This window comes from Pyxicephalus adspersus, chromosome 8 (genome assembly GCF_032062135.1).
Source record: "Pyxicephalus adspersus chromosome 8, UCB_Pads_2.0, whole genome shotgun sequence".
NCBI classification, from domain to species: Eukaryota; Metazoa; Chordata; class Amphibia; order Anura; family Pyxicephalidae; genus Pyxicephalus; species Pyxicephalus adspersus.
This window is the reverse complement of record NC_092865.1, coordinates 20381192-20438370: the sequence shown is the minus strand read 5'-3', so window position 1 is coordinate 20438370 and position 57179 is coordinate 20381192. Positions and strand designations below refer to the sequence as shown.

At 37.9% G+C, this 57179-nt stretch overlaps 1 protein-coding gene across 1 annotated transcript; it reads left to right on the top strand.

The window, feature by feature from the left end:
- Positions 1–6140: 6140 nt before the first annotated feature.
- KIAA0040 (KIAA0040 ortholog) lies at positions 6141–31569 on the top strand. Its single transcript, XM_072419728.1, has 3 exons — positions 6141–6290; positions 19350–19486; positions 30879–31569. Exon 3 carries the CDS (start codon positions 30949–30951, stop codon positions 31315–31317), a length of 369 nt encoding a protein of 122 aa, XP_072275829.1. The 5' UTR covers positions 6141–6290; positions 19350–19486; positions 30879–30948; the 3' UTR covers positions 31318–31569.
- Positions 31570–57179: the final 25610 nt, after the last annotated feature.

The following is a 57179-nucleotide window of genomic DNA, read 5'->3' as shown; positions in this document are numbered from 1 at the left end:
TAAGTCCTCTAGATATTGAATTTCACAACTAACAGTAATGGCCCCATGGTTTTAGGTTATAGTTATGTGACCACCACTGTTGGCTTCATTACTTAGTAAATCATTGTTGTGGAACAAGTACGCAAATGGTGAAATATAAAGGCAACTATTATGCACTTAGTTGTTCCAGGTCAGCAAGACACCAACTAATTACTCTAAAATACTTTCATTCATTCTTTGCTTAATATTTAAAATATTACTTACATCCACAATTTAAATGCTCCTCTCACCTGAAGAATTTGGTAACACAATTCAGATTCTTGCCCTTTTCCTGTGCAATGTACACTTTTTATGTGTATACAAAATTACTTTAAATAACTGCATTCCACCATGTGCTTTGGAAAAAATGTATATATTAAAAAGCAGGTAAGGAATGGCAGCCTCCATACCATTTACCTGAAAGGCATCTGTGCAAGTTAGTTTTATTCCAACCATTATCACCATCAAAAAAGGAGAATGTTTTGTTCACTTTCTTTGTACTCATTACTTCTGAGGTTCTTTTCTGTGCATTGTAGAATTGTTTTACCAATGTGAACATTTAATAAGTACCAGGGAGGTGACTTTAAAAAGGTTTCACTTCCTCCTGTTTAGTAATTTCCCACTGCGATGAGACTCTTTCACATAGAATTAGAAGGTGTCCCAGGTGAATATCAGAGTTTTTAGTTCCTCCTGTGTACAAGGTGAGAACCCAGCAGTGGGTGCATAATTTTCACATTGCTAAAGCCACCTGTGACTGTAGAGTATTGAAACAAGTATTTATTCAAGTTAAAACTTTAGGCAGGTAACACAAGATTTAAAATGGAACTAAACATTAATTAAAAACTGAGATTGTTTATTGTAGAAGGGACAGGCAAAGTCCCTTCTGTGATAAAAAAAAAACTTACCTGCCTGTTCTTGTTTAAGAGTTTTGTTTAAAAGTAACTTACCTCTCCTGGCTCTGGAACCAATGCCACTATCTTTACCTAGTCTTCTTCCGAGTTTGGATCTTCGGCCATCTTGATTGGCCAGGTTGAGATGATGTCATTTCTGCGCATGTGCGTAGGAGTTAATGCATTCCCAGCAGCCAAGGGTATGCAAAGTTACCTGCACATGTGTAGCTCAGTGTACGTTTCAGAAAAGATTGTGAACAGACAGTTAACAATCTTTTATTGCAGGACATCACCTGTCTCATTTGCAATATACAAGCTGCTTGCTTGGTAGTAGTTTTCAGAGATGTTACAGCATCCTAGAAGCAGGCCAAGAGCTCCACATTATCAACAAAAGACAGTTGGATGGGTTGGTGCACTATAATGATGTCCAGGTGAAAATTGAAGTACCCAACAGGTGGAATGAGCCCCCTCTGTGCTTCCAAAGGCTTCATTTTAAATTTTGACTGGATATAGCTTTAAAATCAAACCATATTGCAGCAAAAATATGAACAGTAAGGTTTTTCGACTACACTAATGAGAGACTAGGCAATAGACGGTCAGTGGTGTATAAAAAGATAATAGTGTATTATAGAAAGTGCTCACTGCCTATGCTACACTGTGTAAATAACTCTGACCTGCCAGCTGTACCTGTGGTGACCTGTAACAGCCTCTAATATTGCTCTCCTGACCCTCATTACACCTCTTCAGCCATGAAACGATGCGTAATATCTCTATAATACGTCTATAATGATCCCTATTTTTACACTTGTTCCGCTGCATCCTAATTCAGGCCCTTAGACCTGCTTTTCATTCATTACGTTCTGTCTCCCTCATCCACTTCAATGTTATCCTTCAAGAGAAATATAAAGGAAAGAGACAGCTTCTATTTTTAGGTTACACTTAGTCTTCGAAATAGAAAAAAAAAGAATCTCCTGGCACTCATAAGCAGGGAATGTAAAAGGCAGTCTGAGCCGGGCAGACTTTCCATGAGTCAATGTGTTAGTAAAGCCAGCAGCTGTATGAACCCTGCCCACAGCTGGAGAAACAGAAGGTTGTGTGTCTTACTGCAAACCTGGACCTAGCCCTAAATATTCTGTATCCTATTCATTGAGAAGACTGTTGCTGGGTGCACAACACAAAACACAACATGACGATTGTGTGTCTTACTGCAAACCTGGACCTAGTCCTAAATATTCTGTCTCCTATTCATTGAGAAGACTGTGGCTAGGTGCACAACACAAAACACAACATGACGATTGTGTGTCTTACTACAGCCACTGGACCAAGCCATATGTATTCTATAATCTATTCACTGGGAACCCTGTGGCTGGGTGCACAACACAAAACACTAATGTGAAGGTTGTGTGTCTTACTGCAACCTTGGACCAAGCCCTAATTATTCTATATCCTATGCATTGAGAACACTATGGCTGGGTGCACAACATAAAACACAACATGACGATTGTGTGTCTTACTACAGCCACTGGACTTAGCCCTAAGTATTCTATAACCCATTCATTGAGAACACTGTGGCTTGGTGCATAACACAAAACACTAATGTGAAGGTTGTGTGTCTTACTACAGCTCCTTGACCAAGCCTTGAGTATTATATAACCTATTCATTGAGAACATTTTAGCTGGGTGCCTAACACAAAATGCACTGTGAAGATGTGTGTCTAACTGTGGCCCCTGGACCAAGCCCTGAGTATTCTATATCCTATTTATTGAGAACACTGTGGCTGGGTGCCCAACACAAAACACTAATGTGAAGATTGTGTGTCTTACTGCAACCCTGGACCAAGCTCTGAGTATTCTTTACCTTATTCATTGAGAACATTGTAGCTGGGTGCAAAAAACAAAATGCATTTGTGTGTTTTCTGCTGTTTTCTCAATGCATTGTGATGTGTTTTTCTTTCATTGCAATGAATTTTTTATGTGCGTGGAAAAACATCAGAAGAAATCCCAACGTATTACCGGCAAATTGGACCATAAATCACGTCTTGTATGCGCTTTTTATTTTTAAATTATAAAGAAGCATTGTCTGTGGTGCTGTACAAAGTAAGAAACAAGCATTGGTGCACAGAAGTACGCAATACAAATGTACCACTGAGTAATACAGACAAAACATACCGCAATTAGAACAAACAATAGGGAGATAACCCTACCCCTGCAAGCTCACACTTGTATGTGTTTTTTTTAGTTTCCTCCTACACTATAATGTATGCATATATACATGTATTACTGTACATGCAGCAGTGAGTTTAGAAAATGCAGCATTGCAAGGCATTATTGGAAATGTTAGATTGGTTTGCAGATCACACAATCTGCTCCTAAACAGGCAGACTATGAGTCCTATTCATACTATATGCACAAGGTCTATGTCTACTCCAGAGGTTGGTAAAACTTGCAAACATACGCTGATACTTTCTCCGTGAGATCTTTTTATTAACATGCATGCTCTTTTCACCCAAGCAAGTATTTTTATGCATAGAATACAGTGGTGAGAAAATGAAGACATTTCCTGACCTTATGTTTGGCTGGGAAAAGAATGACAAGTTAATATGATATTGTAAGGGTCATGTTTAGACACCACCCCAGACACTGCTACACGCTCTAGTCTTTGCGGTGTGATTATATTTAATAAAACTTGATGCCATAATGAACTTTTGGAGGCATTATATGACCTGTTTTATGCAAAGGATTAATTTTAAACAATGCAGACAACCAAATAAAAAAAGACGCAGATGATTTCATGTTTCCTGGACTATAAAGAGCCTTCAGACTCCTCTTCACATTCTTCACCTTCCCTTCTATTTGTAGTTGTCTTGCAGAGCCACAAATGTCAAGAGGTGGACAGAAGAAGCAAAATACAGAAAAAGTTATCTCCATTTGCACCTTTTTGGGCTCACTGATATCCCCTCAAACCCTGCTGCCCTTAATGTACACAGACATTGGCTAATAAAGTAAATACAGTCATGAATATATATCCTGAGCTGTTATCCACAAGCTGACAGGTGTCATAAATGTCCCATGAAGTCAGCAGAGCTTCATATCATATATTAAACTAAGTGAAAGCCTTCACAATGGGATAATATCCTTAGCTATGTGAACAGTCTTTTAGTAAACCAAACCCTAGTACTAACAGGTAGGTAGTGAAGAAAGGTATCCCCAGTTACCATCATGGTCTATTTGTTTTTCTGTAACACACACTAGCGAGCAGAAAATGGATTTTTGACAATTTTTGTGGTCCCTAGCTCATGAAACAACCCCCACTGCCACTATTGGGTATGTTGCCAATGGAGGTACATATGAGAACATTTTGGCTGTTGGTTACTAGTATCCCTGGGCAACTGTTGGTTGTGTTATAATAAAACATTTTTGGATAGCCCACAGGTTTGGTCTATGACTTATACATGACACATTAAAGCCTCTCAGGACAACGTTTTGGTCCGTTACATATTGTTCTTCTCCAATGAGACCATCTCCAGGGGAGATTTGTCTCTTGCAGATTATGAGTGGTTATTTTTTTAGGTTATTTGGCAAGTGAATTATTTCCTGAAGATGACATTTAGGGACTATGAGAAACTTAGTACACAGAGTGTTCTACAATTAGATAAAATGTTTCATCCAAATTAGGTGTGGCAAAGCATTCACGCTCATCTGGGGAGATGGGCTGTGCTTGCCTAACGCAAAGCTATCTGTCAAACATGGAAAAAGTTCAAGCTTATCTAAAGCCAAAGACTAAAATGCAATCCATTACAGTTTACCAGTCCCTAGATGTGGTGGTTGCATTAGTTTTCTTTGTTTTGATTTTTTTTAAAATATTTTTATCTGGCGATCCCAATAGTAGCATACTTTCTTTCCTGGTTTGAGAACGCTTGATGGTTATACTAACCTTGACAACAAAAATTGGACTACTGGAACCTTTCCCCCTCCTCTTGTCTATTATTAGTGGCATAATGATCACTCCTGCAATCCTTACAGTCATGTGAGTGCTCCAGAATGAGGGTTTTCCTGCATCATCCTGCATGGCTCCAATACTTGCACACCTCTACAAAGCTGCATGCTGCTCTGAAAAGGTTGTCCTACCTGGATCAGCCTCTGCTAAACGCTGCAAGGAGCAGCCAGCAGTTTGTAAACATGCAGGAGTGATACAGTAATGGCTGTGGGTGAGATTACAGGGCAGCATTTTTGTGGGCAAGTGGGCAAGTGAATTTGCTAGGATGGATCACTGATATGTAGTAATGCCCTATCCAGAGCAAAAATAGCCAGTCTTGTGGTCCTCAAAACAATATAGCCAATAACAGTGTAGCACAGTAAGTTAATGATTTATTTACCAGACCAAAAGAAAGCAAAAAGAAATCTTATTGAGGTCCATTTGCCACAGATAGAGCAGAGGCTTCAACCATCAAACACACCACAACTACTATTGCAGGCTATGATCAAAGTAGACCCAACACATTAGCTGCACACTATTAGCTGATTTACTAAAAGTGATAAAGTTCTGTAAATATTAACTTCCATAAACCAGTCCTGTGCAGAAGTTATAAGGAAACAGGATTTTGCCATTTTACATGACTGGATAATTAAAGTCAGCATTCACACTGTTCATTGAGTGGGGTTTCAACTATTTAAACTAGCTTTATTGCAAGGGATTATTCACTTGGCTTAGTAAATATGGTGATAGTTCACTTTGCAAAGAATACCCAATCATGTGCAAGAAAAACAGCTTTTTGCTTGCACCTGATTGGATAGTTGAAGTCAGAAAAGCTACATCTCATCAAGTAACATCCCTTGCAAGAGAATAATTCACCTTGCTATGTGAACGGCGTGAATTCCTTGAGTAAAACCCCATTGCCTTACATATATTGCAACACTAGCTATACTATTAATTATTCAACATCGCTGTAAACTAAACCAAGGTTGTTATGCCACCAGAACACTTTCAGCGTACATCCCATGTGTTTTTTTATGCAGCCAAGTTCCGTAAATCTAGTCTTGTTACATCAGTTTAACCATCTTGGCCGCCAGCCATCCCCAGATATGTAATGGCATGCACAAGCCTGAGGATTTCACAGCATGAAAAGCAAAGTGAAGGGCTGAGTGACTCACTAGAACCTCCAGGTACCAGTAATGGAGGGGAGGGGATCCTGGCAAGAAGATATATGCAGGGAGAGGCAAGGGAGGGGAGGGGAGCAGACCTATCACAGCAGTGACAGCAACACATAGAACAAAAACAGCCTCATACTACTTCCTTGAAGTTTCTAAGGATGGAGCTACGGGGCTAGAAAACTTAACTTTGTCAATGAAGTTTAAGAAGTTTATCCAACCTTCAGTGCTAAGGTAAGGTTGAGCATTTGTTGTAGAAAACTAAACTCAGAGTAAAGGTGTATAAACTAGAAACTTAGTTCAGAGAGGAAACCTGCAACATTGTAGCTGTCACTGAATTCTAATAATCTCTAACTAGAATATGTCTCCATGTGAGCACACCTATAAAAGTTTGACAGCTGCCACTTTAAAAAGTTTTAGAAATGCAGTTAAAGAAAAAAGGTTTTACATTTTTGAAAGCAGCTGGTGAGTTAAATAAATCACCCATAGGTGTCTTATATTTTCTTGGAACACAAAATCCCAATTTCGACCACTTGCTGAGACTTTTACGGGGGAGGTCTTGCTGTGTATCACTTTAAACTATACTGCCAGAAAAGAGAGAATCATTGATGGGCAAACCTCAGAATTTCTAGACCAGTGTCTTTTTATTTCTTAATTTTATAACTCTGGGATTTGTCTTTTTGGCCACTGGATGAAGCCTTTTTAGAAAGGGGACTTAGCTTCCGCCACCATAATATTGTTGCATTTTTTGGTATAACATGGGGCCATTTCATTGGTCGTCGACGGCCCTAATTTTTTTTATTTCGCGACTTTGGCGTCGCAAAAAGTTTAAGGTGTACCCGTTCTCTTGTTATGAATCTATACTGTGATTACACAACAGGTGGGAAGCTGCAGGTTGCTCATCTACATTATTTGTGTTTAGGCGGTGTAATGTAGTAGCTTGTTCTTTAATACAGAACTGTAATTAAAAATGCATTTTACATGGTGTGGAGAGAAATGTTTGTATAGTAATGCCTGCAGGCATTAGTACTTGTGTTGCATATGTACACCTGGAATGAAAGCATTCTGAGAGTCTGACGCACGCCAAACACCTTCTTAAGCATAAAAAACTACATCTAACCTTGCTTTAGGTGCATTGGTGTAATTCTGCATCTTTCTGTAATAGGACTTCAAAAGAAAATGGAACCCTTTTTTGTTTCTGGATACAAATGACATTTGTAAAATGTCAAAATGTTTGCATCTACTATTTGGATTACAACCTGCTTGTTATTTTTCTTCATAGTAGAAAAGGAATAAACCTTCTGCTTATACTACTTTGCATGGTTATGTTAGAAAAATTTCCCCTCAACTTGGTTCCTGTCCTGGTGATAATGTTTGACCAGACTGGGAGCTCTTAAGGCTGCCATTACAATGGCCAGTGAACACAGAAATCTAAATTTACACTTAAGCTAAATTGACAATCTTTTTTTTTCTTATTTTATTCTTTATTTAGGAGCTATTTCTTCTGAGTCTATGTTTACCTTATGTGGTCAAGGGTTGCAGTTCCACTGCCGCCAGAACCTAAGCACATTAACCTTGGTATATTACTTGTGGGTAGCCACCAAGAATAGCTACAAAGTGGATCCAAACTGCTAAAAATCATATTAGGCACTTTATTTGTCATAATCAATTATTTGTAATAGGACAGGTTCTCTTTAGCCCCAAGGGAACTTTTGAGGCAATTTCCATGTAAAGCTCAGTTTTACTGAAAAAAACCCCTAAACTTAAAAATGTAATGTTTCACCAGCGTGCACTTCATATCAGTTTTCCTTGCAAAGCCAACATGATATTTCTGGACAAAAACCTCCCATCATCAATTCTAGCTCTGTTTATCACACCATACTTTTCACCTACTGCTGCTGAATGGTTACTTTCAGTTTCCCTTCTGCATTCTCTATAATATAAACTAAATTAAGCTTCATACAAGGACTGTATTATTAAAGGGACTTTGGCTTTAGAAAAAACATTTCTGCAAGTGTTCCTGAAAAAAAAAGTGAAGGTGATGTAGTTTAACAGTATCCCAAAAAAACGTAAATCCAGTTGAGGGTGCAATATTGATCATTTTTGTCTGAAGCAGCTTTTTTCACCTAAAATTCCTCCCAGGGCTCCCTTGAGCTGTGTGAAATAGTGATTTGATCTACCCTGACCACCAATACAAGGGGATCATCTGGATTTTCCTAATAAAAATGTTCTACAAATTACTGGTCAAGTAAATATCCCCTAAACTGGGATTAGTCATTTTTATCAGAGATTTAAAAAAAATCCCAAAATATTTCAAGGGTTCCTCCATGGCAAATATTTATTCATGGAAAGCTTAGTCTTGTGTTCCCATTAGATAAGAAGGGTTGCAAATGTTTAGCGTACACAACCATGAATAAGCTGCAGACACAAGTGTTGTCAAGAGTAATGCACAAAATCGAAATCTTTCCCACACAAAATAAGGAACAGGAAATACAACTGGTATATGGAGGTTTACAAACCGAAATGCCAGTCGTACATGGTACATGTTGTTTCTGTTAATTAGTTCTTAACCAAAATAATTTTCTAACTTCAGCTGGGAAATATTCTTGATTAAATGTTATGCTATGTGTTTGGGCAGACATGGATAAAACAAATCATCACCATTCCAGGGGCCTTGCTGCAGCCTTGGCATTGCCCACTGATGCACCACCATCATCTTGCAGCAGCTGCCAACGTAAGGATGGGGTTAACAATGACATATTACAAGCTTGCACTGCCCTGTTTATACATGACAGCAGAAATTCCCATGGATCAGACTGTGGAGGAGGCGGAGGATCCCTCTTGTTGGGATGTTATTTTCCTGCCATTTGTGAGAGGTTTGCTCTCAGTATGGTTTAATCCTCCTTGTATACAATGGCTGTGTATATGGAGAAAAAGCAGGCGTCTGTGCTTGTTTGACTAACATCTTGCATGATAAACAACTCCTGCTTCCCCTCTTCTCTAGAAAAGACACTGGAGGCATTGAACTTGCTCTCCCTTGGGCTTCTATGCAATCCTGTGATAACAATTTAGAGGAAAAACTTTCACGCCCCCGCTCATTAAAGTTGAAAATTCCACCGATCCCTAATATGGGCAATCTGAGAGCGTGAGCCGAAAATAAAACTAGTTCCTTGTGCCTAGAGCTTAACTCTTTAATTGTGAGGGAAGAAAAGTTAAACAGAGGTACAAGTGTTTCCCATTGAGGCAGAGCATAGTGGACTTCATTTATTAAAAATCTTTAGCATGCGTCGGTCACAGCCGCCAATCAGACTTATATCCTCACACCACATTTCTTCCATAACTCCAAGAGACAGTCCCTTTCTCAAACCCCCATCTCTCGTTCCATCTTTTCTACACTGATTTTCTTTCAGTTCTGTTTTAAAAATCTGCAGTTTTTAAAGTGTTTCTTCAGCCAAAAACTAAAAATGGTACGTGCACAGCATATGAAGAGCAATTGCCCGTCAATTCCGTCAGTCTCCAATGTGGTATTTCCAGTGGAAGGCCAACAAACCTTTCTAGTCATTATTGAAATTGCTGACCACGACTGAAATCGCCTTTGTGTCATTGACCCTGTGCTTATCCTCTACAGCCCCTCTTCAATTTATTTTGGGAACAGGCTGTAAGTCCAATGCACTAATAATCCTAGTGGCGCCCAAACAGCTAGAGATACTATCAGCTGTCACCATTCTCTAATAAACAATAAAACAATGATGTATCTAATGGATTTTAATATCTTTATATAAAAGACTGGTAAAGATGCTAAAGGTCCTAATCAGCCATTTGTTAGAAGACCTTGCACTCCATGTAAGTTCTCCTTAAATAGTAAGGGTCCCCTCTCCTTGGTTGATCCACTGTAAAAATAAATATGTATACAAAACATTAGTAAAATACCGGTACTCAAGCTTCTTTGTTGCAGGAGGCTGAATTCTGCTTATCCTAATGCTATAGCACTGTCCTGTAGCATCTTCGGATGAGATTTGAGCTATTAGCCCTTTCCTGGGATATCACCTTAAGGATGCTGATGCCTCCCTTGCCTGAACACTATACATGAAAGAAGGGATAAGGCTAGTAGTTAACTTTATCCCATCACAGCTGTTTTCTTTATTTCTGTTTCAGCAAATTGAGATGGCGGGGGGGAGAGGGGTGAAAATAGAATAGGCAATCAAATATTGGTGCCAGGTCCAATTTAAGTTTATTATAAAGCCCGCTCAGTTATGCTGTGTATTTTCAAGCATCCGTATCAAAGAGAATCATGGATGTTTTCAAATAGTAGCTGGCTTCAAAAATTTGAGGCAATTGGGTTGCTGTTAGCAATATATCAACTAAAGAATAAGACCCACTAGCCCTACATAATATAACCTGATTAGCCAAGATTTCCAGATCCTTCAGATTTACCAACACTTATGTAATACCACGACCATACAATGCTCTAATCCAATAAATAGGGGAATATAATGTAGCTTTTTGGTATATTAAAAGTGATTAGACAGTCAACCCTGTTCTAATACATATTATCTCTTTAAAATATTCTTCTTTTTGTTCCACCATTTCGTTGACATAAGTAGGACTTTGGCTGAGACAAATTTCATAATAATCTATAGGTCTCTGCTTTTATAGGTACCAAATCACAGTCAGATTGTGTTTGCATGGCCGACCACCTCATAGCCAACCACCCTCTTGCATGTATAGTATCTGTAACTCGTTGCCTATTTATACCATACTGAAATGCATAATATCCAATCAAGTGGTGCAGCCAATGAGCATCACTCATGATCCATGGATTACAGAAGGGTTGAAATATAATTTTGTTACTTCTGAGTATAGGAGGTACTCTTGTTCACAGGGAATTTTCACACAGAGATGTTCCTTCAAAACGTGTTCCTTTTTTCTCTACAAAAAGGGAACAGTCCATATACTTCTTGCTTAGCATTTAACTGCATTCTAAACCTCCTGCAACTTTTCTCTGTGATTTTAAAAACCTTTGCAAAGAATTTTCTTGGGAAAGTTTCTACTGCAAATGGGTACTAATTTATTGGTCAATGATTTTCTTCACTATGCTGGGTAATTTATTTTGAGCTAAGCATTGATTCTAGCAATTTGGCGGTAATCTGCTTGGTTATTGCCCTGAAAGATATTAAAAGGGCCTTGGATCAACTTCTAAAAAAGCCTTCAGCGTTTCATAACAAAAATTACAGATCTATGTGTTGGAAACCTAGTGAAAGAATGTCTGTGTTTTCCACATCAACATTATCAGAAACTTTCAACTGGATGATATTGAAAGTCTAATTGGCAGTTATGGGCGAGGATTGTTATTCCTTCTAATAACCAGGACTACAAACAGAAAATAAAGTATGCTTGTATTTATAAAGACCGTGGAGTAGGTCCATGGCAAAAATATATATTTTTTTAAATCTGTATTTTGTGAAGGAGAACTATAGTTAGTTCATGTGTTAGAAATGGCAATTGCATTGGTTTGACATCAATTTGAGATGTTCAAATCATTCTGTATTCCCCGGTTATTTAACTTGAAGTTGACTTCTTCTGACCCACATTGACCTGCTTAAGAATGTTCTTTTTTTCCTATAGGAATACAAAACCCATCTAACATAAAGAATGGGCCCATAGACACAGGCTATTAGCTTCAAACAAAGTCATATGTCCATTAAACTTAATCAATTGTTATAAAGATACCTTTAAGGTAATTTGAGATTGTTTATATGGCTTCTTCAAGTCAAGTTTCAGAGTATTATTTGCTCACAGGACTGTATTACTATAATATTACTTGGTATAGGCACTTATTGAGCATTTGCAGGCCACTGAGGCTTCTTATAGACAAAAAAGTAACTGCCAAATACAAACGCCCTTCTGGTATCTTCCAGAATCGCAAGATTTCTATTCCAGGTTTGGGCTAGTCGTTGGCACCGGTGCCTCTGGAGGATGTTGGCAGACTTCGGCAACCACAAAACAAACATATACAGCATATGTGTGTGGGTAACCATGTAGCTCAAATATTCAGTGCTGTGTGATGAGGATTAAATATGGCAAGTGGGAAATTCGTCACAAAGTATCAATCACAATGAGCAACAGACTTCCTGATTTTTATCTATGTTCTCTATCTCTGCTTTGCAGCTGCCATTCAGTTACACTGGATCATGTGTAAAAACAGCTGTAATACAGAAAAAAGGCAAAATGGCAAACACCTGCTGAGATGGTCACACCTCACAAAAACCATCATACATTCATGTGCTACAAAGTCACATAAGGTATTCTGTGTGTAAAGAAAGCAGCCCAGGTCCAAAATACTTCCCAAATTCACCTCTGCAAGGCCACTACTCTGTTAGTAAACTGAGGTGTGTAGTACCCTTCCATATATATATATATATATATATATATATATATATATATATATATATAGTGTGGCATAGCACAGGGGGTTGCTCATGGTAACAGGATGCTTACAGGGCAGATTAGAAGCAGCAGACTCCAAAAGTCCAAAATAACACCAGTTTTTATTTGTTTAGGCAAGTGTTACAGCACACTCTTCAGCACTTCACAACAAAACAATAAACAGTAGCCCAGCCGGGCCTCTGGCTACCTCACTTGGGTGCCCTCTCTTACTAACACATACACTAAATCAGTACTGTTCCACTCACAGTTTTGTAGTACTGTTTGGCCGCTGGCTTTCCTGAATCCACTCTGGCTCTCCCTCAGCCTGGATTCCACTTTGGCTCTCTCTCAGCCTGGAATCCACTCTGGCTCTCTCTCAGCCTCTCGCTGATCAAATTCCCCCTCTTTCCTTGCACCTGAGTGCAGGTGGATATATCCCAGTCAGGATTGGGTTGGGCCAAGGAACCCACCCTCTCACTCCCTTGGCTGGCTCAAGGGCCCTAAAGAACCTGGTTTCTTTTCTAAAAACCTGTTAATCAATTAACACTTTCTATTCCCTGGAGCCATTAAGGCACTTTCCCTGCCATTTTTGGGACACTCTGTCACAATATATATACAATGAAAACTGAAAAGTTATTGTTTGCAACAGATGGTCTTATAACCAAAGAACTTGAGGGAATAAAATGCAGGTGTCCCTGCAAATGCAGAAAAAATGGAAACACTTCTTGTAGGACCTTTCCTTGGAAGCATACAAATCCTTCTTGCGCTAATTTTACCTGGTCAGAAGGCAGTCTACTAAATAAGTGTCCAAATCACAGGGTACCTGATATTTTTATATATAGCGTAAAAAAACAATACATCCTATTCCAGTCTCACACACCCAACAAGAATCACTCCAAAATGACGCATTTAAACAGTTGTTACTGGAATAGGTTTTCCCCTGCTGATAACTATCAAATTTGGATTTCTATTTACTTTTTGCTCTATTGACAAAGGGCAAATAAAGAATCTAAATCTATCCAAAGTGGTCACAGAGAGCAATACAAACCAGAATAGTATTTTAACATTCCCCAAGCTATCCAAAACTAAAGCATTTTGCCTACAGACACACTTTAAAATGCATGCACCTGATATCTCAACAAGTGTTTCAATTAATGTGACTGTTTAGATCTAGGTCATGCTCTGACCAGGAGCCGTTGTATTTGCCAGAAGGACTTTGATATCCGAGAACATTTTTAGAATTATTCAATCCTCATGTGAGTGGGTAAAATTACATCAATCCCTAATATATTATAACAGCAAACTTAATTCTTACCAATACAGGATTGGTAATAATAATTTAGTGCACGCTTCTCAAGGCTTTTCTAATTTGTGTCATGCACAAAAATGTGGGCTGATGTGGTTTCATTATGCCAGGGATGGTTTTATTGTCCCCTATTTCCCCATCCTGTGGCCGAAAACCAGCAGCTTTCCTATCTTGGCTGTAAAATCTTCCATCAGCTTAAAAACATGAGTTTTATAAAGGCTGCTGGATACTTTTCCCTACAAGTTTGGCAGGCAAATGCTATCAACAGAAACAAAAGCCTATATTTTAGGCTATCTATGCACCATAAAGACTTATAATCACAGGTCTGGTGTTGGTAACTGGCTAAACTGGGTTTTCTCTGACAATATTAGAATAATTAGTCATTGGCCAATTCTGAGAGCTCTTCTAATTCCACTGCTCAATGTTATATCTAATTGGCTCATAAACTTCCCAAGCACACACATTTCACTCCTGCTGTGCACAGAACTGCAACTTCGCTGCCAACTCCTAATTCCTGTAATAACAAAGACTATTTCTGTATCAGCCACACACAGAAGTGCCAAGGTACCTTTCCTCTGCCATGCGGCATGACTTCTTCCACTGTAAACGCCCACACATTTGTCCATGCCAATAAAAACGTCACCTTCCCTGTAGCACATCGTGTTATTCCTATATAAACCTAGATAAAGATTTCTGTGTTCCTAGTATTTTGTTTCTAAAGACGTTATTTAACTTTCAACAGATCAACAGATAGTGTAGCTATGTCAATTTCTGCATTATAATAATAATTTATTGGTGGCAGAAATTCTGTACTGGAAAAAACACCTCGCTCCCATGTGCATGGACCATTCATTGAACTTTGCAAAGTTGGAAAAGCTAAGCTTTGACCTATTCTGGACTTCATTGAATTCTACTAAAAAGTTGGTGATCAAAAACATGGACCACTACTAGCACAAAGTTCTACTAAAAAATTTCAAACAATTTTTTTGATTGATGGTATTTTTATTCAGGACATAAATTCATACATAACAGCCCTGTGGGTTTTGGTGTGGGGTAGAGGGGGCAGGGATGGGGAAGACAAGGAAGCCCAGGGATCAGTCAGCCTGACATTGCTTACTAGGTCCGTATTATCCTCCATGGCCCTACTGTAATCACCTCCACCACCACTCTAAGCTCCAGTATCTTTAGAAATCCACAAGTTGTTCTTCCTTACAGTGATGTTTCTGGGGCTTTAATGGACAGCAGTTTGTTAAGATGGAGCAAAGAAGGTCTTACTTGCAAGAGCAGCCAACTTTTAAGATATGTGGCAACACCAGACCTTTTTTGACCTATTCAGACCTATTCTATGGTAGCAGCGGGTCTATGCAAGATAATGTTAATTGTGGTCCTTAATTACAACTCCCAGTCGAAAATTGATCCAGTTGCTAGCTCTGGGGCTGATTTGACTTTTGCATCACAGCCAACTTAGCTTCTGCGTTGAGATAAACTCCCTTTTTGCTCACAAGTAGAAGTTGAGTACTTGGATAACCATTTCAGCACCTGCCAGATATAAATTGACCCATTGTGAATATAACAGAAGCTAAGCAGGTATGCATCTGGTTAAAGTGAGCCCTTGTTTCCACAACTACAGACTCTAAAAATCATACGTTGTACAGCTCCTTTAATAGGGGCAAAGAAAAAAAATCTGGAATTAAGATAGATGGTGGATGTAGTTATCATGTCACCAATTGTTCTATGTCACCTGGTCAATATCCACGTGCACAGTATGGTATACAGGTTTATTATTAGGTAAAATGTCATCAAAAACCACCAATGTGGTACACCCAAGAAAAGAGAAACTTTCCATTGCAGTATGATGTTCAATTGCAGTATGATGTGCAATGCTGTGTTCTTCATTTTAAATGGTAAAGTATAGACTGTGTGTTTTAAGATACTTCAGCAATGTTTAGCATACAGTAAGTTATAATGCAACAGGCACATTTTCTACAAACTTTCTATTAAATACTGTATTATTGCCTTAAAGCCCAACTTCAAGCTCCAGATTTTATCTTTATTGCCCTTTTTGCATCTTAAGGTGCGTACACACTTCCAATTTTTATCGTTCCAATCGAACGACGAACGATCGATTGGGCAAAAAATAGTTCGTAAAAAAGTAACCAACGACGCCGACGAACGAGGAAAGTTGTTGGAAACGAACGACCGGACCGGCGGATCGGATTGGAAGACGATCGTTGAACATCGTTCGTGTGTACGATCGTTCGTTGATCGTCTATGGTCTGAGCATGCGTGACGAACGAACGTTCGTTCACTTCCTGTCGTGCACATAGTTCCTCTATCGCTCAAACGATCGTATCTATTGTGTGTACAATATCTACGAACGATCGTGTCGTTATCTCTATGTGCAGGATCGGTGCTATACGATCGTTCGTAGATATCGTGCAGGATCGTTCGTCGTTCGTTTTCCAACGATAATAATTGGAAGTGTGTACGTAGCTTTAGTGCTACTGATCTCCTGCTGGCTCTTTCAGACACTTTGGAGCTAATTTACTGAAGGAATTTAGGCTGTTAACCTTGCAAGGGATGATTCACTTAGCTTAGTAAATGTGATAATAGTTCACATTGCAAAGAATACCCAATCACGTGCATCCAATCTTGAAAACAGGATCTTTCTTTGTGCATGATTGGATGCTAGTATAGGTTTTATCACAAAGTTAAGTTAACTAAGATGACTTTACTATGTGATCAGATAAAATTTCTCTAATAAATCAACCCTTTTCTGCCTATGTGTTCTATATTTACTACCAACAGCAAATTAATGTTCTGGCACACTTTTCTAATCGTAATGACAGTAGATGATGCTGGGCAATGTGTGTCAGCATTGGCAATTTGTAGCTTCCTCTATGGAGCTTATGGGATAGGTAGACAACACACAAATACATCTAAACAAGGACCATCATAGGGTTCATAGCAAGATCCTAGATTTAAAAAAGTGGCATGACTTTAAACAGAGCAAAATCAATGAATCCATCTTGGATCCATGCATAGCAACCATGGCACTAGCTATTTATCAGTTTTACTCAGCATAGAATATAGAAACCCACAGTGCCAGTGAGTAAGTTAGATTTATTTTATACAGTCAATCCTTATTCTATTACAATGAGTAACATATTGAGTAATGTAACACACTCATCCTGTGGTTTAAAAGTTCACCTACAGCACTAATTCTGGTGCCTTCTGAGTGACCTGTCAATGTTCATACAGAATTCTCCAGTATTAGGAGTCAGTCACACATTTGTTCACTAGTTCACTCAGGCATCTAATACATTATTCAGTTTAAACAAGTCACAACCTAAACAGTTGAGTCTCTAAACTATTCCCAGGGTGGAGCATTTTATTTCTACCCTTGTGACTTTGAATTGGTGGAGTAAAGCTATTTGGCAGTGGCAGGCAAACTCCGGCCTTTAGGCCAAATACAGCCTTGCCAGTAGTCCGTTCCAGCCTAATGCCCCCCTGGTCGATCCAGCCTAATCCCGGCCGGCAGGGGTCAGCAACCCGCGGCTCCGGAGCTGCATGAGGCTCTTGAGCCTCCTTGTTATGCCTCCCTTCCCTATTTACCACGGAAGGCGTTAACACTTCCGCTGTTGGGGTAGGGGGACAATCCCTCTCCTCTGTATGCATTGAGGAGGAGAGAGATTTCCTTTCAGGGGCTTTCCCTCTCCTCCGTATGCATTGCCAAGGAAGAGGATTTCCCTTCAGAGGCGTTCCTGGTGGAGGGCGGAGCCATGAGCTTGGGACTCTACAGAGTCCTGCCTAGTCTGCATTCTTGACCTCCTAAAATGGCCTAGTAGCCAAAAAAGTTTGCTGACCCTGCTATATGGTATAAGGTATAAAATGGATAAAACTAAAGGCACCCTTAATCCAGCCATTGTCAAACAGGGTTCGGTTTTATCCAAGGGTTTCTCAAGCTGGTGCTGGGGGTTCTGGAGCTGTGATGATTGACTCCCCCCATCCAATTTTGCATGAATATTTGCAGGTGCAATGCTAACTTTGTTTTGCTGTCTGTAAAAGTGATAATCTGACTACTACTGTAAAGGAGGAATTTCCCAGACAAATCTCTGAATAATTAATAATACCAGGAGTTTCCCAAGACATACAAAAATATTTCAAAGGTCCCTCTGAGGTAAAGGGGTTGAGAAAGGCTGCCTTAACCACTACACATAACGTTAACCTAAACCTACAGCATTACTCTTAGACTGAATGCTTACCTTAAATTTAACATACACCCCACCCTAGCTCTTTAGATTTACTATTAACTAACGCTACACCAAAAAGGAAGTTTGAGAAGAATGCCCTTCAGTTCCTAACCCTTGTACTAATAATTTCACAAACGGGGCTGACAACACTGCTTACCATTTCAATACAACCACTGTCCATGCTGTCAGTCCATGGAAGAAAATTCAGTTCAGCCAGTATGTGTGTAAGGATCATCAGATATTTTTTGCAACTAATAGCAATTTGTAATCATAATGTTTTTCAGTTTTTAACTTTGCAAATTGACAGATGTCCCTGACATCCCACTGTGTTAAAAACCAACCATTCAGCACTGAATGGTGGTTTTCTTTGTTTGCTTTAAATCTTGCTAAATATACTTGTATTCAGCCTTCTCTCCTCTTCATTGAAGTGACTACAAACCTATTAATAAATATAATATAGTGACCGCAGACATGCCAAAAACAAAGGAAAAATCAACTATAAATAGGCAAACTCGAAACTCTTGGCATAACAGTATTCTGTAGTTTCAGTCGGAATTTACAAAAAATGAAAGAACCTTTAAAGAAATGTAAAGTTTTTATTTACCTGAATATTGTTGTTTTTAGCTGCATGAAAAAAGCATTTAGATGAATTAGTGAAATTTTAAATGTGAATATTTTTTATTTACCATTTGCAGCCAGTAGGTTGAAAGTTCCAAACAAGTGAGAAACTCCTCCATTGTAGCTGTGTCTTAGAAGCATAGAGGACAGATTACATACAGGAATAGTCACCTATGTCTCCTATGAGAGACATGGAAGTCTGGCTGCTTCTATTTAGAAAGAATTGTCAGGCTATCTTATTGGAATGTTTAATATACCCTAAAAATTGAGTTTTTTGCATACATTCTGTATTAAGTGTTTATCTATATAATAAACATTTTTAAAGCCAATTTTAAAAATTACATAAAAATCTAAACTTAAAACTAAATTAACATTGGCCAAAAACTTTTGCGTTTTGCCTTTAACAGAACCATGTAACAAAGTAACTCCTACTCAGTTAAAGCAAACATCTGTGCAATGAGTTAAATGTGTCCTTCCTGATACCATTATCACAGTGCTACCTTGAAATCTACAATAACTAAGATTAGACTGAACAAAGAAACTCTAAACTAATACACACCCAAACAAATGAAATGTTAGGAGTGCAGCAACAAAAAGGCAGCTGTCTTCGCCAGTTTCATTTTTAGCAATCGCTGATGTTGATGATAATATAAATGTTTTGTAACGCTGTATAATGTAATTTCTTTCCAGAGCACAACATATCATATGATTAGGTCTGGACACTGCTGGATCAATTCTGTAGCTGCAGCAGATTCGCAGTGACCTTGCAGCTGGACTACAATCTCCTCCACTTCAGACTGCCATTTCAAGGATGAAAACAAGTACTGGTATGTAAAAATTATCTTTGTGATTTGTCTTCTTCTTTGCTGAGTACAAATGATTCCAGATAAAAAGTTTGCAGAAAAAAATGCTTGTTCCTGTTTTATGGAAACCCTAAAATGTAATATATAGCCACTTAGCAGTTTTTAGATCAGCTGGCTGTATTGTATTTTTTTTACTTGCCAGTTAATCACTTCCTGTCTTCAGGTGACAACACTCACTCGCATTTATTGAGTAGTAGTGTTGTTGCCCTCATTGTTAACACACACTGCAAAAAAGAAAACATTAAGGACAGTATTGATCTCTGTGTCCCCCAAGAGGAAGATTTGCCTTCACTTTCTGTTTTGAGGACACGGCATTTTAAACATGATAAAAAAAAAAGTTTTACCATAATTTGGCCTATAACTAAAGCTATATACACACGTCAGATGATTCTCACTTGTGGGGAACGGTCTCGCTCATCTGACGTGTGTACAGCGGTACCCTAACATCAGGAACAACTGCTATTCATTTCTATGGAGGGTAGTACAGTGGATACAGCTCTCCCGTTCTCCCGCCTCTCCATACAACAACTCTGTGTGTACAGTGCTCATATGTCCACCTGTCACTGGAAATGATCATGAAAGATTGTTTCTGGTAACAATCTTCTGATGTCCATCAAGCAACTGTATGCAGCTTCAGCAGTAAAAGTAGAAAAATATATTTTTGTTTTGAATTTTATTATGATGACAAAATGCATCTTTACAACTTTACAGCTGTTGTGTAGGCGAGTGCTAAAGAGATGTTTAAGTGAGAACATAGACAGTACAGGATTGATTTATTAAAAGAATTTAGGTGTTCGCTTACTAAGGTTAATTATCACCTTGCAAAAGATAATTCACTTAGCTTCGTAAATGCAGTGAAAATATACTTTGCAAAAAATATTATGTGCAAGGAAATCTAAAAAACAGGAATTTTGCTTGCACGTGATTAGGTGGTTGAGGTCAGCAGAGTTTTATCTCTTTTTTAGTAAACAAGAGAATAATTCAATTTGTCATGTGAGCAATTTATATTCCTGTAGTAAATCACCCCCCTGTATTGCTGAATATTGCAATAAATTCACCTTTGGAGAAAAGATTATACCACGAATCATAACCTGCTATTGAAACAATTATTGAAAGTTACACTTTTACTTTTTATGGAGTGTTTTTGTTGTTTTTAGCCTTTTACTTCCTTTGCAGCTTCAAAACAAACCCTTATCACTGCATTGGAATCTATGTAACAACTCTCAGTGGTGACTAAAGCTACAAACACATGTCCACTAATTCTCGCCCAATAATCTGGCGTGTGTACAGTGCCCGTCGTCTGATTTATTATAGAGTGAATGACAGTGAACGTTATCATAAACAGAGGACAGAAGTAATAAAGAAAAACATGTAGCAAAGTGAACCTGTTTTATCAAATATCCAGGGCTGGCAAATCCTCAAGTAAGTATCAGGGCCAACAATGATAACACCAGCATTTAGAAACATGTGTCAGGGCAAGGAATTAATATAACCACAAAGCTTTAGGGCCAGCAATAAACTACAGGAATAAACTCCTGCAAGTGATAGGGCCGGCAATAATAAATGCTAGTAATGACTACCAGTGCCAAGGACAACAGTGATAACCCCTAGCAAGTGTCAGTGCCAGCAATAATCCCAATTGAAAAACCCTCACAAGTTCCACTGCTAAAAATACCTCCAAGCAAGAGTCAGGGCCAAAAATAATAACCCCCATGTAATAATTCTCTAGCAAGTGTAGGAACCAAAAATAGGTTCAAGCAAATATCAGGGCAAGCGGTGATAACCCCAAGTAAGTGCAATGTTTTGAGCAGTATAGCTTTATACACTCAAGGTGCAATGTGGGTAAACCAGTTTGCTACAATAGCATGTGGCAGAGAACACAGACATCACACTGAAAATGTCAAATGTGAAGATTCTTTAGGCTGCTGTAATTCTCAATTGGTGTAAAGAAACGGTGGTCTAACAGGTGAGTATAAAACCTTACTTGCTAGTCTTAGGTCAGCAACTTACTCAGGTAATTATGCTATATCAGAATGACAAGCCTAGAACCTTCAACATTGATATGGGTTCACCATCTTTATTTTCCAGCTATGTGGGTTCGATTTTCTAACCTTCATGGCCAAAAACAACTTTTTTGAAAATGAGAATTCTGGGGTGTTCTCCTTGTGATTTCAGCCTAATGTTCAGTTTTTGACAGGTCCGAAATATTCTTAGTAAAACATTTTTTTTTGAGTTGTCTAAGGCAGTGGTCCCTAAACTTCTGGAGCACGCGGACCACTAAATGCATGGACTATGGACCACACATGCGCGAGGAGCTGTGTGTCATTCAAAGAGGAAGGAACTTCCCCCCATAGTGACATCATGATGCCAGAACCGGCCTACTCTCCCATCGTAGCTCTGAGCCTGTGATTGGAGAGTGGGTGGGTTGTGTCCAGGGACAAAACCCGCCCACCGCCCTGGGCCTGCGACTGACCCCGCTGGGGGGTACACCAGGCCAGAGCCACGGCCCACCTGTCAGATGGCCATGGCTAAGGCCTAGAACAGATGCGCCAGTTTTCACTTCTGATCCATTTGTTTGGACAGATTGATTGCTAATGACATCATGCCAAAAGCAATAAGACCTTTGTGGGCTATTGCTCAGAGTACCAGAATTAAAGGAGGCAGCAACCAATGTATTGGGATCCTTTTTTTCCCTAGTTTTGTCTTCCTCTATTTTCCACCCCCACACAGTTCTGACCAAATTTAGCCAAGGAACTACCAGTAGGGAAAAGAGGTACAAAAATGGTGAGAAGGGTCAGAAGGCTCTTTATAGTTCACAAAATATGTAACCATCACCCCATCACCCTTTTCTTGTTCGGTGGTCAGTTCAATGGAACAACATTTTTCTATATAAAACAGATGCAGTGCTGCCTCCACTAGTGAATTCTAACATTTGTTTTTACCTAAATTATCACAAAGGTTGTAGAACATGGGTCTCATTATTCTGGGGTTTCTGGGGCAGGCTTATCTCTAAGCAATGCCCTGTATATGTGTTTATGTCTGTATCGTACATATTACAAGAGAAATGTATGGCTTTTCCTTTCATTTAAAAAATGTAAAATGCTGAAGGCAGAATGTGAAATATGTTTTTTTTTATGACAGTTGCTCTTTACCAATAGTCAGAGATAATTATAACTTTGAAATAACAGTTCTTTGACAATAGGAAAGGTGTTCATGCATGTTCCATTTTTCAGCTGAATGGTATCTACAGCTTATTACTGGTTACTATGTAGCTATTAAAACAAACCTCGCTGGTGGTTCCCTGAATGTATTAAGGAAAAAAAAAGATGATTACTATACTTCTTCATAATATAGTCACATCTTTTTTTTGTTCTCATAAAATGCCTTTAATACAAAATGCCATTACACGTTTAAAAGGTGTGGGGGGTGGAGAGGACGTTTTCTTCAGTTAGTATTTCTGTTTTGCATTTAGAAGAACATAAACTAGAGCAAAAAATATAATCTTTATTTAAATAGAATGGTAAGTAAAATGAAAGCCATCCAGTAGGTGATTACAATAAAACATTATCTGGAAGAGCAAGGAAAGTTTGGAACCTCTGGATGGACAGGGTCTAATAACACATAGGCATTGCAGTAATACACAATAAAATGCCTACTTTGCCTCATATTACTGCAATGCATATGAACTCATACTTATATGTAAATTGCATTCTGGGATCATTCATTTAAAATTCCAATGCACCTACAACACAATGTAATGCATATAGTTTGTGTTGTGGAGATCTGAGCTGATAAAAAAGCTATAGGTGCCATTTCTTGTGCATTAAGGTAATCTAAAATAAATGGTCCGCTTTAAATCAGCGTATTATATTATGTTAACATCTAGTGTGAATGATTGGACTGCTAATTTGATGTATAGGTCCCCATGTATAGGAGATTTCTTCACTTTAGGACCAGGTGTCAGACAAAATAGGCATTCATAGTAAATCTATTAATTTGGGACAAACCTGACCACCATACCTATTTGAGTTTAATAGACATCCAAGTAAAAGTGTAATTTTCAACACCATGGGCATTGATATGAAGTTGACCACCATCCCCCCTTTCCCACACACCCCTCCCCTTGCAAATATGGCTGCCCCCACCTTAGAAAGGCTTTTTAGACTTTCTGTGTGCATTTGTGCTATAAGAGTATTTGTGAGGTCAGTATTTGATGCTGGATGAGAAGACTGGAGATGTTCAGTAGGGTTGAGGTCAAAACTCTGCGGGTCATTAAAAAGATTGTTCTCTACACTAAACCAATTAATTCATGTTTTTGTGGACATGACTTTGTGCACAGGGCATAGTAATGCTAAAACATAAAAAAAGCCATACCCAAACTGTTGCTGCACAGTTGTTTAAAATGTCCTTCTATGTTGATCCATTAGCAGTTGAGGGACACAATATTTGGAGATGTCGTCACAAACTCTTGGTCACATACTGAAGGTATGATTTTCAGGGGTCCATATGGTTTATAATCATGATATACATCCACTCCTGTTGAAGGATATAGGGGGGTTAAGCGAGGTCCCTAAACTTTAGGCACTTTGCTCACCACTGACTCAGACAAGGCACGGCAGAGATGTGTGAGATTCACATTCACACTGTTGGTTTTCCCTTGTAGCTTCGATGATAGTAAATACTAATGTGGCTTAGTAATGAATGCAGATGTAAGAACCACATTCCAGGGCAGGGCTGGGGCTGTGTGAATCAGCCTCCTGCTATTTACCAGTTGACTGCACTGCAAGTTACAAAATGTTCTCTGTGAGCTGGTAATTTTGTCATAGTTTCATTTCTTTTATTAATCCTGAGTTGGTCTCCTTGGACTTCACTCCCCCCATCATGCTGACTGAGAACAGTCGTCACTAGTGGGGAAACTCTAAATTCCTTCCCAGCTGTCAGAGGAGCTTGTATAACTGCTTCCCATTCATGTATTTAATGATACCATGAAGGAAAACAGAAACGTCCAAATATTTGGATATATAAAGCTTCACCAACATAATGAGCATTTCCCAGAAAAGGAGAATGACAGTCATGTTATTGTGTATGAATATGACCTCATAAGGATCTTATGACTCTATTTTGTTTTGTTTATATTGTCAGCATTTATTGAAGGCAAATCAAATTTTCTTTTTTTGATATGGTGAAAAACCGTTGTGGAAAAGCCTACCCTTGACAGTTGCCATTGGGTGATCGGAAGATTCCCCTGCTATTCATTTGATGTGACAACCATAATACTTTCGCCCTCATTTTCTTGTAGTCACAAACACAATTAAGTGAAAGAAATATTGATGGCAATAAAGAGGTTTTAACCCTCACCTGCCAGGTACAGATTGAGGCAAGGTAGCAGCTTTAGCTTTCCATTCCGTCAGTTGACGTTGATGAAATCTGATAAAGGCACAGAGAAATAGTCTACTTTGCACATTTCCTCCATTAGATACTAATTGTCAGCAAATACTTTCTTTTTTGTGACATAAAGGTGATAGCATTGGCCAATTCTTCAATCCTTCTGCTTTACTGCAGAAGCATGAATGAACTTGACCACCTGCCTATCCTCCGGTTCTTGGACCATTGTTTGGGTGTCCTCAGAAGGTGCCATCTTTGCCACTGGCTTCACAGCAGATCTTCAAGAAGATGGCAATCCTCTTTGGCCAATGGATGGCCACTGATGATGCATTCGCATGCACAGGAGTTGCATTGTTTCTGGTGGTTGGCTTTGTGGGTGTCACGGCCTCGCACAAAGCTGAGCTCTTCACTACACAGCACATGTGCAGTATAATGTAGAACTAAAACAACCAGGAGTCAAGGATTTTTTTTGTTGAGAAAGGAGACATTGTATCTCTTTTTCCGTAAATTAGTTCGACATCCTGGTGAAGTTTTGTTGTTTAGTTTAGGTCCCCTTTAAAACCCATTAAAACCAGTTGGGAGATTCACTATTGCCCTTTGCCCTGGTGAATATTGGCTGTGGGACAGAAACAGATTGGTAATTCAAAATGTTATTGGTAAAGGGAAAACCTGTTCTGGTCTGGTGACAATTGTCTGAAAAGGGATTTATTCTCTCTTTAGACAGACATCTTCAAACTTGCAGATCTAGGACCAGAAGCCAAGGAAAATTTCACCAATTGGCAACATATAGAATAAAAAAATCTAAGGTAAAAGGAAGTAACCTATATTATAGGCATGAGATGTCAGTGGTCTAAATAAGCCCTTACCATCTGAATCAAATAATGACTTTATGTCTATGAGATACCATGTGAAAACAGGCCAAGCAGACATACAGTAAGACAGTAAAACTCATTTCACCCAATAGAGAATCAGTTCATTTCAAAGTCATTTTACTATAAACTATAAAAAACAATTCAGATCTGTAGATAAAAAAAAAGCAAGAAAGCAGCACAACTTTCTACAGCTGATAACATGAAAATTATCTTGCTAATTTACGTCTCCTTTAACTGAAATAGAAATGTATTCATGTAGACAATTGCAGTGAACACTTTGTGCTGTGTACACATTTCTGGACGCTAATTGCAGTCTATCTTTATCTGCAGATCTCTAGATTAATAACAAAGCCTCTAGTTTAACATTGATCCCATAAAATAACTATTTCAATCGAACAGCAATTAAAATACACAGACGTAGCAATTGTTTCTGACCAGCTAGTGTTGAGTATTGGCATTCTGCAAAATTCATTGAATATTGTGGCGTTTCATTAATAAAGCCTGTTATCCACTGCCCAAAGTCAAATGGCTCCAAAACTTTTAGCTTATTAGCGCTGTGTTCCATTCAGAACAGGTTTAATGCAATCATTTTAATACTGTAGGCAAATATGATTCACTACTCAAATGTCCGTAGCAATTAGACTGCCATTTTGTGCACTGAACTAAACTTACTTTAAATTATTCATAATTTAGGTTCACTGAAAAAGAGGAAGAGCAATGATTATTAGCAATACCTATCTATGTTTAAAAATGCATAGATGGACAGTTACTAAAACCCTCTAGAAATGTTAAATCTTCCACACCTTATCCAAAACTAGAAAAATACTTTTGATTTGCCTTACTTGCCATATTTTTTGTATTTATGGCCAGCCAGTGTTTTACAGCAGGTACAGGTTGGATATTATGCTATTATTACAGATTCAGGTGCATAAAAATTTAAAGTTCATCTCGGGTGATCCAGCAAACATGGAATGGATTTCTTCATTTGCTATTAGTTGGAAAATGATTTCAATCCTAGACCAGATCCATTCCAGATTAGCTTCCAGGTTTTCCTATGATGGGCTATCTTCCCTGGTTTGGGGAGCCTTAAAAAATCAGGACTTGTGAATGCAGAGTGTCATGGCCCATTACTACAATACCCCTCATTCACAGTATAATGATGCACAGGGAAGCTCTCCAAATCATTCAAGATCACCCACTATCAGAAAAGAATCAAAATGAAATGATCCAATGTGTCACCTAACTAAACATTTCAGAAAATAGTATATTCAAAGAATAGTAAGCAAAATGTAAGGGGGCTGCAGTAAAAAAACAGCAACAGGAAACTCCAGGTTTTTCATTTTTTTTTTAAATAAATCCATAACTTCATTATTATAGCTTTTCACAGAAAAGGATTGTAAAAGCCTTCTTGTAAGAGCTCAAATGATTACCATTTAGCCAGGACCAAGCATATTTGTTAATCACATAGAATTTTATGATTAAAGAACAGAAGCATTTGTCTAAATAAACAAATGCAGAGTAGTTTTTTTGTTTGCCAGGCAAGAAAAGCCTGGCAAACAAAAAAACTACTCTGTGGATTCCAACAATGGGCCAGGCATGTGATATTACTAAACTATGCTGACTTCTGTCTTAGTCCTGAATTACACCAGAAGCCTTTAGCTGTCATTGTCTGTCAAAGTTGTAATACTGTTACCTTTACCAAAGCTGCAGGGAAATGTCAGGTTAACAATAAAAGATCTCATATATCATGGCTGTTTTCCAACAAAATGTTTCTCTAGATTTACCCCTGCAAATGTTTGTCTCTCATGATAACATTGTTTTATCAATTCTGAACAGCTCAAAATAAAAAAAACTTCAATGACCTTATTCTAAACATTCCTATGTGACTGTAGTGCACTTTATTACACCAGTCATAATACAGGTACAAAAGCCACCACTTCTGGTCTTCACCTTAAAAATGTATTAACCAAAATAAAACCATATTAAATAACCAATTATATAACATTACAACAACCCCCAACACTGTAACATCAGATTGCAGGTCTTCCAAGGCCCTAACCCCACAGGAGTCCCCCCCAGAAGGAGCTGCCAATCCCATGATATTATTGCTTCCAGCCGCCCAGCACCTCCTTGGGAATGAATATCAATTTGGTAGCCCACAAACAACCACATACCCCCTTTTTGGGGACACTCCGTCCTGAAAAACATTTACATGGCTCCCTTACCAAAGATGGGCTCACCCAGCCAGAACTCCAAAACACTGCCCTCAAGGACCCCAAACCGCGAATCTAAAACCACAAATTCAATTCTTCTGGAATCTATTGCGCAGGTGGACAGGGAACATTCCACTTCGCTGTCCTGGTAAGGAAGACCCTCTTTTTTCAGTTTCCTTACTTACCTCTCTCTCCATTCCACCCTTCAGTTCTCAACCACCAATAGTCTTTTACTACCTGCTCCCAGAACATATTCCCCCTTTCACATTAAATCTATCCTTTCCATTCCTCATGTGCATATAGTCATGCACTATGTTCAATTTGTCTCCAGACCTTAATGCAGAGCCTAAATGCTTGTGCTGAGTTTTGCATACAGGCAATTTCAACAATCTGATAATAGGTGCAGAGCCACAGTGACCTGCAACGTTTTGCCATGGGCTTAACCTACCATCATATCCAACGACAATCAAGTTATTATAATGGTTGGGAACCATTTCTTCGATGTGGCTGCACCACTGTAGTTTCCAAAAGTGATGAGTTGCTTATTTGCGTGTTCTCCATTTGAAGATTCGTGCTGAAGCTGCAAAAAAAAATATCAGGTTGCCTGTGCGCAGTTTGCAAATCCTGGATGGACAAAGCTACTTAATGGACAAACATGCAGTTTCATACCGGGGGTATAAAGTGGCCCTAAGGGAGATTCAAGAACTGATACTACTTGTGTGTAAAATTGCATTTTAGGATTTTACAAAATACCAAACATTGCAGTAATTTGTGTTTTTTGTGTATTTTTTTTTTGGAAGCTCAGCCATTAAATGCAATAAAATCACTATATTTAGTAATGTATTTCAATGACACAGAAACCAGTTCTTGTTTTAGTTAAGAAGGAAATTCTGAGAGAAGTGGGTAGTTGCAAATCTTAACACAAACAGGATGTGTCGTGTTCTCCTGGACGGGGAAGAGAGGAGCTCTAAACAGGAAGTTTGCTGCTCACTAATACATATGCCAGTTTGTTTTCATTGTATTTCATAAAGCCATGCACAATTAATAGCGCCAGGCTGGAGTGTTCCGGATGACTTGTATAGTCAGCACAATAATGAATATTGTTTTATCGTGGTATGCTGTAAACAGCAGATGACAAACTTTTTGATGTCAGAACCCCCTTTGCATCTTCCTTGAAGTAACAATAACAAACTTTATGTAGACATTTTACAGTCTTACATGTGTTTTGTGTCAGACTCATTTTCTGTTAGTGGATACTTTTGATACTTTGATACTTCACTAATTGGCAAATTTTGGAAGCATTGCTGAAAGTATTTAATAAAAAGAATTTAGAAAATATGTACTTTGCATTATTAAATGTCTTTGATTTGTGACTAACCTGGTAAACATAGTAATTTAACAAGACTAATGGCTGAGAGTGGAGCCACAGTTATAAAAACTTTCTAAGCTGTGGCTGCTTGACCTCCTATGTACCTACATGTGGCTGGTATAACATGGCAGAACCAGGGAATTCATACCAAGGACCCATTCAGCTGTCTGTAAAGGTGGCATTCTGATAACTAATGTATTCCTGATACTGCCAACCAATGCAAAAAAGCATTTTCCTAATGATTTGTTATAGCAGGGGTTCACCAATAACTGAAAATGATTGTAAGGATTCCTCAGGGGTAAAAAGAAGAAATGCTTCTCTATACAATGAAGGAACACACCTTTTACAGCAGTCTTTCTCAACCAGGGTTAGGGTTCCAAAGCTGCAAGGGGTTCCTCGAGCAATGAGCAGTTTGTGCCTCTGAGGTCAGTTAACCTACCACCAACAACTATATCTGTAAGGCTGACTGGCCAGCGATGTGACCACTACATTAATATACTGTGAGCTGTGGATATAGTTGTTTTAGCAGGGGTTCCCTGAAGACCTGAAAACAGGTAGTCCCTGAGATAAGGACATTAGACATATGGACGACTCCTACATACAAAGAGGGCTTCCCTGCTCGCTTGTGTGCAGGGCAGAGGCTTGATTGGGGGAGGGGCAGTTTGCATGAATTACAGAAGGAGTCTTTTGCTGTTCTGCAACTCTTGTAACTTTTTAATTGCCAAGATAAACTCTGCAGTTGTTTCTTTTTGCATGTCAAACACAGCTTGCTCAAGTAGTTAATGAATGTCTAGGCTCCATTTAGGTTTTTTTTTTGTTTTTGCTTTGTTTCTCACAGTGGGGATTTTATACCATAACTGACAGCTCACTGCCTAATAATCTGTTGGGACAAACATCTGTCCTAATTCCATTTATTAAAATAATGTACCTGTCCCGACTTACATACAAATTTAACTTAAGAACAATCCTACATTCCCTATCTCATATGTAACCCATTGACTACCTGTATCCTTTTAAGGCTTTCCCCATGTTAAAAAGATAGAGAAACAATGTCCTACAGGCACAGAGATGTTTCTTTGAGCTGTTGTAGAGAAAGAAAGTGAATGAAGAATATTCTCTCCTTGTTCCTGTGTATAGGGTAACTTTAGAAGTACAGTATAAGCCTAGTCATAATATTTCAGTATGACTGTACCCCTATGACATTTCTCTAGGGCAGGGGTGTAAAACTTGCAGTTTCAGGTTCCTAGATGGAATCCTAGAACAATTTACATTTGATTGAATTCCTTTTCTCTTCAGTCTCCCAACTATTTAAATATCTTATTGAAGTTTAAGAGAAAAAGGACATTATAGGGTCCCAGTCCCATATTAATGACAAGTTGGTGCCCCAAACTTAAGGATTCTGTGATTACTTTAAAACATCCTTCTGATCTATGGCATAGCAGTCAAAACGTTTAAGTGTTTAGTTCATGTGATTTTGATGAACACCTTTTATTAATGATCATATTTTTGTCCCACAGGATGAAGACAAATACTCTGACAAAGAAATTGGATTATTAGATATCACTGCGTTTATATGACCACATTACAATGAATTTACAGAGCTGGAACTCTTCGATCGTTACAAGTACACCAGACAACCAAGAGCCTGCAACTTCCACTATGGAAGAAATAAATTCTTTCTTCCAGAGGATTTATGAAATGTTACAAACTAAACATGAACAGGGGATCTACAACAGCATCTGCCTAGGAGTATTGCTTGCACTGCCATTGCTTGTTCTCTTCATTTCTAGCATTATCTGCTGTCATTATTGCTGTTGTCGGACCAGAAAAAGTAACACACTTAAACCCATGCCAAACAAGAAGAAAAAGAAAAAGAATGAGGAAGAGGATTTATGGATCACTAGCCCTCAAGCCAAGTCAATTATGCTGGAGAAGGTTCCTTCATTTCATGTATAGCTCTGGAACTATGGACAGTAAACATTTGGAGACTCTTCCTGATGAGCACAATTTGGCTGTTACAGCTTTGCAATAAAATTTGAACAAGTGTTATGGCATATAATGCAGAAAAACTTAACTCTGACGTTCATCCATAGGTCATTCTGTGAATACTGCTACTGATAGCATTCCACATATATCAATGTGAACATTGTCCTTGTCTTTCTCAAATAATAAACAGTATAAAGGCATTTTTTATAAACATTAAGCAAAGGGTAGTACCTAATTGATCTGGATTACACATATACAGTACATACATTCTGTTTTAGAAGAGATTTTGCCATCGTGATTTAGGCCTTGCTGATTACAGATATGGAGGAGCTCCCAAAAGGGTCCCATCCTGTTATCACCTACATAACTTGCATATCTACTGTTTTCACCAGAAAGTAAAGCAACAAGTGGAGTTCTTTGCCTAGTGGTGGATTGGGAGATCAATGGATTGTACTACATGGAGAGGACCCCTAAATCAGCCTCTTTTATCAAGGGTATTCAATTTCTTTAAGATTACATTAAAAGAGTTCCCAGTAGCATCAAGAGCTAGAAATGTATCTTTCCATCTATTAATTTACATGAAGAGTTCCTGCCCAAAAAGCCCTTTTTATTGAGTATATATTTTTTTTACCCTATTACATGAAATAGTTTCTAGTATGGGATCCCAAAAGCTAGAACCAAAAAATACATGCCCAGCTACTAAACAGGCAGGGGAGACACAATGATTGACAAACTACTGTTAAACTTAAGATAATAGAATGGTACTTGCTCAGAAAAAATGTTTAAGGGGAGGCTTCCAAGTTTTGCTATCTTCAGCAACACTGTAATTGTTGGCAGGTGACAATTTTTGATTGGCTAGCGATTTTGCAAAAAAACAAATAAAACGAAAGAACATTAGGAAACCAAAGGAGTCTCGGTTAACCAGTGAGTCCATATCCTTCTAATCTGTCTTTTTATAAATTATCTTTGCCTTTAAATGTAACCAAAGACCAAAATACCTCTTACCACTCTAGCATTAAAACTGCTCAAAGCTTATTCCAACTAAAACATATTTCATTGGTGTCTGTTCCTTAGGTGCATCTACCTACATACCACTTCAGGTGTCAAATATAAGATAAGAAAAGGAAAGGAATCTTCTTATTGGTAATTACCATAAAACCTATAGAAAAGCTGAACTGGGCACAGACAGTATTCACAAACCCCTTCTTTACCTTTAGGCTTAAACCGTACTTGACTCACTAAGTTTTTTGTTTACAATATTTAAAACTAATTTCCTTTCTATATATTTTAGTGCACATCTCTTTCCATTAAATCAGTGGGAATTCATGAAAATGCATGTTTTTACACTCATCAAAGTAGATTACTTTTCCAGAACATACAGGTGGATGTACCCTAAGATGCTTTTATTAATACAGGGATATCGTAATAAGAAATGACAGGATGTCTTCCTAACAGATATTGCAAACTATATGCTAACATTAGCATAAAAGAGAAGTGAAATATTTCTTATAGTAACCAGTCATAAGTTTTTCATCACTTAAACCTAATAGACTTTAGACTGAAAAATAAAAATATAATATATTGCATTTACTCAGTCCTTAGATGGCATTTACTCATTTACTTTTCATATTTTATCTTCACCTGATAAAACCTCACAACACACTTAGGGTCATTTCAGACTTGTGGTTGACAACAGCGTTGTACAGGTTCAGCAATGCTCCTAACTATTCGATGGGAGTAGTCGGGTATTATTTTGTGCATGCATTTGCACATGGATGCAGCTGACCATAGTGCAGTTCTTGAAAGCAACAAGTTGCTATGCAATTGCTTTTCTTCCTCTGGATGAAAAAGGTCACCTTAACCACCTTTAACCTCACTCAACAACAAAGTGGCTTTAGTGGAGAAAACTCATAGTAGTTAAATTGGGGTAGATAGGTGTGGCTAACTGATTAGTTTATGACAGCAATTCTGTCATAACAGAGGAGTAGTGTCACCTTTAGACAAGAAGTATGTTAGTTCTCTAGAACAGTGGTCCCCAACCTTTTGGAGCTCACGGAACACTAAATATACTGACTCTGCAACATGCATGCGCAGGTTGCCGTGTGTCAATCAAAGAGGAAGAAAATTCTCCCAGAGTGACGTCATCATGCCAGGACCCGGCCACTGTCCCATCGCAGGTCTGAGACACAACCTGCCCACCGCCATGAGCCTGCAATGGAGACATGGTCCACTACTCTGCCCGGTGTGCCCCCCAAAGAGGGTCCTTTTCCTGACCCCACTTGGGGGTGCACTGGCTAGAGCCACGGACCACCGCTGGTCTCAGTGATCTCACGGCCCAGTTGTCAGACTAGCCGAGGCCCACTAGACCGGTGGTTGGGGCCCCCCGCTATAGAACATCCTCTTTTCTATAACATAGGATGAAGTGCTTTGTAATTCACATCAAGAATTGAAAGCAATACTAGTATGAATGTAGCCTTGTCAAAAAGCAAAGGAAGCCACCATTGGATTTCTGGAAGAATCAACATGTATATTTAGCACATCTTTTTAAAAAGATATGACATCATAATGAAATGCTTTTGAAGCAAATCAAATAAAGCTGTTAGGGTTTACATAAACATTAACCCTATAACATTATGACATGTAATTGGTATAGGCAGTTCAAAAAAAGGAGAAAGTTTTCATTTTGTTGCACATTTGTCTGAACTTCATTATTGCGAGTGCCTGTAAGTGCCTTAAAATAATTTCTTTACATACAGCATTGGCCTTTTTGTGGAAGTTTATTCAGGGTTATAGGAAGGGTGTGCCTAAAAGATCTGAAGATAAATGGGTGACTTACTTTCACCCTTCAGAAAGTCAGATGGTTTAAATGAGCTATAGACAGAGCTTTTAGAGCAGATACATGGAAGGATGTCAGCTGTACATTAGATCACGGACATTTAATATGAACACAGATGCCACCACCCTGACCCTTGTTCCAACACCACCTTTTGTACACAGTTTAGCAAAGTCACAGACACTTGCCGGCCGACCACTTTGTATAGTTGCATAATACTGGTATGTAGATTTAGACTCCATTGTACAAGTGATAACTACAAAATTGTTGTATTATTAGCAGTAAAAAGTAACAAGTAAACACCATATCCACTTCCAGATTAAACTCCTCTTTTACAATAACTATGTTCTTTGCACAAAGAATCTCTATCTTTGCACACACTGAAATAATGTAAAAAAAAAAGCTATGACATTCTTTCTTATTGTTACTGCACAGATAATAAATTATGTTTACTGCAAACTCTTAACACCTTTAAAATAGCACAAAGCTATTATTGGGCAATTCAGCATCCCATTTATCTGTATTCCCAATGCTTCCCCCAGTCTCATAATACATTATTAATGCACATTTTACCAGGACATGCAAAGACTTGCAGTTTGACAGCAACTGTTAAGGCACAAATTTAATATTCCTACACTGGGAGAAAGAATTCATCTGATAACAGTGAAAATAGCAGCTAAGTGCTATGACCCTTCAAGCAAGCCGTTGATTTGCCCATGCAGAGGAATAGGAATATGACAAATTTATTTTATTGCCACCCCCGACAGCTTTACATACTTACATTGCTTTTGTTTTCCTACAATTCAGTTGGACGGCATTGGGAGCTCAGCAAAAACAAAAAAATATAAATTCATCATATGGGGGAACATGTGATTTAACCTACTTACTACCATGTCAAAGTGTTGGTGTATAGAGATTTGCTGTTCAGGATGTAGATGCTTGTTTGCAGGGATTACCTGCCCATGGGTGTACCAAAACATACGCCCATATTCCCCCAAAATAATTTTTCTTGTTCTCTCTGGTGGGCCCTGGCCCCTGTCACCAGGGCCATAAAAGCTATGTGCACTGGTGGGCTCTCCTTCTCATTACCTCTAATGCGTCCCAGGTGCCCATTCCAACCTTGTTCATGTGAGTGCAGACTATAAGTCGTTGGCCCTGTGTAAACTCCAAGTCACAGCTTAAAACTTAATCCAAACTAAACTCACTGTGTATAAAAATAAAGTTACAGACAGAATGTCTGTTTCACTGGCACACTTCACTACATTTTATTTCTACCCATCTCTGGATTTTACAGGGGGGAAATTAAATAGATAAAGAATTACCAACTTTATTTGGAATACTACTGGCCTTATGGCCTTTTCCCAATAGATACCATTAGCAACAAGGCCATTTTTTTACTAATCATGCTGGTAAAATACTAGAGTGGTGACAACCCTAAATATATATGTGACCCTGTGACATCTAATTAGGAAGAACAACAACTGCTAGGTGACGTTTTCATTCATCAGTGTATTATAGTGAATACCATGGGCTTACATGAGGAGGCATGACTTGTATTCACAGGGAGTATGTGGTGAGTGATTGTATCAATCTATTAACAGGAAACTAAAAGGCAAGCAAGGTCCTGGCTGTATGAAGAGATGCACAGCCACAGTGAAGCAAGTTCAATTACAAAGGTTATAATTGTATAATATATATATATATATATTTATATATATTATAGAATTTTGTTATATACATATATATTTATATGTTATATAATATATTATATATATTATAGAATTATGATATACACTAATTACCATGATTTCCTTATGAATTTGCCTTATTCAAATGTGGGTTTAGCTGGGCAGTGTCTACTTTAAAAAAAGTTTTGGTGTAACTTTCAGTTATTTACAAACTTGAACTTCTGTATCTACTAATAAACGCAGTATATAAATTTTTAGATTAGGCACTGGAGGTGTTTCGCAGTGCTAGCAGAAATAATTCAGCTTTGTCAGACTGCTTAAAGCTGATTTCTGGTTGGTTCTGGCATATTTTATATATCAACTTTTATTGGTTGCTGTGGGTCACTGTGCATTGAGCATTACTTATTCTACAAGTTCTGATTGGTTGTTCTGAGTTATTATGCCTCGTTGTTCCTTGTACCTGTTCAGAACTTGATTCATCACGGTGCTCTTTATATACGAATATTTTCAGCAATGTACAGCAGATATATTAAATTTGATTGAACAGTAAATCCACAAGTACTTTGGGTTCAGAGCTAGTAATTCAGTTCTGCAGATCGGTGCTTCTGCTTCTTGTCCATGGGGAAGACAACAATACAAGTGCTATTAATATTCTTGTGAAATACAGGTGATTCAATCAAAACCACTGCAACCAAGATATCCTGAAGCCACTGCTATACTCCAAGGATTAGCTTGGGAAGCCACACTTAGAACAGTTTTCTTTTATTGCTTTTTATTTTGTAAATAGGCAATGTTATTTCACTGAATTTGCACTGAAGTCAGACTCATTGTTTAAAGAAGAACTACCAAAAAAAAAACATAATTTAGACAAAACAGTAAAAAATTGTTAAATGTATTTTTAAACTTTGCTAATGTGTTGCTATTCCACCTAATATTAATGTCTGAGTAGTACATACCAGCTGAAACCTTCATATAAGTATCAGAAAGTAACATATACATATTAGGAACATTTTGCAAAGATTTTTCTTTTTTAGGGACATCCTCAGGGAATCCTAAATTCTCAGATTTAGATTATGGTTTAGGTATTTGAATTTGGCAAATTTTAGGAGTCTATTTAAGGATTTTGATTAAGTTTACAGTTTGATGAAAAGGTTACATTTTAGGGCGAGTACAGTGTTAGGTTAAAGTCAATCCAAAATTGAACAGAGCATATATTAATACCAACCAAGTTATAAAGTGAATACAAACAATATATAGAAATAAAGTGGTGACCATAATACCTGCCATACGGGGCAAATGGGCTTGTATACTATATTTTCTTTCATTTTTTAATTTGGCCAAAGGAAAGGTCTGTAAAGTGTGGCCATTTGACACTCAGACCCTAGACTACGTTTGACTACATTTAGCATTCCTGCATTGAAGTCGAAACTAGCAGGTTTCTGGATCAACCAGGTTCACAGATTAAAGTGTATTCTTTCCAGCCTTGGAGAGTTTTAATAAATCAGGCCCAATGTATTATCGCTTTACATATGGGCGACTAAACTGCATGGGGTTCCCCTCAGGCACCCTGAATTTTTCCAAGCAAGCATCCAGGGTGTACCAGACCAAACCCCATGCCTTCCCCCAACATTAATAAAGAGCTTTAATAAATCAGGGCCTATGTTTCCTTGCAAGGTGGCAGAACATTTGGCCACAAGTTGTAGTTGGTTTGGTGTGTAAAATGTGAATGGAAAATAAAATAAAAGTTATAACTGGTAAAGCTGCACAGATAGTCAATGAATTTCTAAAACTGAAAGTTCAGTTTCAATGGTAATACTTACAATTTACACTAATCAACATGATTGCTTTGAGAATTTGCTTTGTTTAATGTTGGCTTCAGTGGAGCGTTAAGGTTAGAGCCAAGCAAAAAGTGGGAATTTTTATTACATTTGCTTCCAACATTGAAAGCCCCATACTAGTGCTGGCACCAAAAGCCCAAGTAGTGCTGCTAACTTGCCTGGCAGAGTATTTGGCCACCTGATCTGTGCTGAAAGGAAGCCAGTCTTTTAACTTCAGATTATAAAAGCTTTTTATTCAACTAGCCAGAGCTTTCACAGTATGTGCTCGAACCTCTGGATTGTCCTGCAGCCAGTGTGCTTTGTGGGAGAGCCTTCAGTGCATCAGTTGGTTTTGTTACAGAGCCTATTCCAGCTATGCCAATTTACATGGTTACACACGGTCATTTCTGTTTTGTGGCTCAATAGGCCTGATTTATCTTATAAATCTCTCCGAGGCTGGTGAGAGTATACCTTCATCAGTGAAGCTAGGTGAACCAGAAAACCTGGAATGGATCTGGTCCAGGATTGAAAACATTTGCTAACAAACAGCAAATGACTTTTAAGGAATCCATTCCAGGTTTGCTTGATCACCCAGCTTCCCTGATGAAAGTGTATCTTCTCCAGACTTGGGGAGCTTTAATGAAACAGGCCCAATGTATCATCTCTTTAAAAATGGGTAACTAATCTGCATGGGGTTCTCCCAAGGCAACCCCCTAAGCGAGAAGGACCTCAGGAGAAGGACCCGGCTGGGGGGACGCACTGGCCGAGCTGCGCACCACATCCCTCGTACAGATCCAAAGCTCAGGGAAGTGGGCAGGTTGTGTTCCTGAACACAGCCTGTCCACTCTCCCATGGCACGGACGGATCTTGAGGTTTTCTACCCTTTTATGTAAAGTAAAAAATCTGAGTTTAGGTACACTTTAGGTTGGAAAACTCGCTTGATAGGGGGAGTATTATATCTGCCTTTTCCCAGAGAAATGAGTACTGCGGTACATTAGTAACTCTTAGCAGTCCCTACATAAACTTATATGGGGGAGGACATGGGGGCCTAGTGTGGTAGGAAGGTGGGAGCCACCTTTTCCTGGCTGCTCTAGTTAAATGCGTGGAAAGCGTTTGGCCTTACTGGAAATCTCATGTTAATCTTCAAACCAGCTTAGCCGAGCCCTCAGCCAACTGAACCTTCAAGATTCCCCCATACCTAGTCATCAGGCTGGCTGTGCTGGGCTAAAGGGCTGTGTAAATCCCAGGACTGGATGCACAGAAGTTCAGATCTTTGGGCGGGATTGGCACATTGGCCATGTATGTGTTTCACTTGCATATTTAGTGGCATGGAAAATTAATAAAACTTCTAACTTTAGTGCTACGTTTCTGGAAGGTATAAGAAGTCTCCTGAGTGATTTGATAAATACCTGAGGTTTTACGTTTACGTAAATTCCAGTACCCTAAATTCTGAATAGACAGTAATAGACAATGGGGCTGATTTACTAAAGTTAATTTACCAAGGTGAATTTTCACCCTGAAAGTGATCATTCATTTAGCTTAGTGAATGTGATGATGATTCACTTTGCAAAGAATTAAAAAAAGTATTTTTTTTTCTTTGCACAAGATGGTTAATGTCACCAGAAATTCATCTAATTTAGAAAGCTAAGTAAAAAGTCCCTTACAAGTGAAAGATTGTGAACTGAGTAATCACTATTTTTTGAAAAATGTCCTGCTACTCAAAGAGAAGCAAGCACAAAAATTCATAGCTCTTGCTATCAATAGCAAACCAACACATTCTCTACTTTTTCTGGTGAAAGTATCTTGTGTCTGTTTTATTTCGCCTGGTAAACAAGGAGTTTTAATCAACGCCAAGTAATCAAGTTCAATGAGGCGGGAGATTTTATTATGAGGCGCCTGATTTTAAGATTATATTGGCTTACATGCAGTGAGACGTTCAAGGTAAAGCCACATACAAGGAACAGGATGCACATTTTTTAAAGGTTAAAACAAATTTATTTTCTTAACAAGTAGCGCGGATGCTGATTTCACACCTCATATCTCCTGAGAGCAATACAGCCTACTCAAGGTGAAATCTTAGATTTAATGAGCGGCAGAATAAATTTTAACTGTAGAAAAAAATTATATATATGATTTTTTTTTTTCTAACAAGCGGGATGAATTACTGCTTTAATCAACTGCTCGTTATTACAAGGTCTTTGGGCACCCTAGATACTAAATTGCATTTTTTTAAATTAATCTCTGAAGCAACCCCCACAGTAACTGAATAATAATGACATTTGTAAAATCAATAGAATGTATGCACTCCACTCTCTACATTTATATTGGAAACCATCAAGAATGCATTATCATTGAGCCATTCTGCATAAAACTGTACAGTACTGCTGTGCTCAGCCTGTATCAGAGTTCCTCATGCTAATTTAGACGTGGAATCTGGATTTTTAATGCAGCCTGGGAATTTGGAACTGACTCGGAGGAATCATATGGGAAAACCAACTTTTATCTCAAAATCTTTTTACGTTCGCTGTCAACTGACTGCTGTTGCTTTCGGTGACAGATTGGAACAGAAAGAACTCCAGATTCTCTGGTAAATGAAACCTAGGCACAATAGTATAGGAAGACCAGGATGCCATTAACATGGAACTCCAGGCAAGAAGCTAAATCCATAGTTAAAAATATATTTACTTTCTTATGTGGTAAAATATTCGTATTTTGGAATTTAAATCGGTTTCATGCCTGAGTTAGCTTTTCAGTCCAGGTAGTAAATGATCATCTTAGATAATGTCAGAACAAGGATGGCACTGATTCTCTATGGAGCAAAGTGAATGAAGGCATTGGCATGGTAGTACAACAATTGTTCTGAATAGTAATAGGTACCTGAAAGTGTTAGGCCTGGTATACATGTGATGATTTTCACTCCTTATTTAGATTTCAATGATTCTGTAATGAAGTAGAGATGGTCAAAAAGATTCAGAAAATTCAAAACTTTTATGCAAATCACATGTAACTTTCACATGTAACTTTCATGTAACTACTGTGAGCAGTGGATGTAGTTAATATTGCAGGGGTTCCTAGAAGACCTGAAATGATTTCAAGTGTCCCCCCCATATTAAAAAGGTTGAAAAGGCTGCTTTAACCTTAAAGTAAAACTTAATATTTTAATAGAAATGCCATCTACAATACATAATTGTGATCATCAGTCACTAAAATTGGGAGAATTTTCTGAAACTTAACTGTTTATGGAAAAATCACTAAATATACAAGAAAGGTGTTAATCTTACTCTAATAAAGCTAGGAAGACTGCCACAAACATTATTCACTATTAATGCTGCTTAATCACTATTACAACTGAATCAGATAAAGAAGATGAAGTAGTCAAGGTGTTTGCTGCTCCCTGGCAAGCACAACTAGATTAAGACAAAACAAATCTTCAGCATTTTAGCATTCACATTAGCAGCGGATATAGTTTAAAGTGAGTAATTGTGGAGAGAAGGAGGCAGATTCAAAGTCCTATTTCCAAACCAAACTTTAGGTCTTGATATCGCAATGCCCATGCCTTGCCTTATCCCCAAAATTGGTTTTAGGGTGTGTTAATGACATATAACTGAGGTAGGGACTTTAAATTGTGAGGCCCTTTGTTGCGTAATATGTCCATGCTAAATATCATGCAGCAGCCAAAAGCACCCATTAATGGACCATCGCGTACTATGTAGCACTCACTCCCGCTGGAACAGCTACATTTTCTCAGGTCCACTTTTGTTCTAGCAGAAATGAACATTTGAAATTGCACATTTTTAATACAGGGTTAGTTTATTGAGTACACCACAATAGGAAAGAGGGTTAGGCCAGCAGGTTATCTTGCAGTTGCCATACAGATCCAGAAAACAGTGAATTAAAACCAGCTCTGACATCTAACCGTCAATATGTTGGCATGAACTCAGCATCCAAGACAGGTGGTGAGAAAGGCATTCTTCCTTTAGAGTGGGTCACAGTGATGGTCCTAAGCTGAGAACAAATGAGCTTCTGTCATAGAACATTTTCCTGCTGAGCCCTTCTTCTTCGATTATCATTTGAATACTGGGAACTAGGCTCATTCCCCCTGCAGCCAAATGTCTAAGACCCCCAGCCCCTATAACTTCTGTGATCCATGTTGAGGGTCCCCCTTGTTCTCTTCTCCTACAAGTCTTTATTACTTTTTAACCACCCACCCAGGCATCAATAGTACCCATAGGTCAAACAGACAGGAGCATCTGAGCAATGACCGTCCCCATCTCACCATAACCAGGTTACTCCCCTCCAATAGGAGGTAACAAACCATCACTCCCAATGGAGAATCAAGCACAAACTACCTACTCTGTTCTAGAACGTTAACCCCTTTCCATCCTAAAGGCACTTTTATACTAAGAGGGTGCTACAGGCAGACTCCATATTTGACAAAATGTAAATAAGTAAAAAGTAAGTAAGTATGTAAGTAAATGTAAAAAAAGCAATATATGTAAAAAAAGGGATATCACACCCATTGTGTAATATGCCATTATTACACATTATCCTATTGCTTTATTCTACAGCCATCCTTTGTTCATATTGCCATTTCAAATCTAAGGACTCATCTTCATTCTTAGTTACTATCCATGGATGTGGGGAATAAATTATTTTTAATTACATTTATACGGCTGATCATGTCTTTATGTAAAAAACTTTCCACTAATCATCTTGAAATATTTCAGCAAGTACAATTATTGACCTTTATTATTATCTGTAAAGGATACCCTTTATTGTTTGATAATCTGAGACCACGAAGAAGAAGACCTGTCCTTTTAGTGGGTGACGACGTTATCCGGCATGAAGTAGAGCGCACTAACAGTTGGCCACTCCATAGTCAGTGGAGTCATTCACACATGTTGTACAAGTTTAGGTATTGAAAAATAAATTACATAGAGTAATGGCCTTTAATTTATGTACATGTTGGGTGGATTACATTGGGTAGCTGAGCTAAGTTGTTCCACAATGCCAAGCTTTAGGAAGATTCCTCCTGTTTGTATTACAAAACCTGCAGTCACAGTTTCAGAGATTATAAAGCTGCAACTGTGTGCTCAGTAATGGACTATATTTATTATGGGATCCAGAAACGCTAGTCTGTAAGTAAGCTTGTTGGAGTTGTTTTAGAGTTGCTTAGCATTGATCTTTTGCCTGGTAGCAAATACCCTGCAGTAAAGTCACTTTGACTGCCATACATGTGTGATTCCTGGAAAAGGTGGCACTGACTGTTCCAGCCCTTGCTGCCAGGGACATAGCTTAGCCTGTCTGTCTGGGCTAAGTAAGCATAACATATCTACAAAACAGACAATGATAAGTAAGGGATTTGATTGCAACAAAGCTGATGTTTTACTATCAAGGTTCTGTGAAAGGCTAAATACACGTTTGCATTTTCCTAATGGTCTTAGAATAATGCAGAAAAAGTAATCAGTAATATACAGAAACCCAGTGAATCATTAAACGTTTAATTTATTTTCAGTAGGCATACAGTATATTTTTGATAATTGCTCAAATGTTTAGTTTAAAGTTAGTTTTAAATTTTACTATTTATTACAGATGGGGAGCGGAGTATTTATAAGGGAATGAATTTGAGTTTGGCAGAATATTCTCTAGTGGAAAATCAATCACTTCCACAATGAACACATAGACATAGAAGATTCTCATCCAGAAAATGTTTGGTGAATGTCATATTCACTGCTTTATATATAAAATGTTTAGATTTTTCACAAGTAGGAGCTTTTGGTAGCCCAGTGCAATCACTGCTCACCATCTCACCACAAGACCTTCTACTGTATTGTGCTGTTTAAGAAGATTAGCATCTATATACTGGTAATCTTGAAACACCAGTGTTAATGCTGAAGTATACCTGCACACTTCTTTTTTACCTCTAACTAAATGCCAGTAATAAAAAGTATCTTGTTGTTTTATATTATATTACTAATGCCCCAGCCTACTCCCAGCCTTTTTCCTAGTCTGATATATGCTCATCCATGATCTAACAACATACTAGCTGCAAGATTTGGTTCACAGTGGCGATAAAAAAGTAACGATTACAGGCGGTAACCACAAGGCATTATCAGTCATTTGCAAAGTGCAGACGTTTTCCAGTGGTTGCAAAAGCCTAGCTTTTTTCGCTTTTTAATAAAACCACTTTAAAAAAAATGTTTGCCGAAATATCTATATACATATATCTTTTAAATTTCAGCTGCTAAGGTCTTTTGTCCTTGCTATGTGCTCCATGCAATGGTTTGGTAATATATAAGACTTGGGTAGCTAGGAAAAAGAGAGGGTGTGTTAGTAAAATTGAGCATGAATGCAATAAACTTTCTTGGAAAGATAAAATTGTGATTTATGACACAGGGAGCTGAGAAAAATGTTGGTTCTACAATCTATGTTCTCAGAAAATATACAGCTCCTTCCCTATTACTCCTTTTGATGGTCAGAGAAATCTGGTTGAGGATAACTGCAGGGTATTCAAATTAAGGTAAACGTTTTTATATTAGCTCAGATGTATTATTTACTTCACCAAATTCTTTTCTTTTGGTGCCTGGATTTGCTTAACAAAAAAGTCTTTAGTAAAAAAATGTATGAAGGAAAACACTGAATTTTGTTGCCCATGTCACTGGTGCCTCTTGTTTCTTCCTCTGTCTCCCGTGTTCCCTGTATTTTAAGTGACCTCCGGTGTCTATTTTCTGCATTTCGTGGCTTTGGTCCAGACCTCTCTTGTTTGCTGCCTGCCTCGACCCTTTGACTATTCCCCTGCCTGTAATTTGGTACCACACACTGTTTGGTCCACCTTGGTGTGCTCAACGACTGCAACCTGGTAGCATCCTGCAGCGCAACATCCTCCCCTCTGGAGAAGACCAAGCTGTTACTTAGATTCTGCACCATGGACCTTCCACACCACCAGTGTCTAAGCACCACCACCACCACCATAGGAACACAAGCGTGACTTGGGGTAAATGTATGCTTTAACAAAAATAATTTACAAACCAATGATATAAAAAAAGTAGGAAATTTGCCTCCCTATTTACACCAATACCATTCCAAATGCACCTTTGTAATGTACTACTATGTGTTGTGGCACACTGTGTGCTTGCATTAACTACTGCAACATATCTGACATGTGTAAATAGGCCCTAAGATCCTATTTTGTCACCGGTCTCTGATGCCTTTTTACACAGAAATTTGTCTCTGCATGTTGGGACTCTACTTCCACTTTAGCTGCAGGTTGCCAAACGTTACATCTATTTACTATTCCCCTTGCCCAGCTCCAAAGCTTGTAAACCTTAAAGATTTTGACCTACCAGGACAAAAATAAAGAGAAATATTTCTTCAGGGGAAAAATTTTAAAAGCCAAGACTATTAGTGAAACTACAGGAATGAAATTTTTAAGAGGCACTAGGGATCCGAAAAGTAATTTATGGATTAAAAAGCATTTTAGTGAGGCTGTAAGATAGCTTTTATGTTAAAGAGTATCTATAAAAATAAATATTTGACTGTAGTGTTTAGAGGACACAAGTATGTCCATAAAATTTTACTGGCTCAATTATCAGAGCCCAAAAAATGAATGTTATTTTTTTCATCTGTTGCTACCGCTAATACTGTTTATTCGAGCAGACATTAGACTGCCTGCAGGACTCCTTCCTTTCTGCCAAGTGCCCATCACAAAATGTGAATTATTCATAATTGTGCTCACTTCACTATGTCACAAAGTTTGGTAGAAAAGTTAAATATATGGATTCTACTTTGCCAGTTTCTCACTTTTTCCAAACCGGACATATTAATTTTGAATAATCAAGGTTTAAAACCCATATCTAGGCAAAAATGAGTTTTCACATCTCTCCCTATTCCCACCCCCCAGCCCTCTATAAACCATTTTTTTTACCTCTTGAAGTAAAATAAACATTTTCCTTATATATAACAGGGGAGTTTTGTAGATTTCCTTTTATAGCCAATAGTAATGGAATTGCCTTTCTTTGATTGGAACTCACATGCTAGAGAATTTATCTCACTACAAATGTGAAACTTCATATTGTTGAGTATCCCTCGATGTATCGGCATGATACAGTTCTATTGAACAAAAGTTTGGCCTCTTGGCAGTTGAATATTTTCTACCCAAAACATTGTAATTAAATCTCATTCACATATGTTTCCTTACACAATGTAAAGAATTCTCACTTGCACACAGTTCTTTTTATTATGGGGTACTGCTATGGATGCCCAGGGGAGAACATGGTGCAAGATATATAAATTGCATTATCATTATTAGGTATGGAACTTTTAATAGACTCAAAAAGTTTAAATCCCACTGTTAGGATAATCTATTCAATATTTCCTTCACAATATATTGTTCATGTGGTGGATTCTGAAGTTCTAATTTTTCTAGATCTGCAAATATGACATGAAGATAAAGACAATATATTTTTAAGACATAATTTAACTAAATTTCAGGTAATTCATAACTCTTTTCAGATGGTGGTCATTATCGAAAGTGGATTAAAAATTTCCCATTAGGCCATTTTTGTAGACAAAGGAGGATATGCACTAATGAAGATTCCTATGCACAATGGAAAATTTTAAAGAATAAAATCATTCAGAATGATTATAAAGTATGTACAGTGCAAACAGTATTAGGTAAATACAAATTTGTAACAAGAAGGATTCTGGAGAAAAAAATAGGGAGACAAAAGATTATTATTAATAAATAGTATTTTTATATCACTGACATGTTATGCGGGGCTTCACAAAGTCGATAGTCATGTCACTAGCTGTCCCTCAAAGGGGCTCACAGTTTAATGTCCCTACTATAGTCATATGTCATTACAACTGCCTAAGGTCAATTTTCTCCCCTCAATTTATAAAGAATATTTTAACTAAACATGGGGGGATTCTGATGAAAGATCAAGTGATGAATCCAGACAGACTCAAGTTTCTTCTTAGAAAACCCAGAAATCAGAGATTTGGCTCCAAGACTCCAAAGTATTAATCTCCATGCACCAAATGATATCTAGTCACATTTTAAGTCAAATAGGTAAATATAAATGTGGAGTCATTAGTTATGGATGCTACAAGTTTATGAGTCCAAGTTAAAAGGTCCCCAGACATTATGGCAAATCATTTGTCCTAGAATAGTTTATTAACTGTGGCACTACATTTAACATCTATGGTATTACTTACCCATGCAGTGTTCTGTATGTGGGCCATTCATCCCATACACTAAGGACTTGTTGAACAGCGGAGAATTAGTCCTAACAAAGCTACCAACCATTCTCTACCTACCTTATTTAGGGAAAGACATGGTAGCCATCCAAATGGACAAATGGTCTTTAAAATAGAGGCAGTGGACTCTGATATAGACACCACAACTTGTGTGTTAGACAAATTCATTGAAACTATTAAACCTTCCAAGGGATAAAGAACGTGCTTTATCCATCTGTGTGTACACCAAAGCTGTTATTGGAAATGGGCATTCTAATACAGAACACCACACAGAACCCTGTAGTCCTTTCCCTGTACTTGAATGCTGCTCTTCAAGACCCGTGGTGCACTGGTATGTGTATTGATTGGCTGCAGTTTACTAGGAAATGATGGATTATGTTGCTGGTGATTGGAAGCTCTGAAGAAGTGATGTCACCCTTGAAACGCGTCAGCATTCAGCACACAGACATTCCGTTAGGTGGTGTGCAGTGAGCTGGGTGCCAATCCTTGTGATTCCTAGTGTTTACCTGTATTAGTATGAATATCAATTTCACCTTTTGCTGTAAAAGATGGTACTCTTATATTTGTGAGTATTTTATGTATTTTTGTACATACTTTAAACATGGATGACATTCTTCGCTATGCTAGTGTGCTCTATGTTTACACACACACACACACATTTATAATAATGTAAAATAATAATAATAATATATATAGTTAGTCCCCGAGTTAAGGGCATCCGACATATGGATGACTGCTAGATACGAACAGGGCTTCCCTGCCCCCTAGTGTGCAGGACAGAGGCTTGAAAGGGCAGGGGGACAGTTTGCATGACTTGCAAAAGAAACCTTTTGCTAAACACAGCTGAGACTGAGCTCTTCTGCAACATCTTGTAACTCTTTAATGACCAAGACAAACTCTGCAGTTGTTTCTTTTTGCATATCAAAGCACAGCTTGCTCCCGAATTTAATGAATGTCTAAGCTTCATAAAGTTTTTTTTTTTGTTTGTGATTAACTCACAGTGAGGATTTTATACAGTAACTACATTCTATAGGATTCTATACAGTAACAAACATCTGTCCTAATTACATTTATTAAAATGATGTACCTGTTCCGACTTACATACAAATTCAACTTAATAACAAACCCGGGAATTACCTGTATATTTAATTCCTTATATTTGTGGCAGGTTGTCAGCTTGTCAACTAGCCAACTCCCAAAGCCTTTTGGACTACATGTCGTGTAGCACCCTTGTCTTGCTGCTTCTACACATGCAAGTTACAAAGAATAGAATAACAAAACTCCAACCCAAGTGCCCACTAATCATCATAGCGTAAATTAGTTCTCTGGTCAACAGGTACCTGTATTGCACCACTCGTGTAATAGAAGCCACCCAGTGTACTGCTGGGGATAACTCTACCCTCACAAAGCGGTATGTCAGTTTGTCTCGGCTTTGACCTTGTACCCTTAACACTGCCCTTTTGTACCCAATAGTAATCCACCACTAGTAAACTAAAACTTTGAGGCAGATTCTACCACAATGGGAAACCGTTCAATGCCTGCTGGTCACCTATGTATATATAGAGCACCTGTTACCTTCATACACTTTATACATGGCCCTCCAAGTCAATGTGATGGAAATGATTACAAACTGACTGTGCCGAAGGTCCATAAATTGTAACCAGAGGAAGAACAGCAAAAGTATAAAAGAGAAAATTTAAATACATTCTTAATGGCTGCTCAGAAATAGGAAAATTAGAGTAAATCAGAGCAGAGCCATATATTTAAAATGAGATTGCAAAATGTAATATAATTAAACCCCAGTACACATAATAATAAATAAAATAAATAATGCAAGAAAATTATGTTTGTTTTCATAATTTTACTTCACAGAGGGAAATATTAGGAAAGAATAGAAATCACAGGCAGTGGCAGAAGATACATAGGTGGTAAATGAATAGGCAACAATTACTATCACAGAGTAGAGAGCACAGTAGTGAACATTTATGTTGAAGCAAACTATCAGAGAGTAATGACATTATTAAGGTAATGTGAGCATACCAAGGTATCATGAAGAAGAGTTTTAAATCCAAACTTTGTTACATTGTTAAAATAAAAAACTAGCAATAAATGAATCCAACCTAAAACAAACCTTTATGGAAAAAACTTTAATTTTTACTGACATCCCTCTGAAATTCCTAGGTACCTAAATTACTTTTCTTTAGATTTTTCTATAAAATATAGATATATTAGAACTCTGTGGATTTTTTATTTCTATACAGTGTTATGGTAAAGACTTTTATTCACTTAGTGCCAATGTTGATACACTTTTGTTTATTCAATTGAATTTACATTCCTGTACTAGGCTATGGTAATGCAAAACCCAAATGAATCAAGTTAGATGAAAGTCAGAAGGAGGTCCATTGGCTACCCTCCGGCTTTGTTCAGACTGGTGGTGAGGTTGTGGCGTGGTTACCACTTCCACATGCCAATGAACTGCTGCCTTGGGGGAATTACTACATTTAGCGACTACTTATTGCAGCCCAATAGTGAATAAAGGGGGGTCCTCACACACATTGGGATTGCGTTACTAATGTAGGCTATTCAGATAGCAAAGTGAATTAACTCCTTTGCAAGAGAGGCTTCAGTTCTCAGATTTGGAAATAAAATTAAGCTTCAGTCATCCGCTCATATGCACACGAAAATTCTGATCTTTTTGATTTCCTTGCACACAATTGGGAATGCTTTGCACAGTAAATATTCACCACCTTTACTTGGCCATTTTGCCAAAACATTATTGTGTAGTTATTTAATTAAGATTTGAAGAGGGTTGGTATTGTTTTGTGGCGTTTCATAGCTCGCTAGATCTGTTTTGCTGCAGTCATGCACTTTTTCTGTTCTAGCCGCATTATAAAAGAAATAAAAACATTGAGAAATGTGAATGTATTTTTAGAGATGTAATGCATTTTTTTCTATTTCGACATTCACTTTTTATTTCAAATTTAAAACCATCATAATGTATTTTATGGGCAAATAATCCAGGAACCAGTCTTAGAAAAATCTAAAGCAGCCAGAGCACTATTGTTAATTACATTCATTGTGACATAGGGTTATTTTGGGAGGTCACTGTCTATTTTTGGATTGTTCAAACCCAGTAATTTTTTCCTGCCTACAGGGAACCAATGACCAATGTTTACACTTGTGGGCAAATATACAGGGCAGCAATACAAAGCACATTTCATGTTCCCTATAAAATTCAGTACAAGACTCAGTTATGCCTAGAAAAGGTTCAGAGCAGAGATACAGTAATACTTCAAACACAATGATTTCCTGGAAGCTACTACTGGGAAATTGGGCAATAATCACGTTATAACATTTTAAGAAGGAAAAGTCAGCTGTTCTCAAATCACTCGAGACCTGACCGATACTTTGGAATATTGTTTGTGACATCTCCAAAGAATATTCCTTCATGGCAAAAATAACTAAGTATGAAAAATCAACATCTTTCTACAACAACATATTGCAGGTGAAGCATGGAAATACATCATCCTGCTATGTGGGCTTTAAAAATGTTAATAAAACAACACAAACTAAGTCATGAAATTTATATGATACTGTCAGTTCAGGATTGTTGAATGGTACTGTCTTCAATACTTTTTAAAATGATTCAAAGTTTTTATTATTCAAAAGAACATAAAAAATATATATTGGTCATTTTGCCTAAGCAGGATTATTAAGTTATTGTACTTATTTGCTATTTAAATTAAAATGTATTTATTCCCTTTTACTACTAATAAGAGCTGAATATTGTTCTAAAATATGGAGCTCTAAATATTTCAACCCTAAATATAACCAATATATTTCTCCTTATCTTGAAAAATGAATACATACTACAGGAGGTATTATTGTCCTATTTCCTACTGTTCCACACCATCATGTTCTACATCATTTTCCTCGTTCACCAATCGGCTATATACATTTTCTTCCATTTCCCATGTCTATTTTTTCTTCTGACTATAGGTGGCCATACTAAGAAATTGGTCCAAAGTGCAAAAAAATGTTATCAATTGATAAATATACCAATTCAGCAAATATGCAATATATTCCAACCTTAATAACTGACATTAATTATAAATAAGCCGCCTCAGTGTTATGGTAATCTCCTACAGATAAGATATGTACACTTGTATATTATATTGAATCTGCAGCATTCCCCATCCATAAACTCAATTCCCAAGGAAATTGATCATTCAAAGTATGTATTGCCTAGCTGTGATAGAGAGGTACGTAAGGTTAGTCTGAGCAGGTTGTATGGCATATGGTATGGTGTTTTGAGCACAGGAAGTGGAAAGAATACACACCAAGTGCCATACATTTAGAGAACTTGCTTTCTTTTTTTTGTGTGTTTATGGTATAATGGACTGATCAATTTTTTGGCATTTTTATGGTTCCTAATATTTTCACATATATATTACTTGGTATGGTTTGATTTGATTGTGGATAGGGAGAGCTGCAGATTCCTGTTCGTCAGTGTTCTTATCCTAATCAGCATAGAAAGCTGTTGTAACCTCATTATCTGTTCTGTGTTGAAGTGTTTGCAATGTCTTATTTATAATGTTTATTACTTGTATTGATTTTCACTGTGGATTAAACATTACATTTTTAATAGACTAGACTAGATCAAATCTAAGAAAAAAATATTAAAATATAGGGCATTGTCAATAATTAATGAATGTATATATCAGCATTTCTCAACTGTTTTAATATAGGGGAACCCTTGAAATAACTGTCAGGTCTAAAGGAACTTCTGGCAATCTTATCAATATCTAAAACTCACAGAATGGAGTGTTGATCATAGCAATAATTCTGCTTACAATGCATGTAGAATGTCATCCTCACAAATAGCCATTTATTTCAGTGGTAACTCACCTGAAAGGTAAAAAATTGTTCATTCTTTAAGGAACCCCTGCAACCTCCTGAGGAAGACTGGACCCTGGCTGGGAAACTCTGGTATACATTGATTAAACATTCCTTGTTAGATTGACATTGAGCCAGGGGTTTTCCCTAACAACAGTCAACTAATGGCAGTTTACCCCATCATTTTAAATACCTACATGGTTTTGCCAGTTGGTTTTGTAAATGGCAGGGAGCACTCCCATTGGCTGGTGGAGTTATTTGAGTGCTCCTGGCTGAATGTTGGCTGTACTTGAGTGAATCCAGGTCCCATGATCAATCTCAGCAAGATATTGATTGTTTACTTGGTGGTGTACACATCAATGACGGTATGGGTAGCTTTAGTAAAAAAAAAAAATATTATATTGATTATACAGAATACAAAATATATATAAAACAATTTAGAATAATAAATATAAAACTCATAATTAATACATAAAAAATATCAAAAAGTCAGCAAAATAAAAGTAACAACAGGTTCATATTGATATTTTTTTTTTTCTTGAATTTTTATAGCGCCGACATATTACTCAGCACTTTACAAAGTCTATAGTCAAATCACTAACTGCCCCACAGAGGCTCACAATCCAATGTCCCTTTTTCTCTCCTCCTCACATGTCAAAACTTTGTTTATGGGGTTTAAAATAATAATATGCTAATTATGATGTGATGTTGGGCATATAGTACTTGCCGCAGATTGAACTGACTTTTAGAGAATCAGACTCTAGCTGTCTTCAAGAAGTAATAAAGTTTAGCTTACATTATGCTAGAGCATAAATAAAGGACAGAATGAAATTGCACAAGATTTGCACATGAATCTATTTTGTAATCATTTCATCCTCCACTGGAATTCTCATTTCATGCTGCCGCTGTCCCTTCTTATAACTGGAGAGTGTCTGACTGCTGGAGACAATATACTGCCAGCTGAGGCAAATACACTATATTTTCTTCATGTTCCTCTATGTGCTTTATAAATAATAAACGTTTAACTGTCTCAGTCTTCACTATGGGAAGAGAGCCCTTTCAACCCAGTTTACTTGCATCATCTTGATTGAAGCTTGATTTATCACATTTTAATATCTTATAAAGAATATTTTAATATACTGGAGTGTTTTGTGTAGGAATTAGATACTTTCAAGTTAAAGGGCCACATTGTGTCTATTGAGGGGTCACAATTGTATATGTCCTAAAGGAGATTAGAGCACATTGGTTTTACAAATCACAGTATTAATTAAAACCTACAACATTTTATCACATCTAAAAGGCAGATCAAGCAATCTTTTAAACTATTACTTATATCAATATGAGGACAGCTGGGGTCTTATTTAGGGTAAATTCTTACAACTGCTAATGGATGATAATTAGGAGTTAGAGGGCCAATATGTTACTCCGTGCAAACTTTGAACTTATGATTAAAGTATCTAAATTTCCTAGGGAAAACCAGCACCAAGGAATGTAAAGGATAATCAGATTGAAAACCATGCATAAGCCTAACGCTGGATGTTTTGTTGTTTCGAGGGGGCAACCTTCTCTCCATACAGACAATCCATTCTCACTCCTGTACAACACTCCAGTACAGTATTTAAGGACCAGGTGGCCAAGGGCCACCGGGATGGGCATATGGATTTCTTCAAATCACTACAATAACAAAGTCAAAAACATCCACCTGCACTTGTTAAATCTCAATATGGCTCAAACAGTTCTCCTTATTAGCCCAAACCCCCAATAATCCCAAAAGGCAAAAACTTCTTACTTGACTTCATCTTCCATGGTTCTCTAATATTCTGGCCCAAGAAAGAAAGTGAATGCCCACCCAGCATTTCTTTACTGAAATCCTCAGGACAATAAGTCAAGAAACTTTCATTCATTCAACTTTAGTTAACATTCAGTTCCAACACAACAACACAGAACTGTGGGGTACTCCTTTATTATAGGACTCTGCTGCATATCTTTCCTTCTTTTTGTTTTGTAGTCAGATGCTTTGGGAAGTACAGTTTACTTTAGGAAAAGGAGCTAACCCTTTCCGAGGCCCACTAATGACTTTCCTAATTCCATTTGGATCCCTATCCTCTCTGACTTTGCTGGGATGATTGTCCAGCCCTCCCACATCTTGTTTTTAATTTCTTCCTGGAGGAGAAAAAAAAGAACAGCCTATTTGCCTTGAAGAACCCACCTAAAACTAACATACAAAGTAGTAATAAAGGGGCAGTGAAATGGCACTATCTTTGGTTGCCAAGGGATAGGAGGGGTTAGTTCTGCTTCAAATAAAAATCTTTCAGTGTGATATACTCCATAAGGCAGCGTTTCTCATTCAGGGTTCTCTAAAACCCTATGGTTCCTCCAGAGGTTGCTAGGGGTTTCTAGAGCCACAAGCAGTTTGAACCTCTCAGGTACCACTGACACCAATGATCTTTTTGGTTATCTGATTGGGTGGCATTCTTGCACTGGCCAGAAATGTAAGAGGCATTCTTCCTACTGACCACCATGTTAATGTACTGTGAGCTGTGGATATAGTAATTATAGCAGGGGGTCCCTGAAGACCTGAAAGTTATTTCAAGGGTTCTAGAAACACTGCATAAGGTATACAATATTCTCCCTTTATGTTCTAAATTATTTGACAGTTAAGCAATTTATTTCAAAAATGTTTATTGAGAGGAGTTTGGGAGCATTTTTTTTTACTTTTAAAGCTATATTCAAGAGCCACTGTTAAAATAATATATTCTAGTAACTGTATTAGGTTATTATTTGTAATAATACTATTATGTATTTGAGTAATTTTATTTACATGTTGAAAAGATGAGAAAGTGGCTTTAAAACATTCTCAGAGTTACAAGAACCAGCTGAATGTGACTAACTCTTGATAGATTTTATTAGTTGTTTTTCTTATAAGTTAACAGGAGTTAGAGTTGAATTTGCTTGTTGGCTACTTAACCAGAAGAAAATTTTCATTGGCATAGGTGACCTTTTTTCATAATCAGTTATGACACATAGGAACCTGCAACACTGTATCCACCATCTTCACCATTATCTACAATGGATCTACAGCAAAGTATTGGCCAGTAATCCTTGACTCTTTGCCCCTGATTCATCAAGCAGAATCGGATTATCGGTCGCGCATTCGTATTCGCGATCCGAAATCGTACGCGATCGCGCTATTCAGCAACTGAAAAAGATCGCGGCCAAGGCCGCGCATCTCCGGCAGCTTTACACTGGTGTGTGTACATATACATAGAAAAGAGAAATTACAAGAAGAAATAGGCAAAGAGGGCTTTTTGGACCATACTGCTTCACATTAAAAACATTGCCCATTTCTTCCTATGATTTCTCATGTCATGGGCTTGGCATTGAGCAATGTAGGCCAAAAAACAAAAAGCTTCTAGAAGCCAGAAAAAAAAAATCTTTTTTTTTGCAAAAGAGACTTTGCTCATTTCTTCGGCCAAAAATCTTCCACATCAAGGGGCCCACTTACATCTTATTCTCCTGGTTCATTAGGAATTGTTTGTGTTAAGGCAGCCCATTAAAAAAATAGGCTGCAAGAACACTACAACTGACAAAAAATTGTATATTCAATATTTTTTCCCCAGCACAGCACATCACAATGCACAGTAGTGCGTTACCACGTGTTTTGATGCACTGTAACACATATGTATTGAGATGAGTTGCCTTAATGTGTTGATGCATTAACCCCCCTAGCGTTCCTATTCCATCTAAATTTCCATGCAAAAAGCATTACATTTTTTTTTGCATGGAAATTTATTTTACATTGTAGGCTATAATTCTTAGACATAACCGAAATATGTCCAATATTTATTACATTTATTAATAAACTTTAAATAAAAAAACACAAAAATCTGTTGAAAAAAATAGTTAAACATGTAATGTAAGTGTACAGTAACATATATAATATATATATAATATAAATATACACTGTATATAATATATGAAAATTTCTTTGTATTGAACTCAATACAGCTATTTTGTATTGAATCCAATACAAAATTATTTGAATTTCTCACCGATCCGCCTGCCTGCTCTGACGTCACCAGGAAACCCCGGAGATTGTCTCTGCATTGCGCGGCTGAAGATCGAAGAAGACAGACGTGTCCCCAGGACCTGCGGGGACCAGCAGGACACCGGGGGACGACAGAGGAAAAAGGCAAGTGGGTTTTTTTTTCAGGGTAAAGCTACCCCGAGTGTGACTCGGGATTACCACTATTTGCAGGTAAAATCACACTCGGGAATAATGGGGTTAAACACCTGGCTTAGTAATGTGCATTAAAGCAGAACTAAACTGAAATTGTAAAAAAATTACACTTTTTTTTGTAATTCCCTTGATGAGGCTGGATAAGTCCTTGATCGGAGAATTCTAGGATGCCAGGTACCACCATCTTGGTCTATATTTTTCTGGCCACATCACCCGATCTCACACTGCACAGGCACGTGTTTGGGTGTAAAGCGGATCCCCATTAAAATGGAAAAGAAAAGTGCCAATCTTACGGTGCATGTAGGAAAATTCCCCTTTTGTGAATACCCAAGATCTGGCATGTGCAGGAGGATCAGCCAGGAGCCTCCCGGGATGCGTGACGGAGGTATCCTGGTGGGCTCTGCGCTTCCATTCAGTCTTGATCACTGCGGCAGTCAAGACAGATAGGAGGGGTGTTGCAGTAAAAAAAAGAATAATATCTTTATATAAAAGAGTTGTCCACCCTTTAATGTAAAGTAAAATTTTAGTTTAGGTCTGCTTTAAATTACGATGTGGTACTGTGCAAGTTAACACATGATTATCACAACAAACAGCAGCAAACAGATCTGAATGGGCCCTAACATTCATTTAAAACAATTTGCCCAGCTAATAGTACCTTTCCACAGGGTGACAACTCTTCAGCATAATTTCACAGCAGAACAAACATCATTGTCAACCTGTTAAAAGAAATGGGAACATTACAAACTGATTGGCAGAAGCAACAGCTAATAACCCCAAGTTACCTGGGACTCTAAAAAACAAAAATTGCTGTGCTTAAGCTAGTGACAGAAAGCGTCCTATATGTCATTTTTTATTTTGACGTCTGACAATGGGTTTCCTTATCCTTTTCAATGCTTGCAGCTTCCACCTGTCATGAGATAATGAATGTGACATCTGACTGGTTACTACAGGTGACAACACATTGCCCCTGATTCATCAATAAAATCCGCGCTCGGTCCGGACTCGAGTGTGCGCGTACACTCGCCTCACTGCCAGCCGGATTCCAGCCTTCACAATAGGGAGCGCGAATCTGCCAATTAAGGCGATTAGATTTCAGCTGT

Bases quoted from the DNA above. Each gene is read 5' to 3' on its own strand.
- KIAA0040 (XM_072419728.1), top strand. From the start codon at position 30,949: ATGAATTTACAGAGCTGGAACTCTTCGATCGTTACAAGTACACCAGAC.